This window comes from Cherax quadricarinatus, chromosome 57, assembly GCF_038502225.1.
Source record: "Cherax quadricarinatus isolate ZL_2023a chromosome 57, ASM3850222v1, whole genome shotgun sequence".
Taxonomy (NCBI): domain Eukaryota; kingdom Metazoa; phylum Arthropoda; class Malacostraca; order Decapoda; family Parastacidae; genus Cherax; species Cherax quadricarinatus.
Genome location: NC_091348.1, coordinates 5518215 through 5582296, shown reverse-complemented (window position 1 = coordinate 5582296; position 64082 = coordinate 5518215). Strand labels below are relative to the sequence as shown.

The 64082-nt window shown below is 45.3% G+C and overlaps 1 protein-coding gene across 1 annotated transcript; it reads left to right on the top strand.

The window, feature by feature from the left end:
- Nucleotides 1–17293: 17293 nt before the first annotated feature.
- Nucleotides 17294–48589, top strand: LOC128693517 (uncharacterized). The gene is made up of 7 exons (XM_070097278.1): nt 17294–17344; nt 21638–21815; nt 32048–32235; nt 33037–33121; nt 44738–44827; nt 47761–47885; nt 48359–48589. Exons 1-7 carry the CDS (start codon nt 17294–17296, stop codon nt 48587–48589), a joined length of 948 nt encoding a protein of 315 aa, XP_069953379.1.
- The last annotated feature ends 15493 nt before the right edge of the window (nt 48590–64082 follow it).

The following is a 64082-nucleotide window of genomic DNA, read 5'->3' as shown; positions in this document are numbered from 1 at the left end:
TCTCAGTAGTAGTAACCAGTTACCAGTCTCAGTAGTAGTAACCAGTTACCAGTAACCGTCCGTTGACTCAACGATCAACCGTCTCTTGAGTCACGGTCTTTCATATTGTGCTGACCTCAGCAGTATTCAAAAGACCCACTGGGTACTGGGCAGCCGGCTAGCCAGTTTTACGAGTGTAGCAAGGAGATAGGTAACGGCTGGCAAGGCTCTCTCCACATAACAGTAATTATACGTATAACAGCCTACGTGAGTATTTCTACCCTAATCCACGTATCGAACCCCACATGATAAATGGTGTACAGCGGTGTGGAGCGTGGATTTACGTTTTTAAGGGTAATTCAAGGCGTTAGAAGGTTGTTTGTGTGAGTAGCGCCAGGGTCAAAGGTGAATCTCCAGCCACCAGACTACCCTCACACACCACCACCAGCCAGCAGCAGCCGTCTACTCCCCTCACAGCTTCAGCCTGCAAGCCTGTTGCAGCCGTTTCAAGCTTCCTGGCTTAGTTCGTGTGCTAATTGCTTCAATCTCCGAGGGGTTGACCCGGATTTTGCAATTAAGCCAGTCAGTAAGCCAGACTGTGGAAGTGAACGCCAGTCAGCCTATCATCCAGCCTGTCTCCTGTCATCCAACTGCTCCTCCGTGCTTTGTGCATCGTTACACGTCTTCCAGTCATCCATTCTCGTGGGGTAAGCCAGTCAGCCAACCCAGCTTCTAACCCAGCTGAGAGAGAGAAGTAAGCCACGCAGTAAGAAGTAAGCCAAGTTCCTCTGAAGTATTGTGTATATCGCTTTGTGCTTCCTGTTGGATGCTAAGAGTGGTTTTTACCATTCCTGTGGCATAGAGTGGGTTAAGCCATCTTCGTGGGTGAGTGGGGTGCGCGGCAGACCCCAGCGTCCCCCCCCACCACTCTCTCTCCCACCACCCGGGGTGCGCGGCAGTACCCCAGCGAGAGTCACACCCCCACCACCCCACCAGCCATCCACTCATCTACCTGTGGTTGTTTGCACCCTTGTACCGGGTCCTAGTACTGTTTTGGCTCACATAATTGGTCAAGAGATTGTAGCTGGTGCCAACGAGATAAAGCCAGTTATGTGAGTTCGCCTAGAACGCACATTTCTTCACGACAACAGTGTGTGTGTAGGAGGAAACACCGCACCGCCCACAGGACACCATACTTCACCTCGTCCCCCCAGTCACCGCCCGTCTACTACTCCCACTTCAGTGATAATTTTCTTGAGACATTTGCATTTAAAGACATTTGCGTGTGTGAGACATTTATAGTAAATTTCTTGTGTACTCTAAACCTTGTGTTTTCAGTGTAAACGCAGTATATTCTTTGACTCATTATTTTTCCAATATTTTTCAGTGTTTTCACTTATCTTATATTTTTCTGCTGTGTTTTTCCTTATGCTACTCCTGTCTGTAGTAAGTATTATTGTGTAGTGTACCAGTCAGTCACTCTGTGTGAAGTGATTCATTTTTTTTTATTGTATTCTTTCAGCGTTGTGTTCTCAGTATATCATTGCAGTGATATTTACCCCAGTATACCAAATTTTCCATTTATTTCTATGTGTGTCATTTTTTTTCGTATGCCAACAGTGTCTCATTCCTCTAATTTTTTCGCAGACTGTGTACCATTATTTTTGCCAGCAAAATTTTTGTCGTATCAGTCACAGCAAGATTTTGTTGTATCAGTCACAGCAGGATTTTGTTGTAAGAATATATTTAATGAAGTGTGCTCCGTCACTGTAAGTGTTATAGTACCTGTTTTGTTCCTGTGTTTTATTTTATTAATATTTTTATAATTCTTGAACAAATTCACTCTTGATGCAATTTCAATTACTTTTAACGTAAAGTGTTTTCCTTACTCTGTTTGAGTAAATTGTTTTGTCTAATTTACAATTAAGAGTTAAAGTGTTCAATCAGTTTATTTTTTTTTTTGATCTTCATATTTTAATTCATTATTTTACCTGAGTTTTCCCAGTGACACTTTATTACTGCAGTGATTATTTCTACACTTTATTTTGTTGCACTTGTTCTGAAGTGAATTATTTTGTTGAACTGTTCTGCAGTGAATTCTTTTCTTTTATTGATATTTTTATGAATTATATTTTAATTTTGTCTATGCATTCTTAGAAAATACTTAAATTTCCCAGTTAACAATTTAATAATTTTATTTTATACTTTCACATTGATTTAAAAATTTAATTAATTAATTTCTTTATTAGCAAGAGTAAAGACAGCTCATTTTGCATTTAATTCAGTCTCCAGTAATATTTTTACTTGTATATTTCAATGTAAATTTTTTTTTTTCTTGGTCAATAGTCCTTTAAATTGAGTTTTCCTTCCTCTTGCAGTGTATTTAGACATTATTCTGCAGAATTAGTTGTATATCTTTTCATTTCAATTCTAGAATTTTATATCATTTTTATTGTTCATTATTTTTGCCTTATTTGTTCTCGTGTTACTTTGCCATTATGTCTCACATACCGTCAAGTGATACTTTAGTGAATGTCGACACTCAGACCTCTCAGGCTACTACTGCTGGTCCTGTCATCAGTCCTCACAGTTCCTTACCGACTGACAGACCGACTCAGACACCGAGATATTATAGTTATACTCGTGATTCCCTTGATGCGTTACCTTTATTCAATGGCCATGTACATAGTCTTGAAGCATGGTTTGCAGCCATTCGTTCTCGTGCTAGTGCTCTAGCTGAAGGTCCTCCTTCAGAGGAAAGCCTTATCAGACTTGCTAAAGAAGCTCTTTATCGATCTCCTGCTGCTGTTCACGTTGTTGATCTCCTTGATATGCGAGACTTCAGGAATCTTACTAAGTGGTCACAATATGAGGAACTGATTCGTTCTTTCCTTGTCCCAGTAAAAACAGCTGATCCATATGTCGTTCTTAGGGAACTAGTGAATGCTACACCCATGAGTAATGAATCGTTGAGTGCATTTGCTGTTAGATTAGACAAACTTTTATCATCATTTATCAATGCTGTCCAATCATCATCTTTTCTCCCTGAAGAGGCTAAACCATTTACAGAATCAATTGCTAAAATAGCAGCTTTTGGAGCAATTAAAGAACTAATGCCACCTGCTTCTGTGTGTGCTTATGAGGCTCATCCTCCAACTGTAACGATGGAACCACTTACAGCCTTAAATCATGTACGTTCCTTGTGCCCCCAGGGTACTTTCCCTTGTATTAAAAGTAATGTCACACATATGCCTCAGTCTGCACCACCTCTTGTTTGCGCCACAGAGACAAATCGTGGTCGTCAACCATCTCAGAGATCACCAAGAACCAGTGTACAGAGTCGTTATACACCTCGTAGTATTCATAGTACATTCAGTAACCATAGTCGGCGGAATTGTTACAACTGTGGTTTCCGTGGCCATATTGCAATTAATTGTCCTGATAGTTACCCTAAGAGACGTCGTACTGATGATGAGTACTCAGATCTTCCCTACTGTACTTATCATAGAATACATGGACATGACACATCTGAGTGTAATGCTCTCTATAACCTTCAGTACTCTAGGTCTTTCCGTGGTCGTTCCAACCGCAGAACCCGTAGAGGAAACAGATCTCGTGGTTTTCAAAATAACCAGAACCAGGCTCATTCATTCAATTCTCAAACTAACCAGAACCAGGCTCGTTCTTCCAATTCGGGGGAATTCGAGCGCCCCAGTCAAACCGCCCCATGGTGACAGTAGGTGATAATGAGTACACCATCCCCGTTCACAACTCCTTTGAAGCCTTAAGCAGTCTCGAGAATGACAACCCTGCTGATGATGTTGCTTCACATGTCTCTGACATAGATGATTTTGGGGATGGAGTAGAACAAGTCTTTTCTGATGACAATCCACCTTTTTGTTTGCACATAACTTCCAATGCAACCATAGGCCCTATAGTGCAAGCATCTGTTTATAATGCGCCCGTTCAATTGTTCATGGACTCTGGTGCGCAAATCAATATTATTAGGTCTAGTTTGTTTAAGGATAAGAAGTTACGACATGTCCTTCTCGTAGAACCGACTCCTGTGTCCTCCCTTAGTGGAGTATCTGGTTCTCACCTGCGTGTCCGAGGTACGACTGCCCTAACCTTTTCTATCCAAGGTAGAGACTTCACTGTTTCCTTCCTTGTTGTCGACCAGATTACTTTCCCTGGTGACCTTCTACTGGGATTTGCTTCCATGCGAGACTTACGCATTGTGCTCGACCCTTATCGATGGCATGCACAAATTGACGACTTGATCGTTCCATTCTGGGGTTACCAGCTTGGATCAGAAATCTGTTATACTGCTGCAGAGTATGATGTACGGATTAAGTCCTTACAAGCTAATGCATTCTCCAGTAGCGTACCCAAGCGGTCAGGCACTGGTAATTCTGTCACTCCCATCAGTGTTCCACCTATACCTTCAGAATTGCAGGATAGTCCGATGCCTCAAGTGTCCGAGGACGCTCAGATTGCCTTGAGTGCTCAACCTATCCCTGCAATGCCTGCTAGTTCGAGTAGTAGTTTCTCCACAGGGGACGCCTTGTCGGAAAACAATTACTTGCAACTAGTAATGCCATCTCTTGTTGATGTCACATGCCGTCTGCAGAAAGACGTTTCTGTTGCGGCTAGTGCTCTCACTAGAGTGTCTGTAGTTGTTCCTAGTGTTCCAGATGGTGATAACGTCCTAGTTGACAGTGATTCCTGCAAAGTAAAAGGTCTATTTGTTGAACCATCCTTACATGTTGTAAGAGATAGTAAGATCCATTTCTACCTGGCCAACACTTCTGGTCACAGTGTTCGCCTTAGAGCAAATACCAATCTTGTTGACCTTGTTCACTATCCTTACCCTGTTCAGGTAGAGGATGAGTTGTCACCTGACCAGTGGGTCGGTGCTATTTCTGCCGGGGAGACCTCATCCACTTCACTGGATCAATCTGTTCCACCAGTTGAGGAGAAAGACTTAGCTCCCACTGACTTCCCAGATGAAGTCAAGCGTTTGTTGACTCTGTTGAACAAACGTCGTAAAGCCATTGCTTTACCAGGTGAGAAGATGGGTATAACGAACTTATTGTCCCATCGTATTCCACTTGAACCTGGTACTAGACCTATCTACATACCTGCGTACAGAATGCCTCATTCACAAGTTGCTGTCGCAGAAGAATTGATCAATCAAATGCTTGATGATGGAGTTATTGCACCTAGCAATTCCCCTTGGAATGCACCCTTGATACTAGTACCTAAGAAGGATGGTACTTGGCGTCCAGTAATTGACTTTAGGAAGTTAAACGCAAAAACCATTCCAGATCGCTTTCCACTCCCTGTACTGGGTGATCTTTTACGTAATATCGGAGATAACAAAGTCTTTTCAACCCTAGATTTGTTACAAGGGTTTTGGCAAGTCCCTCTTCACGAGGACAGCCAAGAGCTAACTGCATTCTCCACTCCTACAGGTCATTATCACTTCCTCCGTATGGCATTTGGATTACGATCTTCCCCTATCACGTTCTCAAGGCTCATGACTAATATCTTTAGAGGTCTCATAGGTAATGCACTTATGGTGTACTTAGATGACGTAATCGTCATGTCTAAAGACGTGGATACACACTTGAAAAGACTTGATGTAGTACTTGGTAAGCTTGAAGAAGCCAATTTAAAGATCAAACTGTCAAAATGTCAATTTTTCAGATCAGAAATTAAGTTTCTTGGTCACGTAGTCACTCCTAGAGGGGTTACGACTGACCAAAGTAAAGTAACTGCAGTACTAAATTTTCCAACTCCCAAAACTGCTGATGCCGTAAGATCCTTTGTGGGCTTAGCAGGTTTTTATAGATCTTTCATTGCCAATTTTTCTTCCATAGCTGCTCCTCTAACTGAGTTGCTTAAGAAAGATGCTCCTTTTGTTTGGACCTTCCGTCAAGAAAGAGCATTCCAAACTCTAAAAGAAAAGCTAACATCTGCTCCAATTTTGAAATTTCCAGATTTTTCTAAGCCTTTCTATCTGACAACTGATGCTAGTTCAATTGGCATAGGTGCCGTACTAGCTCAGAAGACCGATGGCAAGTACAACGCAGTTGCATTTGCTAGCCGAGTCCTTACGAAGGCTGAACGTAATTATACAGTAACTGAGCAAGAAGCTTTAGCAATAGTATGGTCTTTAAAGCACTTCCGAGACATTATTTATCAGTACTCTGTTCATGTCTTGACAGATCATGCTCCACTGATACCCTTATTCCAGAACAAACAACCTACTGGAAGGTTAGCTAGATGGACCTTGACTATCCAAGAGTTCAATCCCACCTTTGAGCATTTACCTGGCAAGTCAAATGTAGTCGCAGATGCCTTATCGCGACATGTTAGTATAGTAACTGCAGACCCTCCATTTAGTGCTGAAGATGTAAAGAATGCTCAACGAACAGATCCCATGTGGTCTGGTGTGATTCGATTCCTGCTCCAGGAAGATCTTATTCTGACTGTGAAGCCACCAGCACCCATCAGTGACTTTGTCATGAACCAAGAATTACTGTATCGAACAGCCGAGTTGGGTACTCCTAGCAGAAGAGTATACCAGTTAGTAATTCCACAGTCACTAGTGAATGTAGCCTTACAGCTAGTTCACGATGTACCAGGTGTTGCACACCCTGGTATGGATCGTTCAGTAAAACAAGCCAGATTGAAATACTTTTGGCCTCGTATGGCAACTGATATTTCTGAGTATGTTAAGAAATGTAGTGTCTGCATGCAACATAAAGGCAATGCTAATGGTCCTAATCCAATCCAAGTGTATCCAACTACTAGCGAACCTTGGGAAAGAGTTGCGCTAGATTTGTTAACTAATTTCCAATGTTCCCTCCAAGGCAACAAACATCTGTGTGTTATGGTAGACCATTTCACCAGATATTGCGAGTTAGTTCCTATTGCAGATAAGACTGCCGAGACAGTAGCTAAAGCGTTTAAAGAACGCATTATCTGCAGGCATACCACCCCTAAGTCCCTAGTAACAGATAATGGAGGTGAATTCTGTAATGAAATTCTTGAAAATTTGTGTACCTTGTACAAGATCTCTAAATCCACCATTGTTCCTCATCATCCTGCCAGCAATGGGTTAGCGGAACGAACCAATAAGAAAGTACTTGATGTCTTGAGAGCCACTATCAATCCCAACAGTGAAACTTGGGATGAAGTTATACCTGATGTGCAGTGTGCTATAAATTCTGCTTACAATGTTTCTATAGGTGACACTCCACATTATGCATTGTATGGTGTAGATAAACGTTTGCCTTATGAGTTGTTATATTCTAATCCGAAACCAAATTACAACCCTGATGATTTCATAGCAACTCGTACCAGCTTAGCTCAAAGTGTTTTTAGAAGAATCCGTGAAACACTTCATAAATCAACAGCAGAATTTACAAGAGTCGCAAACACTCGAGCAAAGCCATCCAAAATCAAAGTAGGTTCGAGAGTTATGCTGATTAACTTTAACAAAACGTCTGCAATGCCAAAGCTTGATCAAAAGTTTGTTGGTCCTTATCGAGTAGTTGAACATATCACTGGTAATAAGTATAAGGTTAGAGAGATTAGTACTGGTCAGTATAAAGAATCGCATTTAGATCATATGAAGTTAGTATGTGATGATAATGATGTTCCAACCCAGACTAATGTGACAGACTCTGACAATCCTCCTGATCCTGTACTCTCTTCCTCTGATACTCAGTCAGACGATCAACCTGAATGTCGTTATTCCCTACGTACACGACAGGTATTGAGAAATCCTCAAGTATCATTTGTAACTTCCAATTCAGATTTGCCTCAAATACAGCATGAGTTAGCCAATGCTACAGAGTTTGATCCTCCCAGAGATGACACCCATTCTGCATATGCCAATCTTACCCTAGCAGAGTTGGGGTTAAATGTAAATAACCTGTATAGATGAATAATTACAGTATCAACTTATCAGTATTCAAGAATTTTTTTTTTTTTTTGTGTTCATGTTCTCTCCGCATTCTGAGAGTTAACAGTCTAGATTTGCGTGCACCGAATCTGCCTTTCTGTTAAACACTCTTTCTTTGTATATATTCCTTCCTCAGAATCCGTAGATCACATGAATACAGATCGATCGATCAAAATTTTTTTTTTATCACTTGTAATCTCAACGTTGAGTTCGTTGTTCATTTGTTGAGTTTTAAGTTGTACTATAGTATACCTTGTATTGCATTACAGTTTCAGTTACGTAAGCTTTCATTCCAATGTTCTACTTATGTATATATAATGTTTAATTGTTGTGTACTTTGACATTGTATAGAATCAGCCCAAGCCGTATACCTGCCATCTCTAGTTTGTATTAGTTGTATGTCGGGACGACATACGTTAGCGTCGCCGAGCTCTCAGTAGTAGTAACCAGTTACCAGTAACCAGTCAGTAGTAGTAGTAACCAGTTACCAGTAACCTGTCCGTTGACTCAACGACCAACCGTCTCTGCCTGAGTCACTATCTGAATTCATATTGTGCTGACCTGAGCACTATTCAAAGGCCCCCTCACTACGGGTACTGGGGCCGCCTAGTCAGTTTACGAGTGTAACCAAGGAGATAGGTACGGCTGCCCCTAATCCACGTATCGAACTCCCACATGATATCCTGGTGGATCAGAGCCTGATCAACCAGGCTGTTGCTGCTGGCTGCACGCAAACCAACGTACGAGCCACATCAACCAGGCTGTTGCTGCTGGCTGCACGCAAACCAACGTACGAGCCACAGCCCGGCTGATCCGGAACTGACTTTAGGTGCTTGTCCAGTGCCAGCTTGAAGACTGCCAGGGGTCTGTTGGTAATCCCCCTTATGTGTGCTGGGAGGCAGTTGAACAGTCTCGGGCCCCTGACACTTATTGTATGGTCTCTTAACGTGCTAGTGACACCCCTGCTTTTCATTGGGGGGATGGTGCATCGTCTGCCAAGTCTTTTGCTTTCGTAGTGAGTGATTTTCGTGTGCAAGTTCGGTACTAGTCCCTCTAGGATTTTCCAGGTGTATATAATCATGTATCTCTCCCTCCTGCGTTCCAGGGAATACAGGTTTAGGAACCTCAAGCGCTCCCAGTAATTGAGGTGTTTTATCTCCGTTATGCGCGCCGTGAAAGTTCTCTGTACATTTTCTAGGTCGGCAATTTCACCTGCCTTGAAAGGTGCTGTTAGTGTGCAGCAATATTCCAGCCTAGATAGAACAAGTGACCTGAAGAGTGTCATCATGGGCTTGGCCTCCCTAGTTTTGAAGGTTCTCATTATCCATCCTGTCATTTTTCTAGCAGATGCGATTGATACAATGTTATGGTCCTTGAAGGTGAGATCCTCCGACATGATCACTCCCAGGTCTTTGACGTTGGTGTTTCGCTCTATTTTGTGGCCAGAATTTGTTTTGTACTCTGATGAAGATTTAATTTCCTCATGTTTACCATATCTGAGTAATTGAAATTTCTCATCGTTGAACTTCATATTGTTTTCTGCAGCCCACTGAAAGATTTGGTTGATGTCCGCCTGGAGCTTTGCAGTGTCTGCAATGGAAGACACTGTCATGCAGATTCGGGTGTCATCTGCAAAGGAAGACACGGTGCTGTGGCTGACATCCTTGTCTATGTCGGATATGAGGATGAGGAACAAGATGGGAGCGAGTACTGTGCCTTGTGGAACAGAGCTTTTCACCGTAGCTGCCTCGGACTTTACTCTGTTGACGACTACTCTCTGTGTTCTGTTAGTGAGGAAATTATAGATCCATCGACCGACTTTTCCTGTTATTCCTTTAGCACGCATTTTGTGCGCTATTACGCCATGGTCACACTTGTCGAAGGCTTTTGCAAAGTCTGTATATATTACATCTGCATTCTTTTTGTCTTCTAGTGCATTTAGGACCTTGTCGTAGTGATCCAATAGTTGAGACAGACAGGAGCGACCTGTTCTAAACCCATGTTGCCCTGGGTTGTGTAACTGATGGGTTTCTAGATGGGTGGTGATCTTGCTTCTTAGGACCCTTTCAAAGATTTTTATGATATGGGATGTTAGTGCTATTGGTCTGTAGTTCTTTGCTGTTGCTTTACTGCCCCCTTTGTGGAGTGGGGCTATGTCTGTTGTTTTTAGTAACTGTGGGACGACCCCCGTGTCCATGCTCCCTCTCCATAGGATGGAAAAGGCTCGTGATAGGGGCTTCTTGCAGTTCTTGATGAACACAGAGTTCCATGAGTCTGGCCCTGGGGCAGAGTGCATGGGCATGTCATTTATCGCCTGTTCGAAGTCATTTGGCGTCAGGATAACATCGGATAGGCTTGTGTTAATCAAATTTTGTGGCTCTCTCATAAAAAATTCATTTTGATCTTCGACTCTCAGTCTGGTTAGCGGCTTGCTAAAAACTGAGTCATATTGGGACTTGAGTAGCTCACTCATTTCCTTGCTGTCATCTGTGTAGGACCCATCTTGTTTAAGTAGGGGCCCAATACTGGACGTTGTTCTCGATTTTGATTTGGCATAGGAGAAGAAATACTTTGGGTTTCTTTCGATTTCATTTATGGCTTTTAGTTCTTCCCGCGATTCCTGACTCCTAAAGGATTCTTTTAGCTTAAGTTCGATGCTTGCTATTTCTCTGACCAGTGTCTCCCTACGCATTTCAGATATATTGACCTCTTTTAGCCGCTCTGTTATTCTTTTCCGTCGCCTGTAAAGGGAGCGCCTGTCTCTTTCTGTTTTACATCTACTCCTCCTTTTTCTTAGAGGAATAAGCCTTGTGCATACATCGAGTGCCACCGAGTTAATCTGTTCTAGGCATAAGTTGGGGTCTGTGTTGCTTAGTATATCTTCCCAGCTTATATCGGTTAGGACTTGGTTTACTTGGTCCCACTTTATGTTTTTGTTATTGAAGTTGAATTTGGTGAATGCTCCCTCGTGACTAATCTCATTATGTCGGTCTGGGGCTCCGCGCATACATGACTGAACCTCAATTATGTTGTGATCTGAGTATATTGTTTTTGATATGGTGACATTTCTTATCAGATCATCATTGTTAGTGAAGATGAGGTCTAGTGTATTCTCCAGTCTAGTAGGCTCTATTATTTGCTGGTTTAAATTGAATTTTGTGCAGAGATTTAAAAGCTCGCGTGAGTGTGAGTTTTCATCAGAGCTGCCTCCTGGTGTTATTACTGCAACAATATTATTTGCTATATTCCTCCATTTTAGGTGCCTTAAGTTGAAATCCCCCAGGAGCAAGATGTTGGGTGCAGGAGCTGGAAGATTTTCCAGACAGTGGTCAATTTTTAACAGCTGTTCCTGGAATTGCTGGGATGTTGCATCCGGAGGCTTGTAGACTACCACAATGACTAGGTTTTGGTTCTCGACCTTTACTGCTAAAACTTCCACTACATCATTTGAGGCATTTAGCAGTTCTGTGCAAACAAGTGACTCTGCAATGTACAGGCCAACCCCCCCCCCCCTTTTGCCTGTTCACTCTGTCACATCTGTATAGGTTGTAACCTGGGATCCATATTTCGTTGTCCAAGTGATCCTTTATGTGGGTCTCAGTGAAAGCCGCGAACATTGCCTTTGCCTCTGCAAGCAGTCCACGGATGAAAGGTATTTTGTTGTTTGTTGCTGGCTTTAGACCCTGTATATTTGCAAAGAAGAATGTTATCGGACTGGTGGTATTGTTGGTACTGGGGGGGGATTTTTTTTCCGGCATTAGTATCTGTATCTGTTGGTTTGGAGTGGAGGCCATCGACTGTGGTTCCACTCCAGGAATGACTGGATTTGGTGTACGATTTCTGCCATTTCCTGCCAGTTTTTTTTCCTTCCTGGCACTAAAAAACCTCTCCCTCTTGAGTGGCTGTGGCTACCCAGGTTTTCCCATGGCCTGGATGTTTTGTATCTTTTTGTCCCCTTTAGATGGTATGCCTGGCAATTTAAGTTATAGCACAGTCTTTCCTGTACTGAAGAGGTACACAGTTCAGGGTGAAAAAGCTTACAGGAAGGGAGTTTGCATTTTCCTGTTGTCATATGGGCATGGCATTTTCTAGGGTGGTCATAGTTGCACGTCCCATCTGTTTTTCCAGATTTCCCATGCCAGCAGATACCAAGTGCATAGTATGTGCACAGGCTTGGTTTCCGTTTGCCTTGGGTTTCTGTGACTGTATTCCCTGTTGGTGCATGTTTCCCTGTCTTACTTCTATCCTCCCTAGCACCAACAATGGAGCTCCCACCAGTTGTTTTTGGTAATATATCCTCACTATTGCTAGTGGAGTCCTCTTGTTTGCTATTTCCTGCGGTATTTCTAGTTTGCAATATTGGTTTTATCTTATCTTTGACTACACTTGTTTCCCTACTATGGCTCCTGTCCCCTATGAGGTCATTTATATGTATTCCTTCCTGCGTATAATTCCCGACTACCTGGACAAAATCTCCAGCTTCACCATTACTGTCTCCCAGGACAGCATCTCCAGCTTCACCATTACTGTCTCCCAGGACAGCAACACAAGCTTCACCATTCCTGTCTCCCAGGACAGCACCTCCAGCTTCACCATTACTGTCTCCCAGGACAGCACTATCAGCCCCACATTTACTGACTACCAGGACATCATCTCCAGCCTTACAGTTTCTGACTACATGGCCAGTATCAAGGGCAGTACCATTCAGCCCAGACTTTTTATGTTCCCATCTGTTGTAGAAAGCTTCCAGGTTTTCTATGAAAGCAGCTTTGATGTTGACCTCTTTTAATACCCTTGTGATTTTAGTCCACAGATTTATCTCATTTGGGCATACCCAAAAACACTTCCCTGTTTTAATACTGCTTGTAGCTAGTTCTTGGATATCTGCACAAGGGGCGTGACACCAATTTCCACAAAAATGACAATTTATGCATGTGGAAGCCCGTTTGTTTGACTGACCACAGACTACACACAGCTTCATAATGATTTGAATGGTTGATTTACTGCAATTCTACTAGCAACCTCTTGAATATTCTATTAATAACCTCCTTAAATGAAGCTCTAGCTATTTGTATTTCTGTTTCTAACTGTTTTTGTATATTGGACAGCTTACCGTGCACGTTCCTGATATATATTTAATGTTTGTGTTTATAAGGGCGCCTACAACCCCATCCGTTTACAGTCTGCTTTATTGTCCAACGAAACCGTTTGAAACCAGTCCGGAGGGTTCGGACCAGTCAAGGGTTCGGACCAGTCGATCTGATCTGATCAGTGGGTCAATTATTTAAACCATACTGGTCGGTGATTTGAGCTAACACATGAAGGATCTACTGGAAATTATCTACCCGAGTAATATGTGATTTGATTGATACAAAAGTATAACTTGCGTGTTGAAGAGCCGGTGACTGCTGGCACTCCTACAATGACGAACGGTCGACCTCAACCCTTGTTTATCAATCGCTGTATCTGGCTTTCTATTTTTTTTTTTCCGTCTCCACCACAATAAATGCTATATTATCACTATAGTTGACTGGTGCAAATTTTGGAGGAAGGACGCTTTTTCTGTAGTAATAATTGCTTCTCGTTGTGTATATTGCGACCGCTGGTAACTACAGGTTATATGAAATTCACAGTATATGTCTGGTATTTCAAGAAAAAGAAACTAATGAAAGTCACTCCACTCCACTAAGTACCATTATAATACTGGTTAGTTGCTACTACAACACTGTATTCTGCTATTCACTGGTATCACTAGATTATATGCGAGTACACTAGCAAGCCAGGAAGATTATTAAAAACGGCTGACCTGTGGTAAGTTTCTGGCGACTTCACATTATCTGCAAACAAGGACACTTCTTAGTCTAGTCCTTCCGTCATGTCGCTCACATATACCAGAAACAGCACCGGTCCTAGGACTGACCTCTGTGGAACCCCGATCGTCACAGTCACGCACTCGTGACTGTGACGCACTCGTGACTCGCTGTTGTCTTCCTGACAAGTATTCCCTGATCCATTGCAGTACGTCCCCTGTTATCCCTGCCTGGTCCTCCAGCTTTTGCACTAATCTCTTGTATGGAGCTGTGTCAAACGCCTCACAGTCCAAAAAATTGCAGTCTTCCCACCCCTCTCTCTCTGGTGGGTGACCTGGCGGTGTGGGATTCCACAGCATAGTGTGAGGAGGGAGCTGTAAGTGGGAATTGTGGGTTGTGTTGGGTTAACGTGTTTGGCTGTGGGGTTCTGAGGGTGGTTCTGTGTGTACTTGCTCTGCCTTGCCCTGCTCTGTGTACTCGCCTAGTTGTACTCACCTAGTTGAGGTTGCAAGGGTCGAGTCCTAGCTCCTGGCCCCGCCTCTTGTGTGTGTGTGTGTGTGTGTGTGTGTGTGTGTGTGTGTGTGTGTATGTGTGTGTTTGTCAGGGACTATTATGGGTGTGTGTGTCAGGGACTATTATGGGTATGTTTGTCTGGGACTATTATGGGTGTGTTTGTCAGGGACTATTATGGGTATGTTTGTCTGGGACTATTATGGGTGTGTTTGTCAGGGACTATTATGGGTATGTTTGTCTGGGACTATTATGGATGTGTTTGTCTGGGACTATTATGAGTATGTTTGTCTGATTATTGTGTGTGTTTGTCCTGGACTATTGCGTGTGTGTTTGTCTGGGGCTGTTTTGTGTGTTTGTCTGAGAATATTGTGTGTGTGTGGGTCTGGGACTACTTTATGTGCGTTTGTCTGGGTGGGAGTAGAACTCATGGCGAGTGAATCTTGAAACTCCAGGCCATGGGTTCAAACCCGACTTGTTTCTTGATTTGTTTCCAATCGTGTTATTACGATGGAAATAAATGGTATAAAATACCGACACAATGGCAATATAAACACAAATGCAGTATAATGTGATCCTTTATTGACTACGTTTCGCCCACACAGTGGGCTTTTTCAAGTCACAAACAGAACTACCTGGGGTGGAAGGAACGCGAGTATTTATAGTCCGGCTGAGGTCAGGTGAAGAATGCTGCATCTGATGATGTACCGAGTTGGGTTGTAGAGTCTAAAAACTTGGGTAGCTTGGAAAGGAGACTGGACAAGTTTGTGAGCAGACCTTCTACAGTGTTCTTATGTGGGATAGCGATGAAGAAGTTTCTTGGCAAGTGGTTCAGCTATGTTATAGAAGCCACTATTCTGGTTGAAGTTGTCGGATATAGAAATAAGTGATGATTCCAGGATTCTTCGGTATTGAGTGTTGTCTTCTGTGGCGATAAGTCTTGAGTTTCTGTAGTTTATCAAGTGGTTGTGTGAATTACGGTGTTGTACGCAGGCATTCCTTGTGTCGTCAGACCTGCTTGCGTATTGGTGTTCTGAAATACGTGTTTGGAGGTCCCTTGATGTTTCGCCCACGTATAACTTGTTGCAGTCATTACAAGGGATTATGTATACCCCTGCAGAGGATGGAGGCTTGTCCTGCCTACTACTGGTGATGTCCTTGATGGTCGTGGTTGTGGAGGTAGATACTTGGAATGATGTTTTGGCAAAGATGTTGGAAACATGTTTGGCAATGGAGTTGGTGGGAAGGACTATGTATCTCTTCTCGGCAGTGTCTTCTCTGGGTGTGTTGAAGATGTTTAGTGCTCGCCGTCTGCAGTCTCTGATGAAGTGACGAGGATAGTGGAGTTTGGAAAATACCTGTTCAATTATAGTGCATTCTTCCTCAAGGAACTCGTTGCTGCAGATTCTGAGTGCACGCAGGAAGAAGCCTATAATTACACCACGTTTGGTGAACCTTCAATCCAGTTCACACTTGAAGAAGAGGTCGACAACACTCTTCCTTTCCTTGATGTTCTACTCTGCAAAGCTGACCACGAACTTCGTTTTAAAGTCTATCGAAAACCCACCAACCAAAACGATCTTCTCCACTTCTACTCTCACCACGACACCAAAACCAAACGTGGTGTAATTATAGGCTTCTTCCTGCGTGCACTCAGAATCTGCAGCAACGAGTTCCTTGAGGAAGAATGCACTATAATTGAACAGGTATTTTCCAAACTCCACTATCCTCGTCACTTCATCAGAGACTGCAGACGGCGAGCACTAAACATCTTCAACACACCCAGAGAAGACACTGCCGAGAAGAGATACATAGTCCTTCCCACCAACTCCATTGCCAAACATGTTTCCAACATCTTTGCCAAAACATCATTCCAAGTATCTACCTCCACAACCACGACCATCAAGGACATCACCAGTAGTAGGCAGGACAAGCCTCCATCCTCTGCAGGGGTATACATAATCCCTTGTAATGACTGCAACAAGTTATACGTGGGCGAAACATCAAGGGACCTCCAAACACGTATTTCAGAACACCAATACGCAAGCAGGTCTGACGACACAAGGAATGCCTGCGTACAACACCGTAATTCACACAACCACTTGATAAACTACAGAAACTCAAGACTTATCGCCACAGAAGACAACACTCAATACCGAAGAATCCTGGAATCATCACTTATTTCTATATCCGACAACTTCAACCAGAATAGTGGCTTCTATAACATAGCTGAACCACTTGCCAAGAAACTTCTTCATCGCTATCCCACATAAGAACACTGTAGAAGGTCTGCTCACAAACTTGTCCAGTCTCCTTTCCAAGCTACCCAAGTTTTTAGACTCTACAACCCAACTCGGTACATCATCAGATGCAGCATTCTTCACCTGACCTCAGCCGGACTATAAATACTCGCGTTCCTTCCACCCCAGGTAGTTCTGTTTGTGACTTGAAAAAGCCCACTGTGTGGGCGAAACGTAGTCAATAAAGGATCACATTATACTGCATTTGTGTTTATATTGAAAAAATACATCTATATAGCGGTCGTACTCACCAAAGCAGAGTATGTCTACTCTTCTCGTTAAAGACTGTTTGGGTCTTCATTTTTGCAGTTAATAGTTTAAAATCTGGCTGGTAGGATGTTAAAGCTGTAATAAGCTCAGTGAGGTGGATGTTAGTGAGGATAACACGATGTTTTGATAAATATCATTACAGAGAAGAGAGATCACAGCGGTAAGTTGTTCCAGAAACAAAGAGTAGTCAGAAGACAGTTTTCTGAAGATTGGGATACTTGGCTTCTGGAATTTGTTTCTAAAAGTTAGTGATGACCTTTTATGTGCTAGCTTCAAGCCCACATATTCCTGGAGCTCAATAAGCTGTTTCTATTGAAGCAACATCAGAGGCAAAAGCTGCAACAACACAGGATCTCCATCGTTGATTACATCAATCACTAAAGATGCAACAACAGGACATCCATCGTTGATGACATCAATCACTAAAGAATTCACAAGAAATTCCAAACATGGCTTCAACGTTTTTAGTTTCTCAGACCTGTTCTCAAAATCATTATAAGGTATATCTGAGTTTCGTTCGCATTGTTTCAATTTACTTAATTTAATTTCAATACCAGGAAAAGTAGTTATTCTTAATTTAAGGTTGGGAAAGTGGTCAAATTCCTTTGTTGTCAAATATCTCTCAAAAAAAAGCTTCATTTTATTCCGAAAACTGAAAACTGATTGTCCAAGTTCTGTAATAACTTTGATCCTTGAAGTGCCAGATTTAAATACTGGAGGTGATGCATTACATCTGTAAAGAGCATCTGATCCTGTACACATTCACGATCTTCTAGTTGTGGGAATTTCTTTTTTTTTTTTTCTTATTTTTCATGAAACCAATGACTGGTTCAAAAAGAGTAACAAATTTATTCTTAAGATTTTTACTTGATAGCCATCTTATAATACAGTAGAATGAAAGATCACTTGGCTTTTCTTCAAGTTCCAGCTCCTCCATAAAATTTCTAAATTCACGGTGTTTTTGCAATTGTCCGAAAGAAATTCATAATTTCTAAAACGTAATTTATGACACTGTTGAAGTTTTTACTTACTAAATGTTCAGGGTGGATGATACAGTGGATAAAGATACATTCACGAGAGTTGAGATCATGTGTCAGTTGCCCAACTAGGCCAGTATTTTGACCTACCATAGCCGGTGCTCCGTCTGTTGCGATGCTAACAAGTGTATTTTTGAGGTCGGTACCTTTCGTGGTTTTCTTTAAGCTTATCAGGTCTAAGACTCCTTTTACATTTTCATCGTTTGTAACATAGAGAACAAATATAGCTAGTTGAGAGATATCTTCAGTGTCTGTAGATTCATCCACTGCTAAGCTGAAAGCAACGCAGCTTTTCGGATCACTTTTCAGTGAGCATTCGATTGTAGAACTAATTTCAGAAATGCGTCTCTCAGTGGTGCAAATGCGTCTCTCAGTGGTGCAGCGGGAGATAGGAATTTGTTTTATTGCCTGTTAAAGATGGCATATACAGTGCTTGAGATGTGAGAGATAAATGTCTAGTTCATATTGTTACGTGTTTGTCACTGATTATAATGCGAAAATCTCATCCAGCTCCTCAGAGCTGCAGTGCGTGCCCAAAATACAGCAGGCATTACCCCTCTGAACAGCAGCGCTGAGTCGCTGGAACAGAAAACTAGCTGCCCTGGGATCCCTAGTTACCCTGATGAGTCTTTTGCCTAGCTCCTTAAGGAACTTAGATGCACTCTTTCCCCATGAGCCAAGGGTCTCTGAGCCTATGGGAACAAACATATAATGATGGGCAAGTTCTCCATATTTTCTAGACTTTTGGGACTCCCTGAAGCTGGCAGCTGCCCCTCCTTCCTCCCTGGTGTATCGGAGATAGGTATCAGCCAAAGTAGATGCACATGTGTAGTCCCACACCACCTGCTTGCCGTCTGTCCAGGACGCTTTTGGCTGCCATCAGACCTGCATAGTTGGGGTGGCTCTCTTACTGCTGAGCATCCGGCTGTTGTGAGGCTCCTCTTGATAATGTTATTAACCTCCTCATGTCTTGCAATCTTTCCCTCGGATTTACGGCACACAAGACCATGGTACCCGAATCGGTCTGCTGCTTCACTGCCACAAATACACCTGTGTTCGGCGAGAATAGGGGCGGCAAGTCGAAGGGCAACACCAATGCGGATGGTCTGTGGGTCGAGGCGTGTGCCAAGGCTGGAGTTGGGAACAGCCAACAGAAAGTCCCCTGCATGAGGAGCTCTCACTGCCAGGAGGCGGGTTCTATCCTTCCCTGACACACTCTGAAGCATTGTTGAGGCTATATTCTCCACTATTGGGCCATCCCAGTGCGACTGTTTGTAGTTGTTGGGGGGAGCAGGTCTGGTTTCAGAGCCCGTTAGATTATCCCAGATCATGGCTCCGTCAATGAACTTTTGGTCCTGGACTCCAATCTTGTCCCTAAGATGTTCAGGGAGAATTGCTGCTACAAGCCCTCTGGATGCAACACATGAGGACAGAAAAGCAGGTAGCGCAATCTGTGATGACTTGCGGACACCAATGCCTCCTAGTCTGACTGGAAGTGTAGCTTGGTTCCACTGCCCGTCTTCTAGAGTAAGGTTAAGTACTTTCGTAAAAATCTGCCTCAGGATACTGTCATATTCGTGCAGTATAGGGTTATCATATGAAGGTGCACATCTTAGGAAATATGTCAACCTGGGCAGACTCAAGCACTTTGTGAGAAGGTACAAGGCATCGTGGGTGTCAAGATTGCCTATTCGTTGTTCCATTCTCCTCAACTCTTCCAGTTTCTTCCTGAGAATTGTGTCAATGGCATCGCTTCCCAGAGGTGCTCCAAGCAAGACGCTATTTGTGGGGGCAATGACTGATGCTCCTGGTAGTTTTGATCTCACTGCATCTATCACTTGTTGATTGACTGAGATGATTTCATATTTGGATGGATTCAGGATGAGACCCATTTCCTGTCCCCGTGTCATCACCTGTGTAAGATCATCTAGAAGGGACTCCTTTGTACCTGCTAGTGTGCCATCATCCAGGAACCAGATGTTTAGCTCACTGGTCAGTCTGACTGTGATTTCCCTAACCGCTATACAGAAGAGAAATGGTGCGAGAGGATCCCCTTGCTGGACACCCTCTGATGATGTGATTTCATGCTCTCCAAACAGGAGCATTGATTCCTTGCTATATCCAGCTGAAACAAAAGGGAAGAGACCAGGGAAATGTTCTTGTACAGCTGCTAATACCACGTCTCTTTTCGGAAGATTAAATGCATTATTGAAATCTAATTTTACCACTGCAATGTCCTCGGGCAGATTGTTGGTACATGCCCTTGTTGCATGAACCGCTGTTTCACTTCCTTGCAAGACCCTAAAGCCAAGCTAGTTTGGTTGAAGCATCATGGCTGCCTGTGCACGAATACTTCGGACAGAAGCTTTGGAAACGAGGCCGGGAAAAGTGTTGCCCACTGCAATTGGCCTATTTCCTCCATCCTTCTTTTAAAGGGCACAAAGTGATGCATCAAAAAAGAAAGGTTTAATTTCGTCAGGAATCAGACCAGCCGAGGAATTGTTGACGAACCTTGTGATCTCTGAAAGCAGTGTCTCTGCAATCTCCCCGATAACTGGATTAACCATTCTTTAAATGATGTGGCCTTATCAGTGGGGACAGAGGTGTTGGAACTGTTGGTGCCCCTGGTTTCCCTGGCAGGGTGCTTTCCTCTAAGTGCTTCTGCCGTGTCAGCATCCCTGAGGGCAACTGTATCTTCACTGGTAATAATTCTGATTGCCCCCACTGTGTTGCCCTCTTCAATTTTCTTGCTCACCTGGACTCTGACTTTTTCACTGTCAGTGGAGTGAGGGAGGGTTCTGCCTCTCCCGTTTTTGTATTGACCAGGAAAGCAAATGAGGTTATCAGCTCTAGGAAAGTCTCTTAATGATCATTGAGGCTAGCTTCTTTCCCCTTCTTTCCGGCACAGCTAAGCAGACATTGCCAAAATATATATATATATATTATATATATATATATATTATATATATATATTATTTTTATTTTTATTTATATATTATATATTATATATATATATATATATATATATATATTATATATATATATATATATATATTATATATATATATATATATATATATATATATATATATATATATATATATATATATATATATATATATATATATATATATATATATATATATATATATATATATAAGGAAATATGACAATGAAACTCAGTAGTGTCTAGGGAGCCGCAGTTTGCCCACCATTGCAGTATATATACTCGTTTACTCTTTACCCAGGTAGCTCTGCTTGTGACGTATGGGCGAAACGTAGTCAGAAATGAATCTCATTACACTTCATTTGTGTTTATTTTTCCATTGTGTTGGTATTTTATGCATTGTATCTCCAGGGTTGTCTATGTTGTAAAAAAAAAAGCAAGAATCAACGACAGCTAGTCACTAGATATCTATACTACTCTTACACCTACTTAAGTATTTGAGGCTTACTCCTCTAGAGTTCATATGTAAATGAGCTCTGGGAGTCATTACTCCAATAGTATGACAGACTCATATGAGGCAGATCTTAAGAGATGTAAAGTAGCTTGGCTACCGTGAACACAGGTCAGAATAGCATTTTTTGTGTATTTCTCTTCAGGGTGAAGGATTTGTTAATGCAGGGAACTGGAACTATACCCTTCACTGGGCTGATCCTGACTGCCATCCATATTCTTGGCACTGTGTGACCCTTACAGGTTTAGTCCTTCCCCATGAATATAATGTGTATTTTAAGTGTAAATCTATCTTGCAGGCGAGAGTGGTAGTGTGGACATACGACAATCGTCAGGAGTACGGCAGCTACACCGTCCATCGGGAGGAAGTGGCAGCAGTGGGCGTCACGGCAGGGGAGGAGTACGTGGTGAGCCTCGGAGGAATCCTAGACGGCTACCTCGTCATCTGGCACATCCCCAGCAGAAGACCACTTACCAGTAGGTCCCAGCACCACCAGGGGAACGTAGCCTAGTCAAGATCGTAGCTTAGTCAAGATCGTAGCTTAGTCAAGATCACCCGAGGCTGAGTGGTGGAGTTTGATTTGTATCTAGAGGTAGGGACTAGGGATTACTTCCCCAGAAGAGGTTTCATTATTCCATAGGTTGCTGCCTAATTAAGAACTAAACAACTCTTTCGGCATAAATGATTAAGATATTTCCTCCTTCAGCTAGATTTCATATTACGAATTTATACCCCCCAAGGGAGGTTCCTTGACCCTGGTGAGGGGCTCTTGATTTAGGGAATTAGATCTGTGCTCCGGTTCCCTGAATTGAGCCTGAATACCTAACACCCCCACCCCCCACGTGCGCTGTATAATCCTACTTGTTTAGCGCTCCCCCTGGTTATAATAACAATACGAATTTATAACTGTCATTACATGGTATACCACAATCAAATTCATAAACAAAGGTCGTAATCTGATTATCAATACATCAGCTGTAAAGTGTAGCCACGACGCATGTGAATCTGAATCCTTACGTTAATAAAACAATTATGTTCAGGAAGGTGAAATATCAAAAAATTAATTAAAAATTAATTTGACTAGAGGAGCTACATATTTAAGAACATTTAATAGATTCAGAGTTCAGTACCCAATATGGGATATGGGGTGCAGTGTAGCAGGCGTTTCATGATACCTTCTTAGACATAGCTCTCTCTCTGTTTTTTTTTTTATATTTTTATTTAAGGACACAGTATACAATCTACATGTTGTTATACATAAAACTTAACAAAAAAAAAAAGGTAGGGAATTTTTTTTTTTTTATTTTTATTTAAGGACACTCAACACTGAGAAAAAACAAGCCTAACTAGGAATGAAACAGAAGAACCTACACCTGAGCATTCCTTAACAAAAAAAGCTACATAACAAAACCTGTTACACTTATGCATATTTTGTACAAAACTTTATATACAAAACATTAAGTATACACCAAAACATTTCTCATACAATTATTTTGTATAGTAACATATTATGTACATAGATTCTCGAAAACTAAAACCTCCTGACAATGTTTTCGAGGAGACTAAATCGTACTCCCCACACCCCATATAACCCAAATACACATCATATTGAACTTTGCATACTCTAGAATAAATGATAAATAAGAAAAAAATTTCTAAGATGTGTGCCTCCTCCCATCACCCACCAGGTACACAGTATGAACAGGTGAAATATACCCTTAATCCGTGTGTATATACGTTCCTACCTCATTAACTTCCCAACAGGAAGGAATACTGAATAGGGCAATGTACAATGCCCACTCTCGTACACAGAACATCTAACATTGACAAAGTTAAATATACAGGAAATACATGAGCCTGATGCACGCAGGCACCTCGCCCGTACTACAGTTGTTAAATAGGATAGGAATCCTAACAATAGTCTCTGGGGCAACAAAAACAAACCCCGCATCTTTTACAACACAAATAATTCTTCGCTCATTATTTCCTAAAAAATTGTTTGGTCCGTCTTTGAAAAGTATCGAAAGGACGCCTTGGCGAACCCACAGAAGCAAGAAAATCTTACCAAAAACCTCCACCTCTCTCACAGAAGCCCCATTTCAATAACCGAACACCCCACCCACACACACAGACTCTCACACAGACACGCACACAGACACACACCACACACACCCACCACACGCACACACACACACACACACACACTCAACACACACACACACACACTCAACACACACACACTCAACACACACACACTCAACACACACACTCACACACACACTCAACACACACACTCAACACACACACTCAACACACACACACACTCAACACACACACACACACACACACACACACACACACACACACACACACACACACCACACACACACACACACACACAAAGGCCTTCACACAGACAGGCCTTACATCATGTTATCTCACATACACCACTGGAGCAGCCACCATCTCTTCTCTTCCTTACTACAATCATCTCCAAGTACTCATCACTCACCTCCGGAAGCCAACCCCTTGCTGCCTTTCCCCGGCACCAACTGTAGTAGTCGTGCCACAGTCAGTCCCCGATAACTCTCCGGAAAAAGAGCAACCCACTGACCCCCATATAAGCTCCTATTCCTACCCACCGACCTATAAAAACTCGCCGCTAAGGCCTTGATCCTGACATTACCCCCCACCTCCCTCATTCCCCAAGAAACATACAAAAAATCAACCATTATATACCTTAACGCCCTCGCTACCTCATTAGACACTCCTCCCACGTCTAAAAGTAAAGCCCTAAGGACCCCCACCCTTCCCCCTTCCAATAATCCAAAAACACCCCTCAACCACACCCTTACATTTTCCAAAAAAGGACAAAAGTACACCACATGGAAAGCATTTTCCACGTCACCACAATGCACACATGAAGCATCACTCACATATCCCATCTGCCTCAACACCTGTTTTGACGCCAATGTCCCCATGAGGAATCTGTAGACCACTTCTCTCACCCTTGCTGGCATTCTTAGCTTTCGAAATTCCTCCCATATTACCCTCCAATTATATGTGGGGAAGACAGCCACCCCTTGCAGCGTCTCCCGATGATACTCTACTCCCACCAGCCTCCCTATTCGCAAATGACGCACATCTCGCACTCTTAACATATACCTCAACATATCCTCACACACCTCCAGGTCCCTCCCACTCCACCAACAACGTAAGTCCCGCATCACCTCCCCCACACGCCACCCCCAGACCCCCCCCCCCCCGCACTGAGGTATCTCACCTTGATGTATATTGCCCTCACCCTGGGCCCCAATGCCAACAAACCCAATCCCCCTTGACGCACCCCAGTCATTACTACATCACGTCCCAACCACGCCCTCCCATAACCCCATATATACCTTAATGCCCTCCTCTGTATGTCTGTTACATCACAATTTCTCAAGGGATATACTGCCGCCGCTCCCCAAACCTTACTGTATACCAACGAATTCACAATCACAGCCCTTTGGTGCAACGTAACATCTCTGGCCCGAAGGCCACGTAGCCTACCCACTGCCCTGTCCCTAACTGCCTCTGAATTAATCTTTCTACTTTCCTGCCTGTCCGCTGTGTACCAAATCCCACAAATCTTAATCCGTTCTACTACATTCCATCCAAACCCCTGACCCAATCTCCCGCCTACCCAGGTGCCCACCTCTAACAACATCGACTTGCTTTTGTTTACCCTCATTCCTGTTACGGCCCCAAACTTCTCGATGACTCTACCCACCCTTGAAAAATCCTCCCTTCCACTAAGTAAGATCGTCGTATCATCAACGTAACCCACAACCCCCCCGTCATTCCCCTCAACCCCCTCCCCACACAACTCTCGGTCTACAAGCTCATAAAATGGGTTCTGAACACAAGCAAATAATAGCTGTGAAAGTGGGCAACCCTGCCGCAAACCCCTCTCCATACGAATCCCAGAACCCAACCTACCGTTCACCTGCACACGCATGATCGCCCCCGCATACAATGCATCCACCCACCCTACCACCCTGGCACCAAAACCCAAATCACACAAACTCTCACGCAAAAACACCCTGTCCACACAATCATACGCATTCTCCCAATCAACCCCTAGAACCCCCCCTCCACAGCCCTCTAAGAAATCCCTTATGCGCCTGTGTCCATCCCGCATACTCCTTCCTGGAATCCCAAACTGACCTCTGTGTAAAAGCGATCCGAGAACTGCCTTCATTCTATTCCCTAGAATCTTTGCGAATACCTTATAGTCTGCGCACATTAAGGAAATTGCCCGGAAAGCACTCAGTGCCCGCGCCCCTTCCTTCTTTGGTACTAATACTACTATGCCTGTACGTTGTGACTCACCCATTCTCTTTCCATCTAGCATATTTTTCAAAACCCCAACTAAACAATGCCTCATGCACCCCCAATGAGCCCTATAAAAGTCAATAGGCAAAACGTCAATGCCTGGCGCCTTACCCGTATTCATGCTGAAGACCGCATCTGCCACCTCAGCCTCACTAATATCAGCCTCCAACCCCACCCTATCCTTTTCTCCTATAGCCTTATGAACCCCCCTACTGAAAGATGCCTGCCAGGTGCCCCGCCTCCTACCCTCTCTCCATTTTCTCCTGAGCCATTCCCCTGCATAAATGCTCATACTCTCAGTGGAGATGAGGAGCTCACCTTCCTGGTAATCCCCCACTCCCGCACTAGTCTCTAACTGCAATAACGTGGTCACTCTCCTACGCTCCCTAAACTTACGCAGCACATACCCAGTCGGTTTGTCCCCCCACAACACATCATCCAACCCTGAACGAAAACGTATCACGTCAAAACGTTCATTATGAATCTCCTCAATCCTACCTCGAAGCAGTGCTATATCTTCCCCCTCCCCACCCCCCTCCCCACCCCCCCTCCCATAACATGCCTGCAACTGTCCCTCTAAATAATTCTGCAAACCATATCTCCATCTCGCTTCCTCACGGCCCTTGACCCTATAAAAATTCGCGATCCCAGGTTTCGCCCGCAACTCCCACCATTCTACAAGCTCCATAGCCCGATCCCTATCTCCCCAAAACCCATTCCACCACTCATCAAATCCCATTCCCCCCCCTTCCCCCCGAGCAGCCGCACATTCAACTTCCAATAGCCGGGGTAAATATGCACGGCACCTTCCCACGACAGATCCACTATCACTGCCCTATGGTCCGAGAAACCCACATCAAAAGTCTGCACCCTCCTGACCTCCAATCCCTTCATGACGTAAATCCTGTCTAGTCTTGCAGCATACCCCTTGCGAATGAACGTGTGCTCCACCATATAACCTCCTCCCCCTGCAACATCTACGACACCCACGTCCCTCAACACATCCCTCAGAACACGTAATACACAACCCGCCCCCCTCGGTTCAACATCCTGGCCCCGAATTACACAATTCCAATCCCCACCAATAATCGTGATGGCAGGCAATCCCCGCAGATGGTACAATAAGTCTTCCCTCACAAAATCCGCTTTTACTCGTGTATTGCTCGACGCCGGCACATACACTCCTATGAAACATGCCCTTCTATCACCCCATACACCATCTACCCGCACAACCCTCCCCCCTGCCTCCTCCCAACCCGTGACACGCAAGGGGCTGGTCTCCTTTATCGCTATCGCCACCCCCCCTTTCAACTGCCAAGCACAACTAACGTACAACTTATACCCATGCAACAACAACTCACTACCAATCTTATGATTGTGTTCCTGCAAGAAACACACATCCACCTGGAACCTACGTAAGAACCATACTAACCACACAGTTTTGATCTCAGCCTTGAGACCGTTCACATTTAGAGTGACACACCTGAAATTTATAAGAACGGCGGCTTCCCTCTATGCCTCTGTGGCTTGCCTACCATCCCTTTTCCTGTGCGTCGACCCGACGCCTCACCAGACTTTCCCCTGGCTCCCTCCCCACCTTTTACCCTTTCACTACATAAATCAGGATCCACTAGATCCTTTTGGTCCAGCAACTCCTCATCCTTTGCCCAAGCTTTTTTGCCCGGCCTCTGCCCCGGCGTGAGTACCTCCTCGGCCTCAACCGTGCCAGCAGGCCTTTTCCTAGAACCACTACCCACACACATGTCTTCATCCGACAAATGCTCCTGATGGACCTCCACCTCCACCACTTGCTCTAAGCGAGTTCCACACAATGTTTGTACCACAGACTGCTGTTCCTCCCTCACATCAGCCTCGGCAGCACTTAAGGCGGAGGTCCCCGACCCGTCCAAAAAACCTCTCAACACGTCCTCCAGTAAATCTTCCTGAGGAACATCGTTCCTTCCTGATGGAGCCCCCGACGGTCCTGTCTGCTCCCCCGAGCCTACCGGGAGTGTAACACAGGTACCGACCGTCGGTACTTCCCGATCAACCTCTTCACTCCAACGACCACTCGTCCCTGCTTCCTCCTCTCCCAACTCCGGCATCAACTCACAAGGCCGCTGCTCCACTGCCAACGTACCAGGAGCCCTGGTAGGCTGCCTCCTAGGACACTGTGCTGCCATATGGTCGTAGGAGCTACATAATCGACAGGTCCTTCTCTGGCCGGCATAGTGCACAAAGACCTGCGTCCTGTAACCCACTAGCATGACGTAGGACGGTATAGGCCTAGCCAACGTCATTTTGAGGGTATAAGAACCCTCAGGTCGTCCCTCGTATGGCCCATCTTTCCATACTCCCATCGTAGCTGAATGAACTTTACCATAACTGTTGAAGACCTCCTGTATACTATACGCAGTCGCCTCGAAAGGGACGTTTCTCACCTTCACCCACGTATAGTACCTAGATACGTCGTGCAAGACGACGTCCACTGCCGAGTTCACAGTCACCTTCCTCTCCTGGTACTCGTCAACAAGTCTGTCGTAGACGCCGGTACGATTCAGTTTCAGGAATACTCTGGTCATCCCATTTAAGGCTACACCATATACTTCATCGTTGGGGACACCATAGACGTCTCTGATGATAGCGGGTAGCAATGTATTCATCGTTTCTCCAGTGAGCGTGCCACGTACCAGCTGTATACAAACAGTGTTGATCCGCTGACCCACTCGATACGCCATTTTGCCTTCCAGTTGCTAAAGGTCACCACCAGAGGGCAGGTGTAGCTACTAGGCGTGCGTCCTCTCTCCCCGGAGGTCGAGAGACGAATGGACCTTAAAGTTCTTATTACGCCATGGATGACTGTGTATGTCAATACTTCCTGGCACCTGTTATACCTTTGTTACGAGAAGCACTAAACTAATCAGTGGCTTACAGGCCAGAATCGTAACAGCGAATTTCTTGGAACATGACTTTGCTGATGCTTTAAGGATAAGGGTCTTTACTGATGGGTCAAAGAGTTGGGTAGCGTTGCTGTTATTGCCATTAAAGATTAGTGTCGTGTAGTTACAAGTGTGTTCGTGTTCCCTTCGTCCAGATTGCTGTTCATCGTGTACTCAAATTCTTGTCATGCTCCGTTTGCCCTGGTCCAGTATACTTCTGACCACCTTGTGGTCTAAAAGATTCAGTAGTGGTTACCTCATTTTCATTCATGACACAAGGATATGAAGTTCTTTTGGTGTCTGAGCCATGGAGAGGGAAAGACTGCTGTAGCGAACCCGCTTTACCGAAGACTTGCCTTACAGTAACTTCATTGGGCCCTATCAACAGGCATGTCCTTGGGAAGTAGCTGGCCCAGTCGGCCCTAAAGACTGGCAGCAAGTTATATTGGGTTCGGCAGGACGTGGATGTTTTTCCTCCCCCTCCTCTTCTATTGATTTTGTCTCTTTGAGATAAATTGTCGATTGTAAATTGTGTACACACCTCGCCTATAATGACCTGCTCACAGCTCCTCCAGCCTCCTTCACCTCTCTGTAGCTTGTGGTATATCACTGACTCTAGTACACATTTTAACAGTTTACCCAGGGCTTAAGCTTTTCTGCCTTTGTCATGGTTTTTAATAATTACCAGGTTATCTTTAACAACCTTGGGGAAATTTTAGTGGAATCTTTTTGCAATAATTTAGTGAGGTATTTAACTGGCACTGGTTAATTTTACTAGATACCATTTATTTTTGAGTGTAACTTTTGTGTGGAAAAAGACACGTACAGTTTAGGACATTTATTCAAGGAAACGTTTCGCCAGGCGTGACTTCTTCAGTCCTAATACAGAGAAAACTATGAAAACGAGTATATATAGTGGCTGGAGTAGGTGGTGTCGCGTGGGTGGTGGTGATGGTGGTAGTAGTGGAACTAATGTGGTGAGACGGGTGGGTTAGAGAGGGACCTGTTGACATGTTACAGTAGTCTCCAGAATGGGTAATATCCTATTGATTAGCAATTCTGAGATAGTGTAACTGCCGGATTTTTTATGGATAGTGTTAATGACAGCAATCAGGGCAGCTTCTATGCACTTTCGCCGTCTTAAATCTTGTTCCTTAATTACTAGTCTAGCCCCACTGAATTTCATGGTATGTCCAACATCGTCCCTATGTTAAACACTCGCGTTTTTACGGTCATCATTGCTGTAAGCGTTTTGTGTTCCCTGATCTTAACATCCGGAGATCTGGCTGTTTTCCCGACATGTACTTTATCACCCCCCCCCCCACGTGGCATAGTGCATACTCCTGCACTTGTTCCAGAGTCATTTTTGGGTTTTTGTACAAGGTTTCTAAAAGTAGTTTAAAAGCTGGTGAATATTTTAGTTAGTTTCCTGTCAAAAATTCTTAACGTTAGTTGCAACATTGCTGATAGGTAAAATAATAACTTAGAATTTAGAGCCTTGCTTCAACTTGATTGGTGTTGATCGTGTTGAGGATTCGTGTTGCACGTTTCCTGCAGTCACGTACGAAGTGTAGTGGACTAAAATGTGTAATGTATGTGCATTCTTCGAGGAACTGCGGACTGGAAATTTTGTAAGCTCTCAGAAAGAATCCTATAATTACCCCTCTTAGTTCTGATGTCATGGTGAGAGAAGAAATGTAGATCGTTCTTGTAGGAAGGTTTACGATAAACTTTAAAATAGTCAGTTTTCACCAGTGAGTAGGAGAACGTTGAGAAATGGTAACTGGTTGTCCTTCCCCTCCTTTGGTGTAAATTTAATAGTAGGTTCCAGTGTTGTTAGTGAGGATGTAACTTTTACTGTTCGTTAATTTCATCATTGCTTTTTGTGCGTTAGTTAGTTTAATATGTTTATTATGCACCCCATACCCATCCTGTGGGCGGTAGTCAAAAGATTACAGAGGTACATAATTGGTCCAGGGACTGGACTCCAAAGTTTTGATAGCTGAGCAAGTTACAAAGGTAATGAACTAGATCTGGTCATAATCATGACCAAGTTACAAAGGTAATGAGCTCCAGGTAGAGCTGGTCACACTCATGAATAATTGCAAAGGTAATGAATCATAAACACATTAATCATGAGAATTTACAAAGGTAATGAGCTCCAGGTAGAGCTGGTCAAAATCATGACAAGTTTCAAAGGTAATGAATGATAAACACGTTATCACATGATTACAATCATAGACAAATTACAGAGTAATGAGCAGTTAACAAACATAGCAGGGAATTCATCCATTGCCCCAACAACAGATGTTGCTAGGTGCCTGTCTCTCCTCGGTAGACAGCCATTGCAAACAGCAGCAAGTTGCCCCGGGATCTGCTGCTTGCACGAGCACCATCGACCCTCCCCAAGAGGTCCAAGAAGCCAGTGACTCCGTTAGCAGCCCGATGGAGAGCTGTCCCTAGGGACATGTCAGCGTCCTGGTGGACGCCAAGTTGATTGAAGATCCCAGGCCCTCGTGTGCACGGATGTTGAAGCTTGAGGAACTGAGTACACACTGCCTGTGGCACACCTGACAGCTGCCTCGCGGTCGAACTCCACGATGCTGTCCCTGTAGTGGAAGTTCCTGTGAGCCCGGCACTCCCTGCAGTGCCATCGCTGACATCGTGGGTTAGGGGAGAAGTACCCTCTACAGATGGGGTGGCGCTGGGAGTTGGGTGGGTGAGGCGGGGGAGACGCGCAGGGGTGAGGCGTTATGAGAGGGTCACTGTTTACTACACACGCCCTCCCCCTCCCCCCCAGCGGAGAGGGGGGGAGGCGCTGACTGGTCCTGACTCGACAACACCAAATCCTCTGAAACTGCACAACACTTCAACTATTTACGCTGAAACGATGCACTGGGATGTCCGTTCGCTGCTCTGGTATCTTCTCAAAGCATTCACACTGAGTTCTGTTAAGTAGGGACCTGGTCAGCCTCTTTGACCAGGAGCTATCCTTGAAAATCCCGCAGCTAGCCCGCTACACAACCTGCCGTGTCGGCCATGTTGAGCCCTGTGTAGGCATCTCCAAGCTTCAGGAGTCTTCGTTTACATTAATATTTTAATGGGGCACGATAGTATTTGTGTTTTTTATATTAGTATATTAAGTTGATTTTTATCCTTGTGTGTTAACCTCTATGCGTTTACAGGAGTCGAGTCACGTGTGTGTGTGTCTCGTATATTTTTTATTTAGGTCGCTTAAGATCTACATTATCAAAGTCTTCTTCAAGTCAAAAACTTGCTATTTTCCCTCTGATCAAACTTGATTTCCTACAGTGATCCAGACGGTGTGTGATCTTGTTGGGTCAAAATTTGTACTGAAAATATTAGTACAAACCTGAGGATAATTCCGCCAGGTGTAGTGGCTGGGGAGCCAGGTCTGGGCATCGCCACCCTGCTGTGCACCGCCCCTCGCACGCCCACGCTCATGCTGGTGGGCGGCGTGCGGATGCTGCGGGCGTGGTCACTCAATCCTGACAACAACAGGCTCACACCCACTCCCATCTCCCTGGGACTTTTGGAAAGAAATTACACTTGTTTGCAGGTAAGTGTCTTATTTTGAGTGTGTATGTGTGTGTTCCAGCAAAGGACCAATTTGTGGAGAAACTAGTCAGATAAGTACACTTCCCTGCATGACAATAAATATATGACAAGCGGTACTTATCTTTTAACAGCATGATTTCCAGCAGCCGCTCTCTGGAAACCCCTTCGGGCTGCTGTAGTTGTGTCCACTGAGGCTGTTGAGTTGTGAGTTAAACATTACAATTTGCCCAAAAGGAGCATATATCTAGCATTTCACATTAACTGTGCTGATGAATACTCACTTTGTTTGGATGGATCACCCTCGCCTCACAGGCGAGAGAAATGAATCATAATCTACACTTGGAAAATCCTAGATGGAATGGTCCATAATCTGCATACAGAAATCACTCCCCACGAAAGCAAAAGACTGGGCAAAATACCCCCAGTGAAAAGTAGGGGCGCCATTGGTACACTGGGGCCCAAGACTATTCAACAGCCTCCCATTAGGCATAACGAGAATTGTCAATAGACCCCTGGCTGCTTTCGAGAGGGAGCTGGACAAATACTTAAAGTCGGTGCCAGATCAGCCAGGTTGTGGTTCATATGCTGGACTACTTGCGACCAGTAGTAATAGCCTGGTTGATCAGGCCCTGATTATCTGGAGGCCTGGTCATGGACCGGGCCGAGGGGGGGAGTTGATCTCCGAAATACCCTCCAGGTAGACTCCAGGCAGGTGTATGTGTGTGTTTATATGTGTGTGTGTGAGAGTGAGTGCCCAACATTATTGTCTGGAATGTGCTAATTTCATACATGACACACACAGATAGACGAGTGCGAGGAGCTGGTGTACGCTTCCACCACCACAGGTGACGTCGTCAAGGTCAAGCTCAGTATAACACCAGGTCAAGGTAACACACTCATTACGGCAACATTATTATTATTATTAATAAAAATAGTAGTATGATCATTTATTGTTTGATAAATAGTCCTACTACCTTAATATAAATATCCAAGAGACTTCTTTGTATTGATAAATACAAAGATCTTTTAAAATTCTTGAGTGAATTAGTGTGTAAAACAAAATTTAGTGAGACTGAGAGAAAAAATCTGGAACTTTTTTGCATGCCTCTGCTGTCAGCTTTTCAAGAGGGTGACGTGGTGCTAGTGAAGGGTTCTCGATTCAAGGAACTGGAGCTACTCTTCCCTCTCCATGTGTATAGGCACGAAAATCGATCTTCTGAAGACTAAGTGATGTTCCTGGAACTATACGACTCACTGTGTTACAACAGTGTTGACACTACGTGGTAGTTATTCCAGCAACAACTGTTGTATCTTCATCTTTCAAGTAAAAGATGTTTTGATGTCGTGGTGTTTAACCTGTAACAAAGAATACGAGTGACTGTCCTTGACCAATGATAAGTTGGATCTGCCTCTTGTCTGCCGCCTGTGTTGTGCCAAGGTCCAACTCTTGGGTCAGAGTGACTACACCATGATAGCGGATCTTCATGTGTTGTCTTGCGGGCACCAGACACTAACTCATCTTAGGAAGGTGACTGTGACTCTTCACTTCATCAAATACTTCCTCTCCCACACCACAAACACTGCTGATCACCTTCGAGTACGACAGCAAGACCTGTGATGACTTATAGGTTCTGTACGTACATGATTAATGGTACGGATCAACCCAGATGAAGATACTAAAACAGTAATAATAAGTAGTGGATTTTACGGCCTCGCCTTGACGCCCTCTGCTGAAGATGTCCTCGGTGTGAGGCCGACATATACAATACTCATCTATATTGTTATTTTATCTTCTCCATGAAGCCTCACTTGTGCCACTTACCACCGGTTATTAAACTTTTCTGTTTGAAATCAAGGTTGTCCACACACACACTAAGGAAGCTTCAACAGAGAACCAGTAGTTTTTGAGGTTCCTGTTATTTCTCACTTACCCGTCATGAGTCTTGCTTCACTTTGTCAGTTGCAGGAAGATGATCATCCAGTAATACTGAAAGTGATCCAGCCTGTAGTGTTACAGTATTCTCTAAATTAGTCACCTGAGACATGCGGAGCTTGGCGTTCATTCATATTAAACTGATGTGTTGACTGAATAACATGTTGCAGCTGTTGCTGCCATGTCTGGCCCTTCATGTATGTATTCATCTGTGTGCATATTTTTATCTTTGTGTGGATACATGTATGTCATTTTTTTCCCCTCTTGTTTACCATCCTTGCGTTTAGTGCGCCGGAGTACTCAACCTTGTGTCTTCGTGTGTGTTTGTCTAGCTTGTTGAAAAATGTACTTAACCTTTCTCTGTTTTTTGTTTTTTTAACACAAGTCAGTTTTCAGGCCAGGAGCTGATACCTTAGCTCATTTCAGAGCCCTGTGCTGTCTAAGGTATACTACCACCTCCAGGATGCCACCCACAACAGTCTACTAATACCCAAGTACCTACTTACTGCTGGGTGAACAGGAACAGGAACAGCAAGCGTAAGGAAACATGGCCAATGTTTCCACCGTGCCGGGGATCAAACCACGGACACTGTAAGAGCTGAGTATGTATCCAAAGGGGGATATAGATAAATATGAACCCGAGCAATAGTGGTTTCCGGTGCTTAGAATCTCTACCACCCCATTTCTCTCATGCATACCCTCTTTAGATGGGTCTATTACTCATAGATTTTAGAGTTTTGCTGCCGCGTCTGTCATAACATCCCGGAAGACACCTCTGTTGCCATATTGGGAATTGGTCTGAGAGGCCAAGGGGATGACTGTGTGAAAGTTAACATACGAGAGAGGTACATCATGCCGTCACTACAGATTGTTGTTGGTCGTCATGCACGAGGGAAAATTTCTCTCTGTATTTCTCGACACTCGTTGAAAAAAATTATCCCTGTTCTTTGGGTAATTGATAAAAAATTCCAGTATTTGAAGCCTTGTAGATTTCTTTTAATGATGCGTGGATATTTAAGACTTTACGCTGGTATAAGAAGATGTAGACAGCCTGTACTGTCTGCACAGACAGCCCATGCTGTCTGCCAGCTTAGTTCATATTTCGCGCCATGCTGGTGCTGCCACCTATAGGCCTTGCCACTTCAGTATGCCCAGCCTTGCCTCACCTCACTCACACAGCGGCCTAGCAGCAAGACACAAGGCCTACTCCAGCTCTCTCTCGTGGGATGGCCCTGCCCGGGCCATGGGCACAAACACACAAGCCTGTGTACCCACCACGACTTAACAATAAAGTAAGAAGCCTCCGAAGAAGTATCATTTACCCCCGCTACCAGAACACCAAATAATCCTTCGTTATAAATGGTACAGCGGTGGTCGCAGCAGTTGGGTTTGCCCGGAGAGAGGAAGGAAGAGGTATGAAGTCATCTTCACTTCATCACCCCATGCAAGAAGCATCCGTCTCTCAATGAGTTATCCTGATGTCGTGTCTGCACGTTTGAGCATCCAGACACAGGTACAAGCAGGATCCAGCCGAAATTTGCCGAATTTCTTCGAGAATTGTAAGTGGCATCCCTGTGACCTCACGCTACAGCGTCCCACGCTGTTTCTCAAGTCACGTGTTCGGCGTCACTTGTATGTTGCTGTTGTTGTTCAGCTCAGCACAGCTGTTTCAGCAAGCCAGAGGTGAGTTTTGTGGTGATTTCTGCGTCCAGTGTGAGCTTCTCCACGTGTTTGTGGGTGGGGGAGGAGGAGGAGGAAGTGGCCGTTCCTTGCCTTACCCACGCTCGCCCTACTCACACCTCACCACACTACCATACACTCACCACTGCCCACTCCCTCTGCTGTGTTTTCTGCTGTTTTTCGTGTGAATTCATTGCCAGAGCTGTGTATCCGAGTGCCCGAGGCTACTCGAAGCTACGTGGATCAGCATGCCACGTAGATCACGACACCATGTAGATCACGACGTCACATGGGTGTGGGCGATGTCACGTGGATCTACAAGCCACGTGAGTTACCAGATGTCCCAGGCCACATGCTGTGGTCTGCTGCCCGCATCACATTGACGTCACCGACGATGCTGCCCGACTTCATGACGTCACGATGTCTGCCTGACGTCACCTCGAGATGTCTGCTGACGTCACAGTGCTGCTGACGTCACCTCGCGACATCACGCCTGACATCACATGATGTCACCATCGAGTGTTTCTAGTAATTATTTCAGTATTGTCGAGAAGATTGAGAGAAGATATATGTCGTGTGTTAATTAATTCCTCTCAGTCAGTGTTCTCACATTTTAGTATGTCTTAGTGTCAGTTTTATGCACAGAAAAGCATCATTTGCTAGTTTAAGCCATGTTGTACCGCGGTGTGTGTACAAGTTTCCGTGTGTCCAGTGAGGTCTGAGCCAGACCTGAGTAGCACCACTGTGTTAAGTCACCCGTGTGACCAGTGTGTTTGACAGCTATCAGACAGCCCTGAGTGTATGAGCCCTCTTGTACAGAAAGCTTTTATGCTCGTCGCTCATGATGTTCTGCAGAATCGTACCTGCTACGATTCCCATCGAGATTTGTTTCACTTCACCTCCAGACCTTCAGAGTGCAGTTATATGTAGAGAAACAAGTCTGGGGACGCTTAGACTAACCTCTGCTATAACTCCAACTGCCGAGAGAATGACACTCGTCAAGCCGCAGTTAGCCCTGTCGGCAGGCGCTGTGTCAGCCTCGTGTCACAAGCTTCAGTGAGCAGCCTGCACAAAGAAGATGTCACTTTGACTGCTAGCTCTCTCACTGCAGTCTGGTGTATGATGTTACGACTCCCAGATGTTTCGCCCAGTCGTCTCTGCCACGACTCGCTCCACAACTCGCTCCACGCTCGCCGGCAGTGACAGCCCAGCGACAGTACCAGTCGAGAAGTGTCCTCCTGAGTCGCTTGCCAGAAGTCCTGCCCAGTTGCCGAGTTTTGTCGACGCCTCACTCGAGGGCACCAGCATGTCGTGCCCCAGGTTGAGTGAAAACCTGCAGCGACTCCTACGATGACTGCTTCACCGTTCCAGAGGAGACCGTACCCTGTTACGTCACAGCTCAGCCGCAGCGATGTCTCCTGTGTTGCAGTATCTGTCCAGACGCAGGAAGGCGTGCAGTGATGCCCTTCGACGCTCACTGCCTATGACCACGATGTTTAGCACACCCCACATGTTTTTTTCTTCCCTCCCTGTAGGAAGTTTTTTTTTCATGTCCATATGTATATATATGTTTTTATTTTGTGTTCTGTGCCCTGTTCCTACGAGAGAGAGACCGAGTTTCTTTTACCACCAGTATTGTCGCGTCGGGACGACGCGCGGTAGGTGGCCGAGCGTATGTAGACAACCTGTACTGTCTGCACAGACAGCCCATGCTGTCTGCCAGCTTAGTTCATATTTCGCGCCATGCTGGTGCTGCCCTCTATAGGCCTTGCCACTTCAGTATGCCCAGCCCTTGCCTCACCCTCACTCACACAGCGGCCTAGCAGCAAGACACAAGGCCTACTCCAGCTCTCTCTCGTGGGATGGCCCTGCCCGGGCCATGGGCACAAACACACAAGCCTGTGTACCCACCACGACTTAACAATAAAGTAAGAAGCCTCCGAAGACGTATCATTTACTCACCTAGTTCTCACCTAGTTGAGGTTGCAGGGGGTCGAGTCCGAGCTCCTGGACCCGCCTCTTCACTGATCGCTACTAGGTCACTCTCCCTGAGCCGTGAGCTTTATCATACCTCTGCTTAAAGCTATGTATGGATCCTGCCTCCACTACATCGCTTCCCAAACTATTCCACTTCCTGACTACTCTGTGGCTGAAGAAATACTTCCTAACATCCCTGTGATTCATCTGTGTCTTCAGCTTCCAACTGTGTCCCCTTGTTGCTGTGTCCAATCTCTGGAACATCCTGTCTTTGTCCACCTTGTCAATTCCTCTCAGTATTTTGTATGTCGTTATCATGTCCCCCCTATCTCTCCTGTCCTCCAGTGTCGTCAGGTTGATTTCCCTTAACCTCTCCTCGTAGGACATACCTCTTAGCTCTGGGACTAGTCTTGTTGCAAACCTTTGCACTTTCTCTAGTTTCTTTACGTGCTTGGCTAGGTGTGGGTTCCAAACTGGTGCCGCATACTCCAATATGGGCCTGTGTGTGTGTGTGTGTGTGTGTGTGTGTGTGTGTGTGTGTACTCACCTATTTGTACTCACCTATTTGTGGTTGCAGGGGTCGAGTCATAGCTCCTGGCCCCGCCTCTTCACTGATTGCTACTAGGTCCTCTCTCTCCCTGCCCCATGAGCTTTATCATACCTCGCCTTAAAACTATGTATGGTTCCCGCCTCCACTACGTCACTTTCTAGGCTATTCCACGGCCTGACTACTCTATGACTGAAGAAATACTTCCTAACATCCCTTTGATTCATCTGAGTCTTCAACTTCCAATTGTGACCTCTTGTTTCTGTGTCCCATCTCTGGAACATCCCGTCTTTGTCCACCTTGTCTATTCCGCGCAGTATTTTATATGTCGTTATCATGTCTCCCCTGACCCTCCTGTCCTCCAGTGTCGTCAGGCCGATTTCCCTCAACCTTTCTTCGTAGGACAATCCCCGTAGCTCTGGGACTAGTCTTGTTGCAAACCTTTGCACTTTCTCTAATTTCTTGACGTGCTTGACTAGGTGTGGATTCCAAACTGGTGCTGCATACTCCAGTATGGGCCTGACGTAAATGGTATACAGAGTCTTGAACGATTCCTTACTGAGGTATCGGAACGCTATCCGTAGGTTTGCCAGGCGCCCGTATGCTGCAGCAGTTATCTGATTGATGTGCGCCTCAGGAGATATGCTCGGTGTTATACTCACCCCCAGATCTTTTTCCTTGAGTGAGGTTTGCAGTCTTTGGCCATCTAAACTATATTGTGTCTGCGGTCTTCTTTGCCCTTCCCCAATCTTCATGACTTTGCATTTGGCAGGGTTAAACTCAAGGAGCCAGTTGCTGGACCAGGCTTGTAGCCTGTCCAGGTCTCTTTGTAGTCCTGCCTGATCCTCATCCGATTTGATTCTTCTCATTAACTTCACATCATCTGCAAACAAGGACACTTCTGAGTCTATCCCTTCCGTTATGTCATTCACATATACCAAGAACAGCACAGGTCCTAGGACTGACCCCTGTGGAACCCCGCTTGTCACAGGCGCCCACTCTGACACCTCGTCACGTACCATGACTCGTTGTTGCCTCCCTGTCAGGTATTCTCTGATCCATTGCAGTGCCTTTCCTGTTATGTGTGCCTGATCCTCTAGCTTTTGCAGTAACCTCTTGTGAGGAACTGTGTCGAAGGCCTTCTTGCAGTCCAAAAAAATGCAGTCGATCCACCCCTCTCTCTCTTGTCTTACTTCTGTCACCTTGTCATAAAACTCCAGTAGGTTTGTGACACAGGATTTTCCTTCCCTGAAACCGTGCTGGTTGTCAATTATACACTTGTTTCTTTCCAGGTGCTCCACCACTCTCCTCCTGATGATCTTCTCCATGACTTTGCATACTATACACGTTAGTGATACAGGTCTGTAGTTTAGTGCCTCATGTCTGTCTCCCTTTTTAAAAATTGGGACTACATTTGCCATCTTCCATACCTCAGGGAGTTGCCCAGTTTCAATGGATGTGTTGAAGATCTTTGTTAATGGCACACACAGCATCTCTGCTCCCTCTTTAAGGACCCACGGAGAGATGTTGTCTGGTCCCACCGCCTTTGAGGTGTCAAGTTCACATAGCAGCTTCTTCACCTCCTCCTTGGTTATGTGTACCTCATCCAGCACTTGCTGGTGTACCCCCCTGTTCTGATTTCCTGGAGTCCTACTGGTTTCCACTGTAAATACTTCTTTAAATCTCGTGTTGAGCTCCTGACATACCTCTCGGTCGTTTCTTGTGAACTCCCCATCACCCTTCCTCAGTCTGATTACCTGGTCCTTGACTGTTGTTTTCCTCCTGATGTGGCTATACAACAGCTTCGGGTCAGACTTGACTTTCGATGCTATGTCATTTTCATATTGTCGCTGAGCCTCCCTTCTTATCTGTGCATATTCGTTTCTGGCTCTTCGGCTAATCTCTTTATTTTCCTGAGTTCTCTGTCTTCTGTACCTTTTCCATTCTCTAGTACACCTAGTTTTTGCCTCCCTACACCTTTGGGTGAACCAAGGACTCGTTCTGTTCTTCCCATTATTTCTGTTTCCCTTGGGAACAAACCTCTCCTCTGCCTCCTTGCATTTTGTTGCCACATAGTCCATCATTTCTTGTACTGGTTTTCCTGTCAGTTCCCTCTCCCACTGAATGTCTTGCAGGAAGTTCCTCATGCCTGAGTAGTTCCCCCTTTTGTAGTTTGGTTTTTCCCATCCTATTCCTGCTACTCTCTCCACTTGAAGCTCAACTATGTAGTCAAAGCACAGAACCACATGATCACTAGCTCCCAGGGGCCTTTCATACATGATATCCTCGATGTCCGAACTACTCAAGGTGAATACAAGGTCCAGTCTTGCTGGATCATCCTCACCTCTCTCTCTGGTAGTGTCTCTAACATGTTGATGCATGAGGTTTTCCAGTACCACATCCATCATCTTGGCTCTCCATGTTTCGGGACCCCCATGGGGCTCCAGGTTTTCCCAGTCAATCTCCTTGTGATTGAAATCACCCATAACTAGTAACTTTGCTCCCCCCATGTGTGCTCTTCTGGCCACCTCGGCTAGTGTGTCGACCATTGCTCTGTTGCTCTCATCGTATTCTTCTCTTGGCCTCCTGCAGTTCTGTGGTGGGTTGTACATTACTGCAATTATCACCTTATGTCCCTCAGACTGGATTGTTCCTACTAAGTAGTCCCTTTCGCCCGTGCCATCCATTCCTTCCATTTTCTCAAAACCCCACTGGTTTTTAATGAGCAGTGCAACTCCTCATTCCCCTCCCCTACCTCTGTCTTTCCTGAGGATTTGATATCCGGATGGAAAGACTGCATCTGTTATTATTCTGGTGAGTTTTGTTTCTGTGAGTGCTATTATGTCTGGGGATGTCTCCTTGATTCTTTCATGCCACTCCTCACACTTATTTGTTATTCCATCTGCATTTGTATACCACACCTTCAACTTCTTTTCTAAGACTGTGGTCTGGGAGGTATATTGGGGTTGGGGAAGTGGGAGACCTGATAAGGAACTATGGGTGGTTGCTGTGGGGGTGGAGTTTGTAATGCAGTGGGTGGGGGCATTGGATATGGCATGGGTGTTTTGGTTTAGAATGTTTGGTTGCACTGGGGTTGACCTGGTTGGGGGGCTTCTATAGGAAGTTGTGAGGGAGGCTGTATTTGATCTTCTTCCTGGGTCTGGGATCTCCTGTCTGTCTCCTCCATCCCCTCTCTTTCCTCCTTTCGCCTTTGTACCATCTCTCTCAGTTTCTGCCTTTCTTCTTGTGTTCTGTCGCGGTCGAGATACACCTTCCTGTATGCCGGCATGTCCCTTAATCTTGCTTTCTCCTGCAGGATCCTGTTCCGAGTCGATTCTGCCTTGAAAGTCACTTTCACTGGCCGGGTTCTTCTTCTTGCAAACCCCCCTATTCTCCGAAAATTTTCCAGCTGGGTCATGTCATCTTCTCCTATTGCTTTTATGATGCTTTCAATTGCTTTTTTTCCCCTTGTTTTCTTGTTTCATATGTTTCCCCTTCAACTTCCTGGAACCCATACACAAAGACTGACCTCTCCCTTTCATTCTCCCACTGCATATCCTTGTGTATCCACTCATTCAATTTAATTTCCTCCATTGCAGCTTTCCTTTGTTCAGTTTCACTATTGTACTTGGGCTCTGTGGCCTGTCATTTTCCCTTCTCGGCTTTCCCTGGGCTCTGCTGTGGTCTGTTAAGGCTTCCACATATAGCTTAGCTCTTTCATTTACTACAGTCCCCTCTGATAGAGCTTCTACATGCAGTTTTGCTCCTTCTTTCCCTACAGTCCCCTTATTTGTGACTGAGGTAGCAGTCTCTGATGTCATTCCCAAAATGTTCTTTAGTTCTTTAGGCTGTTTCAGATTTTTCAGTTCCTCTTCTAATCTCTGTATCCTAGCCTCTGCTGCTATGACTTGCATCTCCCACTTCCTGCTTTCCATATCTATCCTCTCTTCCATTCTCATGCTAAGTTCTTCTAGTTTCTTTTCCCATTCATGTTCCCTTTTTGTGAGCTCTGCTGCCCAATCTTCCTTTGCAGATTCATCCTCCTGTCCCTTGGTTTTCCTTCCTGCTCTCTGGCAACCCATTTTTTTTTATTTTATTGCCTCAGAATGGAAAACTTATGTAATTCTATGTGTTAGGTTAGTAGTGTGTTTGTCCGATTGTGGGGGGGAAGGTAGAGGAGGAACTCTCGACAGTGGCTTTATGGGAGAGGGGTAGGGAGGGGGATTTAGGGGGGAATATGGGGAGTGAGAAGGAGGGAGAAGCAAGGGGGTGAATGGGAGAGGGAGAGGGGGGAAGGAGGGAGAGGTGGGGAGAAGGAGGGTGAATGAGAGAGGGGGATGATCAGGGGAAGGAGTGAGAGGTTGGTGGGGAGGGGGGGAGTGTATGTGTGAGTCTGTATATGTGGGTGGGTGTGTGGGTGTGGGAGTGTGTGGGTGTGTGTGTGTGTGTGTGTGTGTGTGTGTGTGTGTGTGTGTGTGTGTGTGTGTGTGTGTGTGTGTGTGTGTGTGTGTACTCACCTAATTGTACTCACCTAATTGTGGTTGCAGGGGTCGAGACTCAGCTCCTGGCCCCGCCTCTTCACTGATCGCTACTAGGTCCTCTCTCTCTCTGCTTCCTGAGCTTTGTCATACCTCTTCTTAAAACTATGTATGGTTCCTGCCTCCACTACTTCACTTGCTAGGCTATTCCACTTCCTGACAACTCTATGACTGAAGAAATACTTCCTAACGTCCCTGTGACTCGTCTGAGTCTTCAGCTTCCAGTTGTGACCCCTTGTTTCTGTGTCCCCTCTCTGGAACATCCTATCTCTGTCCACCTTGTCTATTCCCCGCAGTATCTTGTATGTCGTTATCATGTCTCCCCTGACCCTTCTGTCCTCCAGTGTCGTCAGTCCGATTTCCCTTAACCTTTCCTCGTACGACATTCCCCTGAGCTCTGGGACTAGCCTTGTTGCAAACCTTTGTACTTTCTCTAACTTCTTGACGTGCTTGACCAGGTGTGGGTTCCAGACTGGTGCTGCATACTCCAGTATGGGCCTAACATACACAGTGTACAGTGTCTTGAACGATTCCTTATTAAGGTATCGGAACGCTATTCTCAGGTTTGCCAGGCGCCCATATGCTGCAGCAGTTATTTGGTTGATGTGTGCCTCCGGTGATGTGCTCGGTGTTATGGTCACCCCAAGGTCTTTCTCCCTGAGTGAGGTCTGTAGTCTTTGTCCACCTAGCCTATACTCTGTCTGCGGTCTTCTTTGCCCCTCCCCAATCTTCATGACTTTGCATTTGGCTGGATTGAATTCGAGAAGCCAGTTGCTGGACCACATGTCCAGCCTGTCCAGGTCTCTTTGCAGTCCTGCCTCATCCTCGTCCGATTTAATTCTTCTCATCAACTTCACGTCATCTGCGAACAGGGACACTTCAGAGTCTATTCCTTCCATCATGTCGTTCACATATATCAAAAATAGCACTGGTCCTAGAACTGACCCCTGTGGGACCCCGCTCGTCACAGGCGCCCACTGTGATACCTCTTCACGTACCATGACTCGTTGCTGCCTCCCTGTCAGGTATTCCCTTATCCATTGCAGTGCCCTCCCTTTTACGTGCGCCTGATCCTCCAGCTTCTGCACTAATCTCTTGTGGGGAACTGTGTCAAAGGCCTTCCTGCAGTCTAGGAAAACGCAATCTACCCACCCCTCTCTCTCGTGTCTTACTTCTGTTACCTTGTCATAAAACTCCAGGAGGTTTGTGATACAAGATTTGCCTTCCATGAACCCATGCTGGTTTTCATTTATAATCTTGTTCCTTTCCAGGTGTTCGACCACTCTCCTCCTGATAATCTTCTCCATGATGGGGAGATGTTGTCCGGTCCCATCGCCTTTGAGGTGTCAAGGTCACTTAAGAGCTTCTTCACCTCCTCCTCAGTTGTTCGTGTGTCATCCAACACTTGTTGGTATATTCCCTCTTGATGTTCCCTTCTGTGCTGTCTTCCCACTGCCCTTCCTGTCTCTACTGTAAAAACTTCCTTAAATCTCCTGTTCAGCTCCTCACATACCTCCTGATCATTTCTTGTGAGTTCTCCACCTTCTGTCCTTAATCTGATCACCTGGTCTTTGACTGTTGTCTTCCTCCTGATGTGGCTATACAACAGTTTCGGGTCAGTCTTGATTCTCGATGCTATGTCATTTTCATACTGTCGCTGGGCCTCTCTCCTTACATGTGCGTACTCATTCCTGGCTCTGCGACTGATCTCCCTATTTTCGTGTGTTCTCTGCCTTCTGTATATGAATTATTCCCTTTATAAATTTACATAGTTGTCTTTCCACTTCTTTCCTGTGCGGTGGTTGGCGGTGTGTGGCTGGTCCAGCAGCAGTGGGAGTAGCAGTGCTAGTGTCAGTGATGGCACCCAGACCCACGCCCACACCAGGCGCGCCCACACTCATCCGCGCCCCAACACCAGGTGAGTCTGAGAAGGCAGTGTGGCGGGGCAAATCTCGCTTCCCCTAGGCATGTGCCCCTAGACACAGAAAGAGAGGAAGAAACGGAGAGGGAAGTTGTCAAAATAGGATGGATGCACACATAGGGACACACACATGTATACAAGAGGACAATAGATAAAAACAGAAAAATAATACAAGAGGCAGGCTGGTGTATTGGTGCATCACTCGCTCTTGTCGCTCGATCACTAGCACACTCAACGGGGGTCGATCGCCGGTACGGGTGGACACGTGTTTCCTTAGGAAACCTGTTGTCTATGTTCATCTATCAGTAAAATAGGTATGTGTTAGTCGACCGGTGTGGGTCGCATCCTGAAACAAAACTGACCTAATTTGCCCGAAATGCTCATCATAACAAGCGACTTTCTATATAGTAGCATGTCACTGATGTCAGCTAGGACTGTATACCTTGTACATATATTGTAGAAATAAAGATTTATTATTGTTACTATTATATTTTGGTTACCGTGTGATTCGAGAAAGGTATCCCCCCGTATTCTATAAGATCAGCCTCCTCTACCTCAGTGACCCCTCAAGGGATTTTCCTTGACGCTGGTGAAGGGCTCGTGATCTAGGAAACTGAATTTGTGCTCCAGTTCCCCGAATTAAACCTAAATGTCTTCCATTCCCCCTACCTGGAGTTTACCTGGAGAGAGTTCCGGGGGTCAACGCCCCCGCGGCCCGGTCTGTGACCAGGCCTGTATAGGCACTGTATAACCTCTAATAATGTACCTCAATACATGCACAAAGAATAGTATAGAGTGGTTATACTCCAGTGCAGCAAAATATGCGTATAAACTTGTATATGCATATTTACGTATGTGTTGTGTATGTGTTTGTATGAATGTATGCATGTGTATGTGTAGGCATGGATATGTATATTTACATGAACACCCTTTACATAAGTATGTGTACGTACAGTAGACGTATGTGTGTGTATATGTATTGTCTGTACGTATAAATGTATCTGTGCATGTATGTATTAGCGTATGCAACATTTATTTGTGTATTCGTGTATGTATTGTTTATAAGTATGAATGCATATATTTATGTATACATGCATTCTTGGGCAAGTGAATTCACATGTATGCATGTGTATAACGTGTCCATCACAGCTACTAATACTACCATCCTCACCACTACCACCAGCACCACTACCACCAGCACCACTACCAACATTACCACCACTACCAACATTACCACCACTACTACCATTACCACCACCACTACCATTACCACCACCACTACTACCATTACCAGAACTGCAACCATTACCCCCAGCGCCACTACCACCCCCAGCACCACTACCAGCAGCACCACTACGACCGTCAACACAACTACCCCCATCACCACCACTACCACCATCATCACTACCACCTTCACCACTACCCCTAATCACCACCCCCTAATCACCACCACTTCACCATCATTGTTACTATCACCACTGCCACCATCACCACCACCACTACCACCATTGCCATCACCACCACTGCCACCATCACCATCACTACTGCTGCCACCATCACCACCACTACCACCATCACCACAACCACCATCACCACAACCACCATCACCACAACCACCATCATCACAACCACCATCACCAACCCTACAACCAACATGCGCCTGTACATATATGTGAATCTATAATAATGCAAGGTTAAACACTCGCTGACACCCGAAACTCTCATACCAGACAAAAGATGATTTTGAAAAAATAAATCCGTGAAAAATGGAGCAGAGAACACTTGCACATGTCAACTGCTGTACGAACCTTCATCCAGTTATCCAGGGTTTGAAATGGGAAGCTGGGTAAGTAAAGTGTTCAGAATTTGAGTGGGATCGAGTGAGATTTTCTCGAGTTATGACTGAGAGAAAATCGGTAAATTGGAGGAAGAGAACAAAATCAGCCTTCCTCTTATGTCCTTGAGTTTGTATAGCGTAACGTCTACAAATAAAGATACCCAGATGTTGCACATGTCTAATTATCTTGTAGGTATTGTGGAAACATTTGGGATGTTTTCTTACACCTGCTGTCCGTGTTCACCTAGCAGTTAGTAGGTACCTGGGTGTTACCCGACTGATGTGAATCACATCCTGAGGACAAAATTAACTTAAGTTTTCCGAAATGCTCTGCATAACACGTTCACCGCCATTCATTGTCACTGTCTTGCCAGAAGAATGTTGAAATAGCAGTTCAGATGGTCCTCCGAATTACATCATTCTCACCCTTCCTTTACAAGGCAGACATTGTACTTCCCACCACCATAACTAAAGTCCGGCTAACCAGTTTCTCAGAATCTCTTCAGTAAGTGTTACCTTGCTCACACTCCAACAGCCTGTCACGTCACAAAAAATCACTTACCTCCACTCACTCAAAGCTAACTCGCTCACACAAGTCTGATGTTCAAGCACCTAGCATTCAAAACTTGCTGGACAGCCTCAAAAATAAACTGAACACAGTCGAACCTTCTATACAGTTCACTCTTGAAGAATTAACGGCAAATAGCCTCTTTGACGTCCTGCTCATTAATAAGAGAGTCGTCTCTGGTTTAAGATATAAAACCCTGGAAACAAAAGTGACCTTATTCTATACTGTTAAGACCACCACCTGAGAAAATAAAGCACAATCATTTTGTCCCTCGGAGCCTACAAGAGCTCCAGTCAGGTAAATCTTGACAGAATGTGACATCTTTAAATAATCTGTATGATACTCGCAGCTTCTCGTACACATTATCCGAGACCTCAGAAACCGAGCACAATAAATTCTTGCTATATATAACAAAGACAGCACTAATAGATTTATCTCCCCTTCAAGCCACACCACGGAATACATCACACCAACACTCTCCTGCAGTAATAGGAGTTGCAGCCACACCATAAAGCACACTTACAGACCTTGGCAGTCACAAATCCAACCACTCGAACCTGCAACAGGAATACAGGAACACCAGACTGCGTCTAGAACCCAGCACGGAAGAAGCTGCATTAATACCGAGACAAAACACGATCAAAATACCAGTAAGCTACAACTAAAGTAAATACATAAACAATCTACATTAGGTTTCCTGCACACAAAAGATGTAGTATCTAGCAGGCATCCCTCAGTGCTTCAGTAGGCCACCTGCTGCCCACTACTCGCCTGCTTATATCTAGCAGAACTATGACTATTGTGAATCATTTTGCATTGAACGTGAAACGTTCAATACAAAATGTGTCTTCAGCTTAGAAAATCCTAAGGAATGTTTTTAACATTGATTCTTCCATTATCCTTATATTTATCTAAGCACATAACTCAAATTTAACCTGAAGATCTCGTATAACCCGCCAACTGTACTCCCTCTATCATGGCAAACTAAGAGTATTGTTGGAGTTACGTATTTTATTGATAATTACGCGCTTAGTTATGATTATAATAGTATTGATAATTACTGTTAACTCAGGGTTCAAACTTTTAACATACTGACATATCATTGTAATGCATTCTTTTTCAGACAACTCATTCACTCCTGGCTTTGTCTCCCATCATAACTGAACTCATTTTAAACATGTTCTCACGCCACACCTGGCCTTTCACCACACCTGGCCTTTCACCACACCTGGCCTTTCACCACACCTGGTCTCTCACCACACCTGGTCTCTCACCACATTCGGCATCTCGTCATACTTGGCTCCGCTACCCTAGAAGTTCAACTAGATTAACATACAAAATAGTTGACAATTAGAACATACATACGAGTCTTAGAAAACAAGATAATAGACAAGGGCGTAACACATTACTTAGAAGTTCGCGTTCTGAAGGGGTAGCATTATCTTACACAAGGTGTCATCTTGCCAGAAGGTGATGACCAATAACAGTAGATACACAGCTGGAGCGAGGGCAGGTGGTGGTGAGAGTCGGGGCAGATGAACCATGAGAGCGCCGCTACGGGAATGGGGAATAATATTAAAGGAGTATAATAAGAAACCCTTATCATAACCCAGGTCGCGGGGGTCGTTGACCTCCAGAACACCTCCAGGCAGTCAGGTAACTCTGTTCAGGATGGATAGAGATCTGTACTTATCGCAAACGTTGCATGACGTTTGATCTGATCACTCACGCAAGTGAGTGATCAGATGCTGGAATCCAGTTTCCTTCCAGAGTACATTGACCTGGTGCCATAGTGTTTACTTCCTCCAGAGTGCATTCACGATGGCGGAGAGTGAAAATGAAATGTTGGTATACCTCTGACACTTGTATATGGGAAATAGCAAGAAATTTGTATTCCCCTTAAATCACGTTAAATAATTCAGCATTTAATATCTGATGCAACTTAGAGCTAGGATAATAGTACCCATTAAGTCTGGTCTACGTGCAGCTGGCTTTCATGGTGTAGCAAAAGAGTAAAGAAAAATCTTGGAATTGTTGAAACCCGTGACATAACTGGAGAATGACTCATCTGATCGGTTTCAAAATTTTCAACACTGGTGTGGTTCACTTAGCACGAGACTCACCACTGGTGTGGTTCACGTAGCACAAGACTCACCACTGGTGTGGTTCACTTACTACGAGACTCACCACCGGTGTGGTTCACTTAGCACAAGACTCACCACTGGTGTGGTTCACTTAGCACGAGACTCGCCACTGGTGTGGTTCACTTAGCACAAGACTCACCACTGGTGTGGTTCACTTAGCACAAGACTCACCACTGGTGTGGTTCACTTAGCACAAGACTCACCACTGGTGTGGTTCACTTAGCACAAGACTCACCACTGGTGTGGTTCACTTAGCACAAGACTCACCACTGGTGTGGTTCACTTAGCACAAGACTCACCACTGGTGTGGTTCACTTAGCACGACTCACCACTGGTGTGGTTCACTTAGCACGAGACTCACCACTGGTGTGGTTCACTTAGCACGAGACTCACCACTGGTGTGGTTCACTTAGCACAAGACTCACCACTGGTGTGATTCACTTAGCACAAGACTCACCACTGGTGTGGTTCACTTAGCACAAGACTCACCACTGGTGTGGTTCACTTAGCACAAGACTCACCACTGGTGTGGTTCACTTAGCACAAGACTCACCACTCGTGTAGTTCACTTAGCACAAGACTCACCACTGGTGTGGTTCACTTAGCACGAGACTCACCACTGGTGTGGTTCACTTAGCACAAGACTCACCACTGATGTGGTTCACTTAGCACAAGACTCACCACTGATGTGGTTCACTTAGCACAAGACTCACCACTGATGTGGTTCACTTAGCACAAGACTCACCACTGATGTGGTTCACTTAGCACAAGACTCACCACTGATGTGGTTCACTTAGCACAAGACTCACCACTGATGTGGTTCACTTAGCACAAGACTCACCACTGATGTGGTTCACTTAGCACAAGACTCACCACTGATGTGGTTCACTTAGCACAAGACTCACCACTGATGTGGTTCACTTAGCACAAGACTCACCACTGATGTGGTTCACTTAGCACAAGACTCACCACTGGTGTGGTTCACTTAGCACGAGACTCACCACTGGTGTGGTTCACTTAGCACGAGACTCACCACTGGTGTGGTTCACTTAGCACAAGACTCACCACTGATGTGGTTCACTTAGCACAAGACTCACCACTGATGTGGTTCACTTAGCACAAGACTCACCACTGATGTGGTTCACTTAGCACAAGACTCACCACTGATGTGGTTCACTTAGCACAAGACTCACCACTGATGTGGTTCACTTAGCACGAGACTCACCACTGGTGTGGTTCACTTAGCACAAGACTAACCACTGGTGTGGTTCACTTAGCACAAGACTCACCACTGGTGTGGTTCACTTAGCACAAGACTCACCACTGGTGTGGTTCACTTAGCACAAGACTCACCACTGGTGTGGTTCACTTAGCACGAGACTCACCACTGATGTGGTTCACTTAGCACGAGACTCACCACTGGTGTGGTTCACTTAGCACAAGACTCACCACTGGTGTGGTTCACTTAGCACAAGACTCACCACTGGTGTGGTTCACTTAGCACAAGACTCACCACTGGTGTGGTTCACTTAGCACAAGACTCACCACTGGTGTGGTTCACTTAGCACAAGACTCACCACTGGTGTGGTTCACTTAGCACAAGACTCACCACTGGTGTGGTTCACTTAGCACAAGACTCACCACTGGTGTGGTTCACTTAGCACAAGACTCACCACTGGTGTGGTTCACTTAGCACAAGACTCACGCTACACTTGGTTACTATAAGTACCAATTTACCAATTTTATTACATGATCATGTATGACCAGTTATGACCATGTATGACCAGTTATGACCCTGTATGACCAGTTATGACCCTGTATGACCAATTATGACCCTGTATGACCAATTATGACCCTGTATGACCAGTTATGACCCTGTATGACCAATTATGACCCTGTATGACCAATTATGACCCTGTATGACCAGTTATGACCCTGTATGACCAATTATGACCCTGTATGACCAATTATGACCCTGTATGACCAGTTATGACCCTGTATGACCAGTTATGACCCTGTATGACCAGTTATGACCCTGACCAATTATGACCCTGTATGACCAGTTATGACCCTGTATGACCAATTATGACCCTGTATGACCAGTTATGACCCTGTATGACCAATTATGACCCTGTATGACCAGTTATGACCCTGTATGACCAGTTATGACCATGTATGACCAGTTATGACCATGTATGACCAGTTATGACCCTGTATGACCAATTTTATTGCATAACAATGTATAACTCTGGTGGGTTTAGTGCTTAGTTTTGATTATAGTTCAGAATTTTTTTTATTCAGTAACTAAAGAATGCTTCTTCTGACTGGCTTCAAACTATTATTGATGATGTATTCTATAAGACGGACGAAAACCCGTAAGTTTAGTGCGAGGAGAAGGAAAAGATTTAAAATTTTCCTGAAATAGTTAAAAGCCTGAACTCGAATTGTGACACTTATGTAACATATGGGAATCATTATCGAAGAAACGTTTCGCCACACAGTGGTTTCATCAGTCCAATACAAAGCAGGAAGATGTAAGAAGACGAGAAGTTTAAGGTAATCAGTCCCTCAGCCTGGAATCGGTGTGTTCAGTCCATTACTCTTGTAGGAAGTACAGCATAAGACCAGAGATGTCGCTTATATACTGTAGTCAGACTAGTGGAAGCAGGAGGCGGCGGGATCACAGTGGGACCTGCCACTAGTGTCAGTAGGTCTTCGTCCAAAGGTCGGGCCTATGCTGTTCTTCCTACAAGATTGATGGACTGAACACATCGATTCCAGGCTGAGGGACTGATTACCTCAAACTACTCCTCTCTTTACACCTTTCTGCTTTGTATTGGACTGATGAAGCCACTGTGTGGGGAGACGTTTCTTCATTAAAAATTCCTGTATGTTGCAAAAGTGTCTCAATTCTTCAACTTGTCGGTTTTCAAAACCATTTATCACAGGCTTGAGCTCGTTGGAATGAGCTCAGTTACCTTGTATTGATCTTTCTGATCAGCTTCAAGCTTTAATTATTGATGAGCTTTAATGAGATACAGCTTTATCTGTAAATTTCAAATTGCCAGTTTTATAATGTAAATTGTTACCCATGGAATAATTTAGAAAATGCCTCTTCTTATCGGCTTCAAACTCTAAGCGCTAGAGCATCTTCATTGGAAATGGTTTAAAATTGATTTTGAGTTGCCTGGGTGCCATGTGCCATGTGCCATTTTTTGCCAATTTTATGAAATTGGATTAAAAAAAAAAATTTCTTATAGAATTGCTGAGAATTTTAAGTAAAATGTAAACGGGATAACACCCGGTGTTTATACACTGTGTCATCCACCCGGTGTTTATACACTGTGTCATCCACCCGGTGTTTATACACTGTGTCATCCACCCGGTGTTTATACACTGTGTCATCCACCCGGTGTTTATACACTGTCATCCACCCGGTGTTTATGCACTGTCATCTATCCGGTGTTTATACACTGTGTCATCCACCCGGTGTTTATACACTGTGTCATCCACCCGGTGTTTATACACTGTGTCATCCACCCGGTGTTTATACACTGTGTCATCCACCCGGTGTTTATACACTGTGTCATCCACCCGGTGTTTATACACTGTCATCCACCCGGTGTTTATACACTGTGTCATCCACCCGGTGTTTATACACTGTCATCCACCCTGTGTTTATACACTTTCATCCACCCGGTGTTTATACACTGTCATCCACCCTGTGTTTATACACTGTCATCCACCCAGTGTTTATATACTGTGTCATCCACCCGGTGTTTATGCACTGTCAACCTTCCACCCGGTGTTTATACACTGTGTCAACCACCCGGTCTTTATGCACTGTCAACCTTCCACCCGGTGTTTATACACTGTCATCCTTCCACTCGGTGTTTATACACTGTCATCCTTCCACCCGGTGTTTATACACTGTGCCATCCTTCACTCAGTGTTTGTACACTGTACCATCCTTCAGTGTTTGTGCACTGTACCATCCTTCACTCAGTTTTTGTACACTGTGCCATCCTTCACTCAGTGCTTGTACACTGTGCCATCCTTCACTCAGTATTTGTACACTGTACCATCCTTCACTCAGTGTTTGTACACTGTACCATCCTTCACTCAGTGTTTGTACACTGTACCATCCTTCACTCAGTGTTTATACACTGTACCATCCTTCACTCAGTGTTTGTACACTGTACCATCCTTCACTCAGTGTTTGTACACTGTACCATCCTTCACTCAGTGTTTATACACTGTACCATCCTTCACTCAGTGTTTGTACACTGTACCATCCTTCACTCAGTGTTTATACACTGTACCATCCTTCACTCAGTGTTTATACACTGTACCATCCTTCACTCAGTTTATACACTGTACCATCCTTCACTCAGTGCTTGTACACTGTACCATCCTTCACTCAGTGTTTATACACTGTACCATCCTTCACTCAGTGCTTGTACACTGTACCATCCTGTTCTACTTCAATTTTTTTCCAATTACTAAACCACCTCAAAAACTCCTCGTGCTTTTAAATTTTTTCTTTCGTTACCCTCAACACCTGTTTTCTTACATCTCAGCATTATATTCGCACCAAACATTATTCTCAAGCATGACGTGTCCACTGCCTCCAGCCTCCTCCTCATTGCAACATTAAAGACTATGTTTTGCACCCATAAAAGTTTTTTTTTTATATATATTTTATTTAAAAGCACAGGATACAGTAACATGTATATCACCCAATTAACGTGTTCCCAAAACATGGAACATTCCCCCATAGACGTGCCTATTCCTACACATAGTTCTATAAAATCTCGCTGCTAACGCTTTTATCCTCAACTCTCCCCTAACCTCCCTCATCCCCCAAGATACATGCAAATAATCCGTCATAACATACATTAAGGCTCTACCCACATCACCCGGCACCCCAGTTACATCCAACATTAAGGCCCTTAGGAATGGCCATTGCCCCCCCCCCCAAAAGTCTGATAACTCTCACCATCCATAACCTCACCCCCTCCAAAGAGGGGCAAAAATATACCGCATGAAAAGCCGTTTCGATGTCCCCACAATGCAAGCATGAGTCCTCTCTCACAAGACCCATTTTATACAACACATCCCTAGAGGCCAATATTCCCATCAGAAAACGATACGTTGTTTTGCGTGCAGCCAGCAGCAACAGCCTGGTTGATCAGGCGCTGATCCACCAGGAGGCCTGGTCACAGACCGGGCCGCGGGGGCGTTGACCCCCGAAACTCTCTCCAGGTAAACTCCAGGTAAACTAACTCTCGTACCCTCGCTGGTATTCTAAGGAAGCCAAACTTCCTCCATATGCTTATCCAGTCATATGTTGGATATACAGCAAGCCCCTGTAAGACACCCTTGCCCACCACAGCACCCACCATTCGTTTGACCTTTAACGTGGACACCTGTTTAACATGTAATAAAACCCTCAACATGTCCTCACAATTCCTCAAATCCCTTCCACACCACCATCTTCGTGCATCCTCCATTACCCTACCTACCCTAACTCCTCTGTTCCCCCCAGTCCGGATATATCTTTGTTTAATATATAAAGCCATTACTCTATGACCCAATGACATCAGGCCAAGACCCCCACGTCTCCCCTCCGTCATCACCACGTCCTTGCTCAACCATGCCCTCCCAAACCCCCACACATACCTTAGAACCTTCCTCTGGATTTCTGCAATATCCTTTGCTCTTAAAGGGAACACCTCAGCCACTCCCCACACCTTACTGTAAACCAGAGAGTTGACCACTAAAACTCTCTGCTGTAATGTTACGTCCCTAGCCCTTAAGCCTCCTAACCTACCCAAAACCCTGCTCGTAACTAATTCCGAATTTATCTTCCTACTCTCCTGCACTTCCGCCATGTACCATATTCCACAAACCTTAATTCTGTCCACTACTGACCATCCTAACCCCTCCCCCAAGCTCCCTCCCCCCCACTCCCCCACCACTAATAGTCTCGACTTCATTAAATTAACTCTCATACCCGTAGCGTCCCCAAAAATCTGAATGATTCCACCAACTTTCCTTAGATCTTCCTCATGCCTTACCAGTACAGTAGTATCATCTACGTACCCCACAATCCCCCCCGCCCACCCCCCTAATCCCATGTTCATGCATCACCTCATCCACCAGCCCATAAAATGGATTCTGGACGCAGGCAAACAATAACTGAGAGAGTGGACAGCCCTGCCTCAAACCTCTCTCCATCAGTACTGGGTCCCCCAACTTTTTATTAACCTGTACCCTAATAACTGCTTCCTCATACAAGGTTTGCACCCATCTCACCACCTTCTCCCCCAAACCCAACTGTTCCAAACAAACTTTTAAGAAATCCCTATTCACACAATCATACGCATTAGCCCAATCTAAACCAAGTATTCCCCCTCCGGTGCAGTCCTCAATAAAATCCCTTATGTGACTATGCCCGTCCCTCATACTTCTTCCCGGAATGCCAAACTGTCCCCCATGTACCACTGATCCTAGAACCTTCTTCAGTCTATTGCCCAGAATTTTAGCATAAATTTTATAATCTGCACACAACGTCCATTATTGGGCCCCTACTTAAACAAGATGGGTCCTACACAGATGACAGCAAGGAAATGAGTGAGCTACTCAAGTCCCAATATGACTCAGTTTTTAGCAAGCCGCTAACCAGACTGAGAGTCGAAGATCAAAATGAATTTTTTATGAGAGAGCCACAAAATTTGATTAACACAAGCCTATCCGATGTTATCCTGACGCCAAATGACTTCGAACAGGCGATAGATGACATGCCCATGCACTCTGCCCCAGGGCCAGACTCATGGAACTCTGTGTTCATCAAGAACTGCAAGAAGCCCCTATCACGAGCCTTTTCCATCCTATGGAGAGGGAGCATGGACACGGGGGTCGTCCCACAGTTACTAAAAACAACAGACATAGCCCCACTCCACAAAGGGGGCAGTAAAGCAACAGCAAAGAACTACAGACCAATAGCACTAACATCCCATATCATAAAAATCTTTGAAAGGGTCCTAAGAAGCAAGATCACCACGCATCTAGAAACCCATCAGTTACACAACCCAGGGCAACATGGGTTTAGAACAGGTCGCTCCTGTCTGTCTCAACTATTGGACCACTACGACAAGGTCCTAAATGCACTAGAAGACAAAAAGAATGCAGATGTAATATATACAGACTTTGCAAAAGCCTTCGACAAGTATGACCATGGCGTAATAGCGCACAAAATGCGTGCTAAAGGAATAACAGGAAAAGTCGGTCGATGGATCTATAATTTCCTCACTAACAGAACACAGAGAGTAGTCGTCAACAGAGTAAAGTCCGAGGCAGCTACGGTGAAAAGCTCTGTTCCACAAGGCACAGTACTCGCTCCCATCTTGTTCCTCATCCTTATATCCGACATAGACAAGGATGTCAGCCACAGCACCGTGTCTTCCTTTGCAGATGACACCCGAATCTGCATGACAGTGTCTTCCATTGCAGACACTGCAAAGCTCCAGGCAGACATCAACCAAATCTTTCAGTGGGCTGCAGAAAACAATATGAAGTTCAACGATGAGAAATTTCAATTACTCAGATATGGTAAACATGAGGAAATTAAATCTTCATCAGAGTACAAAACAAATTCTGGCCACAAAATAGAGCGAAACACCAACGTCAAAGACCTGGGAGTGATCATGTCGGAGGATCTCACCTTCAAGGACCATAACATTGTATCAATCGCATCTGCTAGAAAAATGACAGGATGGATAATGAGAACCTTCAAAACTAGGGAGGCCAAGCCCATGATGACACTCTTCAGGTCACTTGTTCTATCTAGGCTGGAATATTGCTGCACACTAACAGCACCTTTCAAGGCAGGTGAAATTGCCGACCTAGAAAATGTACAGAGAACTTTCACGGCGCGCATAACGGAGATAAAACACCTCAATTACTGGGAGCGCTTGAGGTTCCTAAACCTGTATTCCCTGGAACGCAGGAGGGAGAGATACATGATTATATACACCTGGAAAATCCTAGAGGGACTAGTACCGAACTTGCACACGAAAATCACTCATTACGAAAGCAAAAGACTTGGCAGACGATGCACCATCCCCCCAATGAAAAGCAGGGGTGTCACTAGCACGTTAAGAGACCATACAATAAGTGTCAGGGGCCCGAGACTGTTCAACTGCCTCCCAGCACACATAAGGGGGATTACCAACAGACCCCTGGCAGTCTTCAAGCTGGCACTGGACAAGCACCTAAAGTCAGTTCCGGATCAGCCGGGCTGTGGCTCGTATGTTGGTTTGCGTGCAGCCAGCAGCAACAGCCTGGTTGATCAGGCTCTGATCCACCAGGAGGCCTGGTCTCAGACCGGGCCGCGGGGGCGTTGACCCCCGGAACTCTCTCCAGGTAAACTCCAGGTAAACATTAAGGATATTGCTCTATAATCACTCAATACTTTCCCATCCTTCTTCTTCGGCACCAACACAACGATCCCTGTTTTCTGGGTCTTTCCCATCCTCCCTCTGCTCCACATATGATTCAAGACTTCCACTAACCCATACCTAATGCATTCCCAATAAACTCTATAAAAATCATTCGGTATTCCATCAATGCCCAGCGTCTTACCCTGACTCATCCCGTAAACCACCTCCCCCACCTCCTCCTCACTAATACTACCCTCCAGCATTTCCCGTTCCTCTTGTCCCAATACAATAGTATTCTGCATAACCCCAAATACCTCCTAACTGACAACTTCCTTGTTCCTCCTCCATTTCTCCCTAAACCAATAATCAGCATAAACACTAATATCATCTGTATCAGTAAGACCTTGACCCACCACATAACCCCCCCCCCCATCAGCAACCACTAGATGCGCTATGGTAGTCATCATCTGCCTTTCCCTAAATTTTTTCAGGACATAACCTGATGGTCGATCACCCTTTAACACCTCCTCTAATCCTGCCCTAACTCTAATCGTGTTAAACCTTTCATTATGTAATCCTTCAATCCTACTCCTTAAGCCATCCACCTCACCTCGCGCATCCTCCCTTCCCCCCCCGTCGTAAACAGCATTCAGCTGTCCCTCCAGGTAGTTTTGCAAGCCATATCTCCACCTTGCCTGTTCCTTTCCACGTATCCTAAAAAACTCTGCTATTGCTGTCTTTGCCCGCATCTCCCACCAGTCAAGCAAATCCATCCCACCATCCCTACCCTCCCAGCAATGTCTCCACCATTCCTCAAAGGATGAGCCTTCATCCCCCTCCTGCAGAAGCCTCACATTCAATTTCCAATACCCAGCATATATGCGTACTATACCATCCACCCGCAGATCAGCTATCACCGCCCTGTGATCCGAAAAACCGACATCAAAAGCCCTCACTCTCTCCACACCAATCCCCTGCATCACATATATCCTATCTAACCTCGCCCCATAATTCCCACGAATGAACGTGTGCTCCACCCCATACTCTCCCCTACCCACCACATCTACAACTCCTACATCCCTTAACACATCCCTTAGCGCACCCAAAACACATCCTGCCCCCCTCGGCGACACATCACCATACCTAATCACACAGTTCCAATCACCTCCAATTACAGTTATGGAAGGTAAACCCCGCAAATAATACAGCAAAACATCACGAACAAAATCAACTTTGACTCTAACAATGTTACATGCCGGCATATATACACCAATGAAACATACTCTCCTCACCCCCCAGTGCCCATCTACCCTTACAACCCTCCCCCCTCCCCCCTCCTCCCAACCCATGACTCGCAATGGGCTGGTCTCCTTTACAGCTACTGCTACCCCTCCTTTTAATTGCAAAGCATTACTGACAAACATTTTATAACCCCTCAAACTCAATTCACTCCCTAACCTATGGTTATGCTCCTGCAAAAAACATACATCCACATCAAACCTTCGTAAAAACCACTCTAACCAAACCCTTTTTACCTCAGATTTAAGCCCATTGACATTTATTGTGACACACTTGAATTTGCCAGAAGAGGGGGCTTACCCCTATGCCGCTGTATCTTACTCACTTCACCTTTCTCAGTACCTGTACCATTTTTATCCTTTTTTCTATCCTGTCCTCCAGCCCCTCCTTGCCCCCCCCACTGATCTTCCCCGGTACACCTCCTCCCCTGCTTGCCTTTTCCCCTACAACTACCCATGACTTCTTCCCGGGTCTCAGCCCAGGTGTTAAAACCTCATCAAGGTCAAAAGCACCCACAGTCCTTTTGCGTGAGCCCTCACTCACACACAAATCTACCTCCTGCACGTCCTCCTGATGGACTTCCACCACTACTTCCCTGTCCTCTCTGTCATTCCTCGAACCCTTCACCTGTCCCTGCTGCTCAACCATCAGCTGTATCTCACTTGACTTCTCAGGACCTTCCTCCCCGGCCACCGTCTCGTCGAAGAACTCCTGCAGCACCGCTTCCAGCAACTTCTCCTGGGTAGACTCTTCCACGTCCACCCGTCCCTCAGGCGATGGGGGCCCCTCCCCTGTCACCTCCGGGATCACAAATTTCTAAATGCGTTTGCTTCCTCCATACTTCGTCCAGTTCTATATCCAGTTTTTTTCGTTTAATTTTTTATTGCTCTCTTCACATCGCTCTGTTCTATGTTCACTATTTTGTTACATGCTTTCCCAAACTCTCCACCCAGTCTTTGCAATTGTCATCAGCAAAGAGTAACTCTGACACTTCCCACTTCGTATCAGATTAATTAGCTTTCAGTCCTACGCTTCCCCCTATCACTCAATAGCTCATTTCTTACAACCTCATCTATAACTGTGGCAACGTCACACATCCCTGTCTAAGGCTTTTACTGGAAAATAGTCACTTTTCCCTCTTACATACTCTAACCTGAGCCTTACTCTATGAATAAAAACGCTTACACAAATAACCCACACATAGAAGAGATGAGCTTACGACGACGTTTCGGTCCGACTTGGACCATTTACAAAGTCACACAGCGTGATTTTGTAAATGGTCCAAGTCGGACCGAAACGTCGTCGTGCCCCTCTTCAAGGGGGGCTCCTTGGCGTGGTGAAGAGGCTCTTGGTCTGAGGAATTAGACCTATCGGTCTTCTTCCTCAGACCGAACCTAATTACCCCCCAATCTCCCCTCCCCTATCCCATCCTCCCCATCCTCCCCTTTTTCCTTTCCTCCTCCTCCTCCCCACTCCTCCCTTTTGCCCTTCCTCTTTTTGTCCTTTGGGATTTCTCCCACAGGCGCGCTAGTTCCTAGGTAGGGGAAAGGACACCGGGGTCCATCCCATTCCGTTGAGGTTTCTTGGCGGTGGCGTAGTTTGCCGTGGAATCTGGATTGCCTAGGGATGTCCCGATCCCTCTCCGGTATCCCGGAGTAGCTTTGGGTGTCTTTTGGGCGACGGGTGTATCTCTGGAAGCCACCTTTCGGATTCCGGGGGTGGTGGCTGAAGGAGGTATGCTTTGTGGCGGATATCCGGCCGCCCTCTCTTTTGTCCACCGAGGTAGCTCGGCAGATGTGAGGTTGCTATCCCAGATTGCTGGTTTACTGGCATGAAGGGTAGGGTATGGCACGGGTTCCATGCTGCATCTGCGCTACTAGCGGTGTCGAGTCCTCTTGGGCGCGGAGGGAGATTTCTGGCCCTTTCATTCCTCCTAGGAACTATCCCTCCCCGGTCCCCCCTTTTTTTTTCTTTTTTTTATTTTTATTTTCTTTTCTTCTTTCTTTTTTTTTCTTAAAAACAAAAAGAAAGAAGTAACCTAACCATGGCAGCCCTAGTCCATGAACCTGGTACCCCCGGGCCCCTTCTTGATACCGCACCCCGTTCTGACCCCGCCTCGTCTTTGGACCACTCTTCAGACATTCCTCATGCCTCTGTACCTATTGCCGGTGCTGTTTCCTCACCCGCTTCAGGTACTGAGGCCTCGACTGACTCCTTCGATTTATCAGACCTTCGCTCTCCTCTGACTATGCTTCCGGCCTCTCCCTCTACGGTGCGGCAATTTTCAAATCGCCGACCCGTTCCACGTCGGACCAACTCTGGTCCCACGCCTAAACGTCAACGACAATTACCTGCTGATGATACTTCTCCACCTTCACCTTCTCGTTCTTCTCAGAAACGATCGACACGTCCTTCACTACCTTTCCACGCTCAGTTTCAGACTGAACAGTGGACTAAATTCTTCACTTTACGACCAACTTCCTCTACTGCCTATCTTTCTGACCATAGTATTGGCAAGGCACTCCTACGCCATGTTGGTAAAGATATTTCTTTTCATGCTCTTAAGAGCGGTACGCGCATCATTACCGTACAGAATGCTACCCAGGCTCGTGAGCTCTCTCGTCTTTCCCATATAGATACTGTTCCTGTCACCCTTGAAAAACATCATTCCCTCAATTCTTGTAGTGGTACCGTTATTCTGCCCCATACCATAGTTCAACAAAATTTCCAGACATGTGGCACCGACATTCTAGAACAGCTGGAACTCCAAGATCTCCCAATCCTCAAGGTAGACACTTACGTTCTTCCTGCCCGTGGGCGGAGACGATACCCTAGCAATGTGGCTCGTTTAACTTTTGACAGCCGAGAACTCCCATCCTCCGTTTATATAGCAGGACATCGGTTACAAGTTCGAAAGGTGATCCCTACACCACAACAGTGTAGAAATTGCTGGCGATTTGGCCATCCAGCGAAATATTGCAGATCTATCGCCGAATGCCCAGTCTGTGGTGCCGATGACCATTCTAATACGTCTTGCAATCGATCTCCCTCTTGCCTTAACTGTCATGAGGCTCACCCTTCGTACTCTCGCCGTTGTCAGGTCTATTTAAACGAGCGGGAAATCCGTTACCTCAAAGAGACAGAAGGTCTCCCTTATGCCATGGCAGTTTCTCATCTCCGCCTCCAAGGGAGACTCCCACGTGTTTCTTATTCCCGTGTTTCAAAACGTCCCCCCACTTCTGGTATCCCATCTTCTACACCCACCTCTGTGGTTACCTCTCCCATAATCACTCCTGTATCTAATCCTTTTGCTGTCCTCGGCTCAGACGTCCCTACTTCAACGCCTCAGTCTAATCTCGCTTCTTCGAGTTCTCTCTTACAAGCCTCAGTATCGACGAGACCTCGTACGACACCTCTTCCCAATCGTCCCTCTACTTCTCAAAAGTCAAAAAAAGGTCCGGTAACACCTCCTACCCATCTTCCACCTCCTCATTTTACCCTCCCTGTCTCTGTCCCTAGTTCTTCCCCTCTCACTGGCTCAGTTACAAGTGCAGAGGTTCACCCTCCTCCTCGTAATGTACCTTCCTCCCCTGTTCCCTCCCAAGTTTCTTCCTCTTCTGCCACCTCCCAGGTTCCTGTCTCTTCTGTCCCCTGCCACGCTTCTCCAGTTCCCTCCACCCTTTCGCCCCCCCCTACCTTGGTACAGTCCAATACAGTTCCAATCTTTACTCATCCTCCCCCTACCATTCCCAATATTGTCTCCCATACGACATCTCTGAATTCCGAAACACTTGAAGCAATCTCTGAATATATTGCAGAGACCAAACCATCAATGGACACTGATCCACCTTCCGCTCTTTCTCTCTCCTCTGCTCCATCTGCGCAACTCCTTTCTTCACAGCGCACCGTTCCTTCGCTGCTTGAACATTTTCCACTGCCTCCGCATGTGGACTTTTCTAACCCTTCTAGTCCGTAGGAACCCTTACCTGCGGATTTCAAGTATCTTTATCATTGCCAATCATGGCCTTTTTACAGTGGAATATACGCGGCCTCAGGGGTAATCGGGGTGAGCTTCAGATGTTACTCTCCCAGTTTGCCCCTGTTGGTGTTTGCTTACAGGAACCAAAATTACACTCTGCTGTTATTTCTCACATCTCAGGCTATAATTTATTGTATTCTTCAGATCCTTTTCCTGATGGGACCTTTAATGAAAGTGCCCTTCTTCTCCGCACTGATATTCCGTACCATCAGCTATTTGTTCATACTTCGCTGCATTACACAGCAGCCCGTATCCACTTACATAGGTGGTATACGCTCTGTTCTTTATATCTCTCTCCTTCTCGGGCATTATCTATTCCGGATTTTGCCTTCCTTGTTTCGTCATTACCGCCACCGATTCTGTTACTTGGTGATTTTAATGCCCACCATTTCCTCTGGGGAGGGTCTCACTGTGATTCCCGTGGAATTCAGTTAGAGGCTTTTCTTGCCACCCACCCCCTCCATGTTTTAAATACAGGTACTCACACCCATTTTGATCCTCGGACTCATACTCTCTCTTGCATCGATCTCTCAGTTTGCTCTTCCTCCGCCGCATTAGACTTTACTTGGTCTGTTCTCCCGGACTTACATGACAGTGATCATTTCCCAATCATTCTTACTTCCCCTTCATATTCGCCACCTCTTCGCACCCCACGCTGGCAATTTAATCGGGCAAATTGGAACCTTTACTCACACCTGACTGTTTTTAAAGAGGTTCCTTCTTCGTCCTCCATCGATGAGCTTTTACACCTCTTCTCGTCCTCCGTTTTCACCGCAGCTTCTCATTCTATACCCCAAACTTCGGGCAGGCATTCTCAGAAATGCGTGCCTTGGTGGTCTCCTGCTTGTGCTCGTGCAGTACGTTTGAAACGCGCTGCATGGGGCAGGTACCGGTACAATAGAACCACAGAGCGACTCCTTG

Excerpts from the sequence above, each read along its gene's own strand:
- LOC128693517 (XM_070097278.1), top strand. The coding sequence starts at position 17,294 with ATGGCTTCAACGTTTTTAGTTTCTCAGACCTGTTCTCAAAATCATTAT. Across the intron at positions 33,122-44,737 it reads CAGTATAACACCAGGTCAAG|CAGTGGGAGTAGCAGTGCTA; the intron begins GTAACACACTCA and ends CTGGTCCAGCAG. Across the intron at positions 47,886-48,358 it reads AAAACACGATCAAAATACCA|ACAACTCATTCACTCCTGGC; the intron begins GTAAGCTACAAC and ends ATTCTTTTTCAG.